At 39.0% G+C, this 72,089-nt stretch overlaps 4 protein-coding genes across 6 annotated transcripts in view; 3 read left to right on the forward strand and 1 right to left on the reverse strand.

Annotated features, from left to right (window-relative positions):
• The first annotated feature begins 4,547 nt into the window (after window positions 1-4,547).
• Window positions 4,548-6,996, forward strand: LOC122644624 (endochitinase-like). 2 transcript variants are annotated; one of them, XM_043838005.1, is made up of 4 exons: window positions 4,548-4,699; window positions 4,784-4,997; window positions 5,114-5,267; window positions 6,532-6,988. In XM_043838005.1, the coding sequence occupies exons 1-4, from the start codon at window positions 4,586-4,588 to the stop codon at window positions 6,917-6,919; spliced, it is 870 nt and encodes a 289-aa protein (XP_043693940.1). In that variant the 5' UTR covers window positions 4,548-4,585; the 3' UTR covers window positions 6,920-6,988. The 2 variants fall into 2 exon arrangements, with proteins under 2 accessions (XP_043693940.1, XP_043693939.1); XM_043838004.1 differs by having other exon boundaries at window positions 4,548-4,997; window positions 6,532-6,996.
• A 6,920-nt stretch (window positions 6,997-13,916) lies between these two features.
• LOC122645507 (endochitinase-like) lies at window positions 13,917-30,685 on the forward strand. The gene is made up of 4 exons (XM_043838817.1): window positions 13,917-13,920; window positions 28,169-28,580; window positions 28,697-28,850; window positions 30,144-30,685. Exons 2-4 carry the CDS (start codon window positions 28,169-28,171, stop codon window positions 30,529-30,531), a joined length of 954 nt encoding a protein of 317 aa, XP_043694752.1. The 5' UTR covers window positions 13,917-13,920; the 3' UTR covers window positions 30,532-30,685.
• A 16,569-nt stretch (window positions 30,686-47,254) lies between these two features.
• Window positions 47,255-50,224, reverse strand: LOC122646662 (exosome complex component RRP42). 2 transcript variants are annotated; one of them, XM_043840250.1, is made up of 7 exons: window positions 50,043-50,224; window positions 49,839-49,895; window positions 49,569-49,661; window positions 48,254-48,332; window positions 47,956-48,080; window positions 47,664-47,807; window positions 47,255-47,569 (listed from the first exon to the last, which is right to left on the reverse strand). In XM_043840250.1, the coding sequence occupies exons 1-7, from the start codon at window positions 50,166-50,168 to the stop codon at window positions 47,333-47,335; spliced, it is 861 nt and encodes a 286-aa protein (XP_043696185.1). In that variant the 5' UTR covers window positions 50,169-50,224; the 3' UTR covers window positions 47,255-47,332. The 2 variants fall into 2 exon arrangements, with proteins under 2 accessions (XP_043696185.1, XP_043696186.1); XM_043840251.1 differs by having other exon boundaries at window positions 50,089-50,206.
• Window positions 50,225-64,420: 14,196 nt separating this feature from the next.
• Window positions 64,421-72,089, forward strand: part of LOC122645223 — an 11,517-nt gene continuing 3,848 nt past the window's right edge. The window contains exons 1-3 of the mRNA XM_043838553.1: window positions 64,421-64,974; window positions 66,247-66,568; window positions 67,787-68,021. Coding sequence (XP_043694488.1) covers window positions 64,421-64,974; window positions 66,247-66,568; window positions 67,787-68,021 — 1,111 coding nt within the window. The remainder of the gene's footprint in view (window positions 64,975-66,246; window positions 66,569-67,786; window positions 68,022-72,089) is intronic.

Consider the following 72,089-nt stretch of genomic DNA (forward strand, 5'->3'; position numbering starts at 1 on the left):
CAAGGCATTATTAATCCTTCTGTAAGCTAGCTAGCTACTGTCCTTCCGTTAACAAGCTAGGGGATTAAAAAGAGAAATCTGCAGGTGATGTGTGTAATGGTATGTGATCATAAAAGAATAAGTTCATTTTAATTGTTGTTACCTATTATGCTTGAACAATGAAGAATTAATGGTATGCTAATCTCTTCAATTAGGATACAGTAGTACTTTTCTATACAAAAAGCCACTTACCCAGTGCATGAGGCTTCCGCCACTGTAGGGTCTGGGGAGGGTTATAATATAGGACTTGGGTTTCCTCCAGTCGTGGCAGAAGATGGAGGATCTAGCCCAACAAAAAACAAGGCCGGGGTTCTGGTCATTTCACGGGAGGGCCCATATGGGGCCCACCTATTAAATGACCCAAACACCCCTTGTTTTGCTGGGCTGGATCCTCCAGCTCCCGCCACAACTGAAAGAGAGTCAAATTCTATAATATACACAGCCATACCGACTCCCTGCTTCGTGGAGAAGTTGTTTTAAGATGAACCCACGACCATTGGGTCACAATGGAGCAACCTTACTTTGCACTTACACTAAACAAACCTTTTAGGCCCTACCAGTATGTATTGCACTTTTACTAGGCCATGTTTGGATTCACCCATCCAACGAGCTTAGATCACATTCTTTTACGAGAATGTGATCTCGTACGCCCCAAACCAGCTAAATGGAATCCACTTCTCCTTGGGGCGTATGAGATCCATTCTGTTATGTGCCTAAAAATTGGTGGTTGAGAGGTTTACATGCAAGAGGTTGCAGGTGAGAAGATCAGATCGAAGAAAGAGAAGTTACCGAATGCAATTGAATTGCTATCAATTGAAGCAGCAACAACTAGGGTTGCAACAGGGTCGGATTGGGCTGGAATTTTATTTTATCCCAACCCAAGCAGTCCTATTAGTTGGGCCCAGGCCCGGCCCAACCCAACTATTATATGAAATTTTAAAGGTTTGAAATTTAATCAATGTGGGATTATTCCTCTAACACATTCAACATAGTAGTTTCCATGACCAAGATTGTAAATTGTAGTAACAAATGACAATTTAGAATAAGGGAGGGGGATCGATGTAATTAAGTATTGTTGGTGTCTAGGTAAAAGAACTCTGTCCGAGTGTATGGGTGTACAAGTAGGTTGTAATCAAGTATTATTGGTAGTGCTTTAGGCCCCATTTCTTTAGCGGAATAGTTTGCAAGAGATGGGAAAGTTGTAGTAAAATGCTGATATAGCATTGCAACAAACCCACCCCAGACTATTTGTTGGCAAGGGGGTGGAAATGTTGAGATAATGGAGGGAACAGATCCGAATTAGCTACCCACATAGGGACAGGTGGGATAGATCTGCCCCCTCCATGGGATGTGGATCCCACACTCTAGAGGCGGGTCCCACACCCCCATGGAGGGTTTAGATCTGTCCCCACCCATCCCCATGTGGGTACCAGATCTGAACTCAACATAATCATTACCATTTTCTGCTAACATGGCATTTCAAATCCCATAATTTTTCCACCTCTTGGCTTTATAAAGTCCCACGAAATACATGGGATTTTACAACTTTCCCATTGAATGCTACAGTAACCCATCTACTCTTTATTTTTCCAAACATATGAGACCCACCCGTCAGTAATCCCACAACTCCCCCACCCCATAAACCCCTCTAAACAAACATGGCCTTAGTTATTTGTAGAAGAGGCCCAACTACTATATGAAGTTATCAAAAATCCGAAATTAAATCAAAGTAGTAGTTTCCTATGACTAAGGTTGTAAATCATAGTAACAAATGATAATTTTGAATAAGGAAGGGGGCTAGCTGTCAGGTTGTATGACTCTTGTATGCATCAGCACGAGGGCCAATGAGAGTGCATAAGAGCATTCATTAAGGGTATTATTTTTAATTTCACTTATTTTTTTTTATTTTTTTAAGAGAGAGAGGGGGGGCGGATTCTAAGAATCTTCGTTATTGAAGTTCACCACTACCTATTATGGAATACATTTATCAACTATGGTGTTTCATCTAATAGAAAATTCAAAATTAATCTTTCACAAGAGTTCAATTTCCAATGAAATCTATTGCGATTTTAGAAACCTTTTCACTTTGAAAATTTTTGTTTTTGTTTTTGGGTAAACCACTTTGAACTTACTTCTTAGACACTTCCATGATTTTCTAGGCCTTTTGGGTTAGAAACTTAACCAATAAGGTGGGTTTGTCATGGGGAGCAATTCTTCTATGTAGTCGTGGTGATAGTAATCTAAGAGAGGACTCATAGTCCTCCTAAAGGCTCAACCCCACAAACCCTACTTTCTTCTCTCACCTTTCCTCCGATGAACCACATGAGTGCACACTTGTCGAGTTGTAGTCAGACACATGTAGGGGTTGACTTAGGGGTGGGGTGAGGGGGCAGAAACCAAATATAAATTTAAAGGAATTTGATTAGCTGTCAGGCTGCATGCAAGGTTTACAGCATTGATATTGGTATCGTATTGAAAAGGTGATTGTAAGAGATACAATATCGTATAAAAAAGATACAAAATATGCTAAACACGTATGAAAATAGTCAAGAAACATATGAAAATACTTAATATATATATATAAAACACAGTTTTCAAGCATAAAACACTATAAATAAAGAGGGAAAAAAAATGCTATCTCGGCAAATGTGGTGCACTACCTTTACACTCAGACACAAGGTATGTGAAATGATCGTTGTGATCCTGGGAAATTCCGCCTTTATACGGAGTCATAGTCAATCCAAAAATTTTGTACACCCAACTCAATAACTCAAGAACCTTATCAGGACTGTCCAAGGTACCCAGATCGTGAGCATGTTGGCTTAATTTTCCAATAACAAATGCAATGTCAGATTATCAGGTCTAGTACAATTCATCAAGTAAAACACATAAGCTAATTAGTTGGGGATTTTCATTTTGAGAAATTGAATTGACCGTCACCCAAGGCAAATCAAAAGAAAAAAGGTAAAATTTTTCAAAATCTATTTTTTTATTCAATAAATTTGATATCTTATTATAAAAGATTAGTTTAATTACATTATTCTATTGAATAAAAAAGGAGGCAATAACCAAACAAGTTGAATTAAACTAATTCAATCATAGTTGGAAAATTAGGTTTTGATTGGATCGAGTCGTTGAAATCGAGTCAAAATTTTGGAAAACTTGGTTAAGAGTTTTGTGTAGAGTAGGTCAAGGTAAAAAATGATGAGACCGGATCCTAAATTGTCTGAGTCAAATAAGTTTTAGAATTTTTACCCAAGAGATGCCAGAATTGGTGAGTTTATTAATTTAAAAAAAAAAAAACCATAAAATTGATTCAGTTAAAAACTGAAGTTGAATAAAATAATAGTTCCGAATTCTAAAACAAGGGGAAAGTTTATATACACGGCTGTGTAAGCCGTATATGTGAGAGGGTGGGAGTTTCAAGGCATTTATTAATGGGTGGAGGTTTATGACTTTTCCAACTCTTTGTGAGAGGGGACACGACTATGTATGCTTACACGGTCGTGTATGAAAACTTCCCCCCTAAAACAATAAGAAACCCTTAACTCCTTGTCTCCCTTCTCTTATTCAATTGTACAAAGTCAAAATACATTAATATGTGATTCATGATTTTTTTATATATTTTTATTATATTAAAAAATAAGAAGAAAAAAAAACGTGACTCACATCAACCTGGTTTAATCAAACCAAATCATCAATTTTTTTGAAAGATATGTAAAGTCAGAAAACCTAATTTTTCAATTATATTTTAGGTGGAAGAGAGCACTATCTGGTCACATGCGGTGGGCTGAACAAAATGACTATTATATCCTTATAGATTTCCACCTTATCTGGGCCACACAAAATAACCACTATGCTCTCAAGGATTTCCACCTTTTCATAGAAATGCGACATGTGTCTGAACGCAAAAGCCGCACACCCTATTAGATTTCAATTCCTATAACCATGAGACGGGGCAAATAGAGAACCCCCAAGTTACATATTCAAATAAAATCTTACAAAAACCCGTATGGGGGCGGCTCGTAGTTTGAGGACATCTTAGTGATCATGGAGGAAAATGATTTTTAAATGAAAACTTTACACATGTTCTCATCTCCTTATCCTTCGTCTTCTTCTTCTTCTTCTTCTCATACATATCCGAATATTCCATGTGGCTACTCTCTACATGTCTTTCTTTGCCTAACCCAGTCAAGGTCAAGCTAGCCGCCTCAATCTTTTTTAATAAAATGCACAACCCTATAATCCTATTTGATGATCTCTCAATTCATTGTTGTTGACCAATGAAGCGGGGGTAAGGTGGTACCTTCTGCCGCACTTATGTGTAGGAACGCATGACAGATCAGGCAGGTGGAAGTAAAGGAATCGAATTCATGGATAAGCTACTAATAAAGTAACCCAAAAGAAGCATTCAAGTAGAAAATACAAACCTCATAAACATAAGTAAAGCTGCCTAATCATCTTGAAAATTTTGATTATTCAACTCTTTTACACTATATATACCCCCTTGGCCATTTCCATTGCCCCATCTCACCCATAGAAAAAGATGGGAAAAGCAGTTTATATCTTTCTTCTCTTCTCTTTCTCTTCCTTGTTAGTAGCTCTAGCAGCGCAATGTGGGAGTCAAGCCGGTGGTGCCCTATGTCCGGGTGGTCTTTGTTGTAGCCAGTATGGTTGGTGTGGTAGCACCATTGACTACTGTGGAGCTGATTGTCAAAGCCAATGTTCCGGTGGCGGCGGCGGCGGTGGTGATATTAGTTCTCTCATCAGTCAATCCCTTTTTGATCAAATGCTTCTACATCGAAATGATGCAGCTTGTCCTGGTAATGGGTTTTACACCTACAATGGTTTCATTGCCGCCGCAAACTCCTTTTCCGGCTTTGCAACCACCGGCGATGTTGATACCCGTAAGAGGGAGATTGCTGCTTTTTTGGGTCAAACTTCCCATGAAACTACAGGTTTGTTAATTGAAGTTAATAAATTTTCTCTTAATTAGGAGTAGAGAGTTTGCTCTCTCATTCTACTATATATACAAAGCATATCATTCTTAATTTGTTTTCCAATGTGCGTGTAGGGGGATGGGCAACTGCACCTGATGGCCCATATGCTTGGGGATATTGTTTTCTCAGGGAGCAAGGCAATCCACCATCCTATTGTGTAGCTAGTGGTCAATGGCCGTGTGCTGCCGGCCAAAGTTATTATGGGCGTGGACCCATCCAGATTTCTTAGTAAGTATTATATATATCATTTCATCCTTTTTCTTCTTTTTCGTGGATAAATAGTATTTCTATTTAGATAAAGGACATGAGTTTCTGAAGGTTTGGATACAAAATATCAAAAAGGCCCTAGCTCTCCTCCAGCCTTGGCGGGAGCTAGAGGGTTCAGTGCTTGAAAACCAGCCCCAAAACAAGGGGGTTGGTCATGGGCCCCACCTATAAAATGATTAGCCCACCCTTATTTGTTGTTGTCGTTTAGCGGGGTTGGACCCTCCAACTCCCGCCACGGCTTGAGAAAATCCTTTTCCGTATCATAGATCAGATAATGAAATATGATCAAAGTGTCTCATATGCGATGACATGACTTTCCACACTAGGGAATTGGTGATTCCAATAGATCCCTCGAAATAAAGCCAACAAGACCAATATATATATATACATATATATGACCAAATGTTTTCTGTGCCGAGGCGCAGGCTATGCCCAAATACATGGGGATGGGCAAAATGACCACCCTGTCCCCTGAATAACAGGCTCATGTGTCATTGAAAGATGAAATAACCACTAGTGAAGTAGTAATGGTAGAGAAAGCCATATGGGTGTCCGCTTCCATATTGGATCCAAATTCTAATTGACTTAGTATTCCTTTTTATGCATGATTATCATAATATTACCCTCTTTAATTTTTTATTTAGATATTTTTTAGTTCTCAGGATATCTTTAATATGTAATTTAGTCTTGAGTGTGTCTATTAATATTTAAAGCTAGCTCATCCTATAAGAGGATTTGGATCCTCTACCGCCTGGGGTTGAGTGGCCATTGTGCTACGCTCAACCCTCAGGCCATCACGTGATTTTTATATCAAATCAATGGTTGGTAGGCGAGCTCAATTCAAAATTCAAAATTCAAAAATGTCAGACAGCCATCTACCAACCATTGGATTGGTATATAATCCACGTGGCGGACTGTGAGTTGAGCGTAGCACGATGACCGCTCAACCTCAGGCCGCAAAGGATCCAAATCCTTATAAGATCTTTGGTTTATATATAGTTACCACTCACCAAGATGTGAGAAAAAATCCGGCCTTCACCCCCCCCCCCCAACAAAAAGAAGCAATTTTCCGGCCATGACAATATATATGACTTAATTAATTTAATAATCCTTATTAATTAATATTTTTTGTTTGATACATGTCTTAGTTTGCTAATTAATTACTTGCATAAGATTAGGCTAATTCAAGCAAATAGTATTAATGAGATGACTTTTGAATTTTCAGCAACTACAACTACGGCCAAGCAGGACAAGCCATAGGGGTGGACCTCATCAACAATCCAGACCTTGTTGCAACTGATCCAACCATTTCATTCAAGACAGCATTGTGGTTCTGGATGACACCCCAATCTCCAAAACCTTCATGCCATGATGTTATCACCGGCGTATGGACACCAAGCGCTGCCGACACGGCCGCAGGCCGTCTCAACGGCTATGGAACCGTTACCAATATCATCAATGGAGGACTTGAATGTGGAAGAGGTTATGATGCTAGGGTGGCTGATCGTATAGGATTTTATAAGAGGTACTGTGACATATTGGGAGTTAGCTATGGTAACAACCTTGACTGCTATAGCCAAGGGTCTTTTGCTGTTACTCATTCTGAATCTTAATCCTTCACCTAAGTATGATCAAGGCACTAATCCTTCTTTAAGCTATTGCCCTTTTGTTGGACAACAAAATAATATAATAAAATTTTATGGGTTTGAGTTTTTTCTTGCAAAGAAGCCAAGAGGTGTAATGGTTTATGATAATAATAAGTTGATTTTATTGTTAAAATGTCTATTTTGCTTGAAGAATGAAGAAGTAAGCTAATCTCTTTTATTAGGAAACGGTAGTACTTTTTCTATACAAAAAAAGCGGTGGAACCAGTACATGAGGCTTCTGCCACTGCGGGGTTTGGGAAGGGTTATAATATAAGCAGCCTTACCTCTGCTTCGTGGATAAATTATTTCCAAACGAACCCACGATCACTAGGTCACAATGAAGAAACTTTAATTGCACCAAGGCCCACCCTCTAGACTACTCTATATGCACTCTTTAATTATGATTTTTTGATGTTTGGATGGCATCAGCCCATGTGTGGGGTGCATACTCCAAAGTGGTAAGTTTTTGTAGCAAATATGCACCTAATAAATTTGAGAAATATCTTTATGACTCCAACGCTTGAACAACATGAGAAATGAATACATACACTTATCGCTGTGTTTGGTATGCATTCTGGGAATGTAGTATTCTAGGTCAATTTTACACTCTTAGATGATAAAAGTAGTTGTTTTTATCACTCAAGAATGTGAAATCAACCTAGAATGCATTTCAAGAATGTATATCAATTAAACACAGCTTTAATCAACTGTGATCACTGCAAATGGGTTTTTCCAAATTAATATCTACGATTAAACAATCCTTTTAGGCCCAACCAGTATGTATTGCACTTTTACTAGGCCTTGTCAGGACTCACCCAGCAAGCTCGGATCACATTCTCGTACACGCCCCAAACCAGCTAAATGAAATCACTTCTCCTTGGGCTGAGGAGTGGATTCCATTTGGTTGGCTTGGGACGATCTATTCTCGTATGAGAATGTGATCCGGCCTCCTGCTAGTCCCAAGCCTTATTAGAGACCAGGTGAGGCTCCTCCCAACGCTACTGGTGGAAGAACATCAGTTGACTTTGAAGCTTTGATCGTAGAATCGTTTTAACCATTTTATCTTATTTCTTGATCAAAAGTCAAATCCCCACCAATTGGTTCTCAATATAATTAAAACATTAACAAATGTGACAAGGTGTACTGAGCAAAACAAGGAAAAAAAATTCTTTGAAGAGCAAAGGAAAATTTGTGTATCATGAAGACTTAATGCAAAGGAAAAGCAATAAAATCACAATGTATAGTAGTTATGAATCGAATATAACACTATCTGTATCGACATTGATTAGCTTTCAGAAGAATTCGAATAGTTTCCCAGAACTAAATTTTTGAATATGGATTTCCCTAAATGAATATGAACACGAATCTAATATTCAAAATTTTGACTGTCTATTTATATCCTTATTGGAGATTGGAGAGTGGATGATGCAGGCCCGTTGAGAAAGGATTCCTTCCCCTCAAAGTATTGCTACAAAAATCACTTTTCCTATTTTTGAGGGATAGGTAGAGATTATTAAAGAGATATATTTTCCTACTTTAGAGGAGATTGATCGATTGCTAAAGGGATTATCGTTTCCTATTTTAGAGGAGAAGATTGGTTATTTTGAAAATCTAATTCTAGAAAGAGGATAACCGTGGAGCAAGAAGTTGGAACTCCTCCTATATTTTAGGAATAGAATTACACAAGGTCATGCTTGAACGAATTTCACAAGGAAACACAATTTAAACACAATTTAAATACTTAAATACTTATGCCACATGGACAGCCTTGGACGAATTTGAAAAAAGAAGAGAGAGAGAGGGTTTCTTAATATAGTTTTTTTAATTTTAGTATTTTAGATTTCTAGCTTTAATCAGGATTTACTTTTTACTTTTCTTTTTATTTTATGATGTAATCGTAGCCCTAGGATAGATTGCAATTAAGGCTAGAGAATTATAGTTTATTTTTCTCTTTAAATATGTAAGAGCTATGCTCATTCAATGGTGAAGAATTGATTAATAGAAATTTACTCGGTTGAGTATTTTGGAATCTTCTGTGTTCTACCCCATAACCTTGGAAAGTTACGTTGCATCCTTGAAGAGTTGCAAGTGTCCCGTTGTAGCGCCCCCAAATCCGGGTGAGATATGGCAGCGGGCCGCCGTGTGATAACGGCCAGTCTTCCATCTCACTTACATTTAATTCATTGGCAGCGGATAATCAATCACTCAAATATCATTGAATTGCAGTGGAAACTAAGTCTATATCACCTCAATGCACAGCGGAAGTTATTCATTCTAAGTAATTCTGTCAATGATCGAAATCTAAAAAGACCTTCATTCACATAACCATAGTCTAAAAACCTCTTACTTGAGTCATCACACAACTTGTATCATTATAAAGCATTACATCCCATTCTATTCTTCAAATTACATTAATGCTACTGACCACCTACTATCACACTGAAACCCACCAACTGTCTTGAATCATAAAAAGAAAAGAAATAACTCTAAGCGTTATTAAAGAAGGATCCACTACTCGGGAATTATCAAGTATTTTCCCCTAGCTTTCTTAACGCACTGCATGCAGTGACACTCCATGTGAGCCTGCCCTGCAACTGTAAAATATTGAGGGGTGAGCTCAACTAGCCCGTGAGAAGAATACAGTCATATTATGATGCAAGAAACATGGATGATAGAATCTGAACATATTATACATTTGATCATAGATATATAATCATGCATGGCATTTGAAAATAACACTAAAAACATGCTCAATGAAAACATAGTACATCTTTTAATTCTTAAGATAAATGATTTAATTAATTTGGTCTGGACATTGTGAACTACCTCTCATACGTAGAAAGTGAGGTCGTCATAACTGCCATAAACTTAAGGTCTACTCCTGATTCCAGGCATCGTAACCCTGGGGAGGACCGCCATATCACTGAACAATGGATAATCTACCCCTAGTTCTAGGCATCGTAACCCTGGGAGGGACTAATCTCATCGGTATATAAGGGATAGTCTACTTCTGATTCCGGGCATCGTAACCCCGGGAAGGGCTATCTCAGAATATACTATGTCTACTCCTGGTTCCGGGCATCGTAACCCCGGGGAGGACATCTGTCACACTAGGCATGATCTACTCCTGATTCCGGGCATCGTAACCCCGGGAAGGATCACACTCTAGCATCTGTACACCTCATCCAGTACCTAACCCCCTACTGGAAAGGGGTGGTAGTCACATGGGTTCTTTACCATTCCATTCCTTTCGTTTCATTTCCATGAGTCTAACATTTATTTCAATCTTTCTTTCATGAAATTCATATTAGCCTTAAAATCTCATCATAAATAAGATCGTCTATTTATATATCATTTAAAACATTCTAAGACATATAATATAATACATTTCACTTAAACATAAATCATGATGCAATGAAACATGCTTAATCATAAAGTGCAATAAAACTCAATAATATGATGATATTCCACTCACATTGCACTGTGTCCGTCGGTTCTATGAAAATCCTTTCTGTCTCGTTTCTTGTGAATTCGTCCACGTCACCTACATGGGTATCCTTCCTTAATTTAAAATCTAAACATTTTATTACTTCAATTTTAATGATTTAGGAACGTAGACAGTCCTAATTTTAGGTTCTACCAACTTCCCCGATTTTGACTCTGGCTCACCTAATCAAAGAACCATTATTTTGTTTGTTTACTTGTAGTGCAAGATCGATAGAGAAGAAGGTTGAAGGGGGTAGCAACTCTCCTAGGTCCCTAGTAAGCAGTAGAGAAGCCCTTCAAGGCTTGCCCAAGGACTCATTAAGGTTCATTAATGGAGTCTTCTCCAAAATAGAAATCAATATCATATTCTCTCTGTCTTCTCAATCCAATAGAATAGCCATTAACTAGCTATTGAGCTCACGAGATTACAAGAAGAATAGGAAAGATACATAAAATAATAACTAAATAAAGCAACTAACATAAAATAATTACTAGACATGCAATCAGCAATAACATAATAGGAAGCTTAGTGCTGAGGTAGATGGGACATAAGCTTCTCATGGACCCTTCTGGAATGCCAAAGCTATTTAGGATGATTATGCGACTCAAGTGTTCCTCTTATAACCATGGGGTACATGGAATAATCAGGGGTCTCTGGTTCAAACATGGATTCAAGTCGGAGATCGGTTTAGCCTGTGCTTAGCACGGAAGTTGGTCTGGATTATTGAGTATTATACATACTGGGTGCTGGGCTATATTCATTTAAAAATAGGGTATACTATTTAGGAATGGGGTCACCACCACCCATCAATGACACCAACATATTAAAAAATGGGGTGATGTAATCATCATCCAACAAACATTAAATGAAACCAATGTAAATATAACATAGTGAGGTCATGTAATACTATTCATCATAAATATATATATATATAAAGTAATAGATTTGAAAAGTATCCACTACTAGCCTTCTAATATATAAAATTAATAAATATGTTGAAACCAATACTATTCAAGAGGGAAAGCATTCGGTTGTCTAGGCTTGGTGACTTAGTCACCGCGGCTTGAGAAGATGACCGGAGTCATGACCAAGGTGAAAAGAATGGGAATAAAACTAGTGGGTTTATATATATTTAGTCCATTATGATCATATGGGCAGGGGTATTTCATGCTCAAGGTTGAGGACTACAGAGGCTAAGGATACCTGAAACGTTAACAGGTGATTTCGTCTTCCACGGCGAAGCTGGTTCTGGACGGTGGAGTCTTGCACCGCAGCTGCTACGTGGGCGACAGCACCTCCTCTTTTTATTCCAAAAGCAACTCAGCTCCCTCAAATTCATTTACACTTTGACCCTATTCCACCTCTCACCTTCGTCTCTCTATTTTGTCTCACTTTCTCACAAACTACCTCTTCTTATCATCTCATTCTCACAATCCACTCTCTCTGCTAATGGCATGAAGATCATTCCCTTCCCTGCCTTAGCTTTATAGACTCTCTCTTACTCCTGTACGTTGGAGGGGGATGATGGAATTCGAAATGGGAAGTCAAGAAAGGATGCTCCGGCCATGATTTAAACGGCTAAGGTATTAATGAGAGTGCCAGTTGATTGAAGAAAATCAAAATAGAGGGATCCTACCCGCTGCCTACCTCTCACATAATGCCAACGCAAACGGGAAAAAAATGATGTGTAGAACTCGCGTGAATCCCGGATGACTTTGGTTCTGCAGAGAATTGGTTCCAAAAATAGGGGTTTACTGTATAAAATGTATATTTACAACGAATAGACAAGCATGGCAGAGATAATCATGCGCAGTGGTTGGAGAAGTTCTCTCAACGGAGAGGATCGTGGTTGCGAGATTTTCTCGACAGAAATATTGTTGAAGTTTTAAAGAAGAAGAAAACAATGAAGGGACACACCCATGTGACAACCATAGTACTATATCTCGCGATATATCGGTATCTCGGGCCTACCGAGATATCCGAAATATCCGAGATATCGTAATATTCGAAATATTGCATTTTTACGCAATATTTGGGGTCCATCTCGGGGGTATTTGGCCATATTTAGGCACGAAACTTCATGGACAGCCTTATTTAAGCTTAATAAACACATTTAAACCATAAAATTGTAAAAATGTGAATTCAAATTGGTGTTTTGGGCTTGCACCCTTGATTGACATACGATTCGCCCGACCTTAATGTATAAATAGTTAAATACACATAGATTAATGAAATCACAACTTAAGTTACAAATTACAAGTGCTAAGCGCTAATAGTAGTTCTTTGTGCCTCCTGGATCAATCCCACTCATGCCTCGCTGGAGTCGGCGTCCATTGCTCTGTTTGAATGACATATGTGGACCACGGTATAGAATCGGGAGAAGAAAGCGAGTGTAGTCATCCACAAGTGTCACGTAAATGGAATCATCAACGATCTGTAGGTAACCTATCCTAGGATATAAACTAGGGTTACCAATCGATCCCGATCCGTGAAGAAGATGATCCTTTGTGATATGATGTTGGCGCCGGGGCAGAGGCGATGGCATTGGCTGCATGTATGGCTGGTGAGGTTGGTATCTAGGTCCGCTAGGGTATGCAAAGATGTTATCTACAAAAGATGATCCAGTATGTCCCTGGGAGTGGGTAGTAGTCATAGTCCCCTACCCCACTAAAGCTGCCCATATGATGATGATCCATATCCATATCCACCGTAAGGTTGTGATGCACCATAATCCGATGCCAATGGAGTGGCATGTGCGTCAAAAGATGGGGCACGCCAATGTCCGGTCGGTCCTCCCTCCCTATCACCCATACTCAAACCACCAACAGAGCTAGATAGGTTATCAATGTCCATTTGATCGGGTTGCAAGCTGTGTTTGTCGACCCCTACGCTTCTGTTGTATGTATGTAGGGGGCCTCTCGGGGGGGTGCGGGGCACGTGCTCCGTGGTCCGTATCTTGTGTGGCATGATCAAAGCTGTGTCTCTCCGGTGAATCGGAGTGGGTCTCACAGTGCCGAATCACAGGCCTCCTGGCCTACCACATAACGCTCTCGCATGCCGTCATATTCTTCACCGGCATCACCACCACCAACATCACCACCACCGCATCACCATCACCACCACCGACATCACCATCATCACCATCATCATCATTTGAGGACTTAGACCAGTCTTCATCATCAGCAACATTGCCACCGGTGGGCTGGAATGGTATAGGTGAGGCTTCCTTGCATGTATTTGACCCTCGTCGCCATATACTCGTCCACATCGGCACCAATCTCGGAAGCTATCATGGGGTCGGGCCTACCTCCCTCCTCATCCAACAACTTGGCTCACCTCTATCCCTCACCCAATCCACAATAGGGTCCTCATCGCGAGTCAACTTGAAAGATGTCGGCTAGATCAATGGTGCCTCTCTGTCCCTCATGTCCCATGCGTATGTGTTGCGTTTCGACCTCAAGTTGTAGTGCACATACACCATGTCGGATAAGCGTTGAGACCCCAATCTTGCGCCTCTTGGAGTGGATGAGTGCAAAGGTACTCCAATTCCTCTCACAACCGGATGCGAGAACATGTTTGGGCAAGGACTTTAATTGCTATTCTTCTTAAGTTTTTTACGATTCCCCATACAACACCCACCATTCATTTGCATTACAAGTTTACAACAAAAAGACATGTGTCAAATGTTGTTTCAACTTTCAACTTTCAAATTTCAATACATATGTAATTTAAAACTTAAAGAATTACAGCATCACCACGTGCTCTGCCTTATATCGCAGCCTCGGTTCCAAAACTTCCCAATGCATCCCTAAATACCTTGATCTATACCCATGTGGAAAATTAGTAAGTACTTCTTCACTACTTATTTGAAAGCATCAATAAGTTGAGTTTCCAAATGAACTCACTTCATTGTTGCAAATTGCTTGTAGTGCACCATCGGCTCCAACTTCTTCACTACTTGTTTCACGGCATCAATAAGTTGAGTTTCCAACCCAAGCCTATTGTTATATTGATACTTAGGGTTGAAGTAGTATGCTGAAATATGACATATAGAATAGAGGTATTGTCAAATGCATAGGTAATTAGTAAATAATAATACTATGAATTAGTAAACATAAAACAAATTTACTCACCGACCTTATACGGTGGATGCATAAGTTGATTCTCCAATGAGCATTTATGATATCTAAGAAGTGTTTGCTACTGCGAGGACCCACACTATAGACACTATCTTTCATCAAGTCTATTGCAGCATATAGGAGGCATGGTTGGGCCCTTGAGGAGTCGACAACATGTAGAACTTGAATTATGGCTCTAAAACTTTCACCACTTTGCTTAGTTTGGTCGAAGTCCTCGAGATGACATCGTTGTTTGTGCTTCCCTCCCATTTGCGTCTTGGAACCCTTCCATTGAAACCACTCCTCGAAGCAAACATGCTTCTCGCCCGGCCTTCTTTGTCTCAATGCTTTTGAGGGCAATGTAGTTGGTGGCAAATCTTGTGATGCCGAGGCCTAACCAAGTCACCCCACATTTTCCCTCAATAGATTGAGTGCATAGGAGTGGTTGTATACAAAGTTGGTGACTTGTCTTGCACTTTCAACCACGGTCTTCACCAACTTTAACTTTCCCATATCTTTTAGCATTAAGTCAATGCAATGGGCTGCACAAGGAGTCAGAAGAGCCGGTACTTATTATTGTTCATCATCTTCTCACGGCCGCTGAAGTTACTTCCATTTATGCATTACAATCGGACAACATTCTCAATACCCACATCTTTTTCCACTACTTCCTTTAACAATCTGTAAATATATTTTGCATCCTTTATCTCTTTGGATGCATCCACAGTTGAGGAACAACTGTCCTCCCATCACAATAAATCATGAAATTGATGATGGACTTTCTTGTAGGCCAGTCCATCCATCTGCCATTATAGTCACCCCATATGTCTCCCACATATTCTTCATCTCACTAATGTACTCATCAATCTCACTCTTTTGTTGAGGTAGATAAACATTCATTACCTCATATGGGGTGGGGCCCTTGAATCTGGGCGGCCTACGCAATGGTATCTATCATGGTATCATAATGGGGGCCTTGTGCGAGTGTTCTTTGGGATGGTATGGTATAGCATCCACTTAGCTATTGATTCTTTAACCAATCCCTTCATCCCCTTCCATGCTCCTTTGATTACGGGTTGTTGCTTCCTTTCTTCTTATGCAATTTAGGATCGGATGTTGATGGTGGTGCTTACTGGTAGAGGTGTTGGGGTTGCCCTCACACTTTGTGATCTTTTAAAAGGATTCAAAGTTTTAGGACCTCAGGCGCCGACTCCTCCACTACCCCCTACTCTTTGTCTCTGTGATCATCTTGAAAACTTCCTCTACTCCTTGAACTTGATCCGCCTAAAATCCCTAGCCTCCTCTGCTTGTTTGTATGTCATCGGTCGCAATGTCATCATCGAGAGGAGGAGGAGGAGTCATCATCTTCATTGTATCGTCTTCCTCCTCCCATCGAACTCCTCCTTTGTATCCTCAAGTTGTTCTCTTATCCTTTGCTTATCGGCCTTCCTCTTCTTTCTTCCCCTCAAACTATCACCAATCTCCCTGGCTACTTGGTAGGGACCATATGACAACCTACAACATCTTTAGATCCTTGATCGGATGTTGTTTAAGTCTTTGGACCCACCTCCCATAAATTGCATGTGACAATAATTACATATAGATTTTCTCTTATCCCCATCAATGGGAGTACCATGTAACCATGCAATGTCACCCCTATCTTTGGCTGGTTGGTCTCTCTTGTTCCCTCTGTTCTCTTTGTTCCGTCCGCCCCCTTTGTTGACTACTTTCCCCCACCTTTTGCTTGCCCCTCGCACGTTGTCTATCACGATCCTCCATAATGATACTTGTTTCTTTGCAATGTAAGTAACACAAATAATTAAAAAACTTAATGTAGATGCACTTCAATTGACACTTTTAGATTACTAATACACTTGTATAGTTATTTAATATTTTTCCCCTAACCCTTATATTTTCACAAAATTAAAACCAATTTTTATATATAATGTTAATATAAGTATTGACCTAACACAACAAAACTATGAATTAGTAAACATAATATACATGTAATGCATCTCAAAACATATAGAAATAACTTTCATATTTTTCATTATTTTTAAACTTAAAACTCATATTTTTCCTTATTTATTTACTGTTTTTTAATTTTTATATATTTTTCTTAATTTTCGAAAATTAAAAGAATTATTTAAGAGCAGAAAAATAAATCCGACACATGAAGCCGTAGATCGGCCATTGATGTCTAACATATATTTAATTCATTACCATCTAAGTCATATTACCCCTAATTATTTCCTATTTTAGTTGTAGGAAAATGAATTTTAAAACCAGAAAAAAATAAAAAAATACATATGGGAAAAAATTTCGACACCGTGAGGCTGTAGATCGGCCTCGGTGTCTAACATATATTAATATCATCAACATCCAACAACATTTGTACAAAGTTTTTAAAAAAATAGTTTTAGAGAAATATAATTTACCTTAAATAATGAAATTAGGCTTGGATGATGAGCTTAGATGACCCTCGAGCGTCTTCCGGCGACAAGGAGCTTCAATGAGGCTTGGAAGGGAGGGAAGAGAGAAAATTTCATTTTCATGACCTCGGTCGAAATATCGACCAAGAGCTGCGAAATATGAAATTTATAAGGATTTTGAATGTGACACTATTGTCACTTTACAATATCTCGCGATATATCGTGATATCTCGCGATATATCGTGAGTTCCACGATATATCGTGAAATATCTCGATATATCGGCGAGTTATTGTACTTTTTATTCGACCTTGTTTCGTATCTCGGTCATGTCGAGATTCACGAAATATCGCGATATATCGCCGATATTTCGCGAGATTTTATACCATGGTGACAACTACGGGTGTAGATAAAGAGAAGTGTATTTAGATTTGGATGTTGAAGTTGATAATCTTGACTTTTGAACCATATTCATTAATATATCTACCTATTCAACTATTCAGCTACATGATCCATTCAACCTTTTTTGGTTGAAAACCCTATTTCAATGTATTAAATATATATATCTATGAAAATTTAATATAATGCATTTATATATATAAGAATATCTCGAAAACTAAAATTCGGGGTATCACACCCGTGACCTCGAAGAGTCACGTTAAGCCCGTTGTGATCTCTTTCTCCTTGCGTTCGTGTGTTTGGCTCTCCCGATCCGTGTCTTCCAACCAGGCTGCATTAGTGGAGGCATAAGTCGGGAGAGACAATAGGTGGTTTGGATTGAGCGACAAAAAACTGGAGAAAACGTAAAGGCAAAGTGTTGAATCCACTACCCTATGGTTGTTCTCATTTAATTTCTTGTTTAATTACTTATAATATGCCATAAAATATAAGATATTTCGTATTATAAACTATTATTTATAAAAATATGAGAAAAGTTTTCATACTCACTGGCTGTGTAAGCCGTGTATGTGAGAGGGTCTCTCACAAAGAGTTGGAAAAGTCATAAATTCCCACCTATTAATTAATATCTTGAAACTCCCACCCTCTCACATACACGGTTTACACAATCGTGTATGAAAACTTTCCCCTAAAAATATTATTTAAATTGGCAAATCTTCCATCAAAATGGCCAAAACGTGGCGGGTATGATATAAGAAGTTTATCATTGTGGAACCTTATTTCATACAGACTATGCAATCCCAAGCCTATCCCTTTGAGCTCTGTTGTAATGCACATTAGGGTTTTAGATGGCTGTGAATTTTATGGAGATTTATGCTTTAGTTTATGCTAGCAAGGCCCAATAATCATAATACACCTATCACTTTAGTATAATTAATCTCTTATTAAGTCACCTTAGGTGCAATCGTAACAAAGATGGTAAAGATGATTGTGCTAGCACAATTTCTCCAAGAGTGTTGGGGGGGGGGGGGGGTGTCCAGCACAACTCATGCATCCATTAATATATAAAAGAAAAAGAAAATAAAAAACGGTCACAGAAAATAATAAATCAAAACAAATTCCTACTTAATTCAATTTGGTAATGGTGAATCCGAAACTAGGGGTGTCAATCTATGCTGAATCGGTTTTGGTGTGGTAATGGTGAATCCGAAACTAAACCAATAAAGGCAGCTTCAGTTTCGGTCGATTTTGGTTTTGGGTTCTTAGTGGGTTGGTTTTGTTTCAGCTTGGGTTCGATTTGACATATATTTAGCTGGTATCATGTTCTTATCAGGTTATATCATTTGGTTTAGGTTTCGGGTTTCAATTGACTTTGGTGTCACTTTCGATTTAAATGGGTTTCAGTTCGGTTAGATTTCAGGTGTGCAATACCCCAATCTGAATCAATTCCAATAAAAACCAATTTGGTTCAATTCGGTTCAGTTCGTGTTTGACACATACCCTACTTATTTAGATTCTTATACTCTCGTAGCATCAAAAAAAAAAAAAAAAGTGACTCACAGGCAATCAGGATTGAACATGTTATATCTTCAAAACATTCTGGGAGGAGCTTCAACCAGACGACGACTTGAATAAAATCGTACAGAATCATGGGTGGGCAAAATGACCTCCTGCTCACCCTGGAAAAATTTCGCTTTTCCATGGGGGTGTGGCAATCATTTTACCCACCCCTGTGTTTGGATGCAGAAGTTTTTTTTTTTTTTTTTTAATGAAAAAGAGAAAATATATAATTAAATATTAACAACGTCTTTATAACAAGCATTCCTAGCCATATTCTTAGCTAGATATATACAAAAGATGTTACTATTCCTAACAAAATTCACATCCTAAGTTTAAAAAGTCTTTAAATAAATTCCACGACTATAAGCATTTGGTTGGAGATGGAAGAGTGTCTGAAATGAGCTGGTTGTCAGTCCAAACTTCTTTAATCTGCAACCCAATACAGGCAGCGTGATCTATTCCTTTACGAATAGCCAACAAAATTGTTGTGAGGTCATCCCAAGGATCCATTACAGTTCCTGTATCAAAAAACATAATCTTGCCATCTATCAAAAAGAAATATGCCCATCCGGCGAGGGTGAGTCCTGTCATATAGTATCCTGCACATATCAAAATAGGAAATGTGAGTATAGGCAACTGAAAACAAAGATCGTTGACCGATATAGTGTAAGAGCCATCCATTACATCCAGGGACGAAAAAGAGGGGGGGACCAAGTTCTGATAAGAAATCCAATTTTCAGTGCATCGAATGACCCATAACGGATCAGCCGCTTGTGAAGCATGAATAACCCTGTTTCTAGCTGTCCAGACAAAATAACAAGTCATAACAAATACTTCAAAGAACCATGAGACCAAATGTTTGTCCGATCTAAGAATTGAATAAACGAACAGACATAAAACCTTAATACTATTAAGAGCCAAATGATTTGTTCTTAGCCCCAAAGGTCCTGCAGCCCAGATGTGTTTAACCCACTCACAAGATATGAAAAGGTGCCATGAGGATTCAACACCATTTTCACAAATAGCACATGAGGAGTCCATCTGGATCCATTTCGAAAGAGTGGCCTTTGTAGGAATTCCTGCATTTAGCAAACGCCAGAAGAAAATCTTAAACTTTGGATGAATTTGAATTTTCCAAAAGAATTTCCACCAGTGAATTTCACTAGAAGACATTTTGGTATAATGTGAGGTAAGGTAACGAGCAGCAAATTTAGTAGTAAGGATTCCTTGTTTGGCATCTAAGACACCACCATTTATCCTCAGAATCAGAAATTATCACAGATTGAATATGAGCAGAAATGAATCGAGGAACACAATCATTTAGCAGATTAGAATTCCATCAGTTTCCCTGTAAGAAAGAACTCACAAACTTTGATTTTTCTAAAGGCTTAATCATAGAAGTGTTCGAGGTCAAGAGATTACCTGGAAGGGTCGGAATCCATTTATCAAACCAAAAGAAAGTGGATTGTCCATTACCAATTTTTTTAATCACCATTGTTTCCAAGGTAGGGATCACTTGAGAAATGCTATTCCAAGTCCAAGAGCCTTTCTTCACTCTGGTAGAGGGATCAAAGAGAGAGTTTGGGAAAGTATTTGGCTTTGAGCACCCGAGCCCAAAGGGAATTGGGTTCAGTGATAAGTCTCCAACTGAGTTTGAGTAGTAATGCTGTATTATGGGTTTCAGCCTTAAAGAACCCCAATCCCCCTGCGGACTTAGGTAAGCACATTCTGTCCCAAGAAATCAAAGGAGTCTTCTTCTTGTCCCTACTGTAATTCCCCATCTTGAAGTTAAGGCAAATAGAATCAATTTTACTACAGGTTTTAAGGGGAAATTTAAAGCAATTCATGAGGTACGCTAGAGTAGAAGCCAGCACGGATTGAAGTAGAACACTACGACCAGCATACGACAAATTGTGGATTTTCCAAGAAGCCAACTTCTTTTGCACCCTTGAAACCACCCCTTCTAGTTCCTTAGCTTTGGACTTGCCATGAAATAAATTAGTTCCCAAATAAATAGCATCACGAGTCATTTCCTTAATACCAAGAAGGGAACAAAGGGACGCTCTAGTTTCACAGGGTACATTTTTACTAAAATGACAGCAAGTCTTTGAAAGATTAATTTGTTGACCAAAGAGGTCAGAAAAAAAGGTCAAGGACCGCCTTAATTGTGAGGAGATCATCCTGTGTAGCCCTACAGAAAATGAAAATATCATCAGCAAAAAAGAGATGCGTAATTTCAAGGGTAGATCTGGTTATTTTAATCCCATAGAACATATTCAGCTAACGATACGTAGTCAGAAGCCTAGAAAGGACCTCCATAGCCACAAGAAAGAGATATGGGCTGAGGGGGCACCCTTGTCGAATTCCTCTAGTGGCCATGAAGTAATCAAAGGGACTGCCATCCATTTTAATAGAGAAGGATGTCGAAGAGATAAGGGTATGAATAAGTTGGACCATTTCTCCCCAAAGCCTAAGATAGTGAAAATAGAGGTAATAAGATTCCATTCAATCCTATCATAGGCCTTAGACATGTTAATTTTTATAGGCACAAAGCCCTGTTTACCATGTGAATGATTAAGGTAATGGAAAATTTCCTAGGCAATAATGATATTATCATTAATTTGTCGGCCAGGGATAAAGGCAGCTTGAAAGGGAGAAATGAGCGAATTGAAGATACCCTTAAGTCTAGTGGCCAAAAGTTTTGCAATGATTTTGTAGGTGACGTTACAAAGGCTAATAGGTCTAAAATCACCCACAAACTCCGCATTATCAGATTTTGGGATTAAACAAACTAAAGTATGGTTAGTGCCCGGGGGGAGGAAACCAGTAAAGAAGAAATCCTTGGCCAAAAGTACTAAGTCCTGGCCAACAACATCCCAACATTGTTGAAAGAAGCCAGCATTGAACCCATCGAAACTGAGAGCTTTGAGAGCACCAAGAGAAAAAACAACCTTTTTAACCTCCTCCAAATTGGGTAACAAAACCGAAGAGTCTAACTAACCTGCAGAGAAAATAGAAGGAAAAAAGGCATTCAACAAAATTGGCATCTAATGGGTTAGTAGTCTGAAACATATCCTTTAGGAAATTAGCAAAAACATGAGCAATATCTTTAGGATTAGTGATTCTGCACCCCTGGCATCACAAATATACTCAATTCTTCTTTTCCTCAAATTAGTTTTGGTGATAGAATGATAATACTTGGTATTCCGGTCGCCATCCCTGATATGAAAATGCCTAGATTTTTGCAACCAGAAAATTTCCTCCGCATAAAAAATCCAACCAACCTTTCTGCTTAAAGTAGACAGAAAGTCAGAGTCCGGACAAGGAAAATTAGAAGTAGTCAATTAGGAAGAGAAAAGAAGATTTTTTAACTGAGACACATGGCCGAAAACCCCCTTGTTCCATTTCTTCAAGGAGAAAGAAAGTGAAGAGAGCTTGCAAGAAAGATTTCCATTGGGAAGGGAATTCCAAGTAGAAGAATAGAATTTGGAGAACACAGGATGCTGCATCCAGGCTTGGTGGAAGTGAAAAAGTTTTTTAAAAGATGGCTTGTGACCAGTAGTGGAAAGAAGGATTGGATTGTGATCGGATCCAAGAGGGGATAACTTAGAAAGAGAAGTAAAGGGGAAAAGGTCAATCCAAGAGTGACAAGCAAAAGCACGATCTAAACATTCTTTAACAAGCCGAGGAGGTTTCTGTTTATTAGACCAAGTAAACTCGGAACCTAGTAGGGTGACCTCGTCGAGTGAAAAATCAGAAATGATGTCTTGAAGAGCTGCACCAGAGGAAGACAGATGAAACTGGCTGCCTCCCAATTTGTCCGAAGAATTCAGTAATTCATTAAAATCGCCAATGACGCAAAAAGGATGCTCCAAAGTTCTGAGGAAATCTGACAGTCTCTCCCAAAAGGTAATACGGGCTAACGGTTGCAGAGGAGCATAAATACATATAAACCAGCAAACAGCCGAAGAACAATAAGAGAAAAGGACTGCAACCGCGTCTTCCAGAGCAATGCAAGAGAGTATTTTAACATGATGTTTAGCTAACACCCATAATCCCCCTTTTTTCCCATGGGTTCCCATGCTATTTTGAAATTTAACAGAGGTATAATGTGAAGAAGGCACACTATGCTACAACCTCTCGTGATCCAAGCATTTAGTTTCACACAGAAACACAATATCAGGGTGGGATTTGTTAAGATGGAAATCAAGACATTTAGTAGTAAATTTATTATTCAAACCACGAACATTCCAAGCAAACAAAAGCATGATTACACAAATAGGGGTAGAAAAGATGAACATACAAAAGTGAAAAATTCTAACCACGACCAACGGTCGGCAATGGGCACGGTGATTGGAGTCCCAAAGTCCAAAAGTAGAGGAAAGAAACACAACAAAGACACAACAGTATAAACGGAACAAATAATAGGTAACTGCAGGAAAACTGACCGGATTAAGCGGGATCGGAATCACCGTGGAATCGTGAACTGGCTAGAATGACCAGCAGGAAACGGAAGACCTTTACAGAAGACAGTTCGTCGCTCAAGAAGCCAATCAACCACTAAAGTAAAGAGCGCAGCAGGGTCACATGACCGAGATAATGCAGAGTCGAGTACCAAACGAAGGTCAGAGATCTCATGGGCCAAAGTTGGAGAGACAGGAGGGGGAGAGAACTTTCTGTATTAGGGAAGAGGCCCGTCCACAGGATTCCCTTCGAAGATACAATGCTGGCCGACGTCCTCAATCAAAGCAATGGGGTTGGACATAACACCAAAAGACGGGTCCACATCCAGAAGAGGAGGGATAGCTTGTAGAGAGTGAGATTCCGAACCCAAAGAACCCCCAGCAGTAACCACCATCTGAGAAAGGTCCATTGGTAGGTTGACAGGGTTGGGGTCCTCGAGCAAGGAGGAAATGAACTCATCAAAAGGGGAAATACTGTTACAAGCCACAAAATCATCAGGAGGCAGCACCACAACAGTAAAACCAAACCCAGTAGAACCAATCCCAGTAGAATCTGACTCGGTGACCTCCCATTCCATCTCAGCAATCACCAAACCCTGCTCAGCAACAACCGGGAGACCATCATCAACCACCTCCGTAATAATAGGTGTAGGAGGGCCAACGAACGAAGGTCCAGTAGTGATGCAAAAAGTACTAGTACCCATAGGTGGAGACAGATTCTCTAACCCAGTGAAGTTCATCATCAGTGGAGTTGTGCTAGCTTTATCAAAGAGACCCCTTGAGGGATCAGCAAAACCAACATTCATAATGCCAGAGTAAGGGCAAATAGCAGAAATGTGGGTGAATCTGCCACATCGTCCACAAATTAGAAAAGCCTTATAGTATAAGTCAACCGGCAAAAGATCACCCCTATTGTTCCGAATTAGGAATGAGAGCAAATCGGTCTCTTCCATATCAAACTGACCTTCACTCAAGCCACATTCCTTGGTAACCCGAGGTCAAACTTAAGGTACATGCTCATCACATTTCCAACACGAGAAACTGCTTGTTTAACAGTATGATACGAGAAAGCCTCCACTGGCACAGGACTCACTTGAATCCAAACTAAAAAATTCTCGCGTTCGCTGGCATAGAGCGCATTATCCAAAGCATGGGGTACCAAGAATACAAGATTGTGTTCACACCACCACAGACGCAAGGAGAGAAGCAAATCCCTAGCTGCCATACAAGAGACAAGCACCACAAACATACTCTCCACAATCCAGTTTATGTCAGGGACACCAAAGGGTGCCCACAAACGAGAAAAGTGACTGCACACCAAATCAGGTGTAGGCTTTGGTAACCCGATCGTGAAGCCAAACAATATTGGGTGGTCTAAAGTGTAAAAACTGGATAATCTCTTCCAAACACCTGCAGCCAGCACCTCCAGATTTAGAACCCACTGAGAGTCCAACGAGACGTCCTTATTGAGTTGAGAGCGATCAGGGTTAGCACGCCAGATGTACTCAAAGTCCAACCTGCGACGGCTTCGGTATGGGCGTTGGGATGATGAACCAGCCGATTCTCGAGGAGATCTGTGAGGCAACATAGAGAAAAACCACAAACAAAGAAACAAATATAGAAGGGAGATACGTTAGTGATGGCAAGACCCCATCAAACCCAGTGGATACGAGAATAAAAAACCAGAGAAAAGAAAGAAAGATAGAGCAAGACCCCAAAAGGGGATCAAACCGTCAACCAAGGAACTGAGAAGGGAGATTGTGCCCAGGTAACGTTCTTTCTCCCTTAATATTGAAATGACTTAAAACCCCCTTTTCACCCCTCTTCCTTCAAGGGATAATAATGCGAAACTAAAAGAAATCCCTACCGACATATTTGTGCTGATGCATTAATAATATGTATCATTGATTGCTTCACTAACACACTTACCATTCCTTCTAAAGTAAAGAGCTCATGAAGAATAAAGTTCTTTTATGTGAAGCAATTGGGACTATTATTTAGATTCCTATATTCTCATGTGCCATTAAAGTAGTTAAAACTAATAATGATTAAGCATTAATGTTCTAGCAAATCCACTTCACAGCCATTCAAGATCGAACATCTCATCTTTCATTGACTTATCTAGAGAAGCTTCAGCCTAACTACCTAGTTAGTTATTGAGAATCTTTGAAGGAATAGCTCTAGCTAGAAGTTCTTTAATGAGATTACTTACTGCTTAAGGAAGAATGGAAGTCCTAAGCTATAAAAGGCCTTGAATTGAACCAGAACCAGAACCAGGCCTTGGTGTAAGCTCAAGACTTAGATTGAAAGTTCTTAAGTGGTGTTAAATATCTTTGGGAATAGATATGGCATATCAGAGAAGTGATCTCTTGAAAGTGGGGCAAGAAGGGTTTGCCCTGATTGATGAATATTATGGCACCAAGAAAAGATCTTCCCAATCCATTAATCAAGGTGTCAAGATTCTCCAAACTTCATCATCAAGGATGGAGGAGGCAATGGATTCCATTATGGCTGCAAAGATGTATGGAGGGATGATATTTGTAACTCGTCCAAGGGCTCCACCTTCAAGTTCTGTTAGAGGTTCTTCGTATTGGAATTCAAGGTGTCAAGATTCTCCAAACTTCATCATCAAGAGTTCAATTTCCAATGAAATCCATTGCGATTTTAGTAACCTATTCACTTTGAAATTTTCTTGTTTTTTTTGGGTAAACCACTTTGAACTTACTTCTTAGACACTTCCATGATTTTCTAGGCCTTTTGGGTTAGAAACTTAACCAATAAGGTGGGTTTGTCATGGGGAGCAATTCTTCTATGTAGTCGTGGTGACAGTAAACTAAGAGAGGACCCAGGGTCCTCCTAAAGGCTAGCTCAACCCCACAAACCCTACTTTCCTCTCTTACCTTTCCTCAGATGAACCACATGAGTGCACACTTGTCGAGTTGCAGTCATACACATGTAGGGGTTGACTTAGGGGGTGGGGTGAGGGGGCAGAAACCAAATATAAATTTAAAGGAATTTGATTACCTGTCCGGCTGCATGCAAAGTTCAAAAAATTGGTATTAGGTATCGTATTAAAAAGGTGATTGTAAGAGATATATCGTATTAAAAAGATACAAAATATGCTAAACACGTATGAAAATAGTCAAGAAACATATGAAAATGCTTAGAATATATACAAAACACAATTTTCAAGCATAAAACACTATAAATAAAGAGGGAGAAAAAATGCTACCTAGACGAATGTGGTGCACTACCCTTACACCCAAACACAAGGTGTGTGAAATGACTATTGTGATCCTGGGAAATTCATCCTTTATATGGAGTCGCAGTCAATCCAAAAATTTTGTACACCCTATTCAATACCTCAAGAACCTTATCAAGACTGTCCAATATTGTGTACCCAGATCGTGAGCGCGCGTGTTGGTTTAATTTTACAATAACAAGTGCCATGTCTGATTATCAGGTCTAGTACAATTCATCAAGTAAAACACATAAATTGATTAGTTGGGAATTTTCATTTTGAGAAATTGAAATGACCGTCACCCGAGTCAAATCAAAAGAAAAAAGGTAAGATTTTTCAAAATCTGTTTTTTATTCAATAAATTTGATATCATAAAAGATTAGTTTAATTACATTATTCTATTGAATAAAAAAAGGAGGCAATAACTAAACAAATTGAATTAAACTAATTCAATCATAGTTGGAAAATTGAGTTTTGATTGGATCGAATCGATGAAGTCAAGTCAAAATTTTGGAAAACTTGGTCAAGAGTTGTATAGAGTAGGTCAAGATAAAAAATGATGAGACCTAATCATAAATTGTCTGAGTCAAATAAGTTTTAGAATTTTTACCCAAGTGATGCCAGAATTGGTGAGTTTATTAATTTTTTTAAAAAAAAATCCCATAAAATTGATTCACTTAAAAACTGAAGTTGAATAAAATAATAGATTCATATTCTAAAACAAGGGAAAACTTCACATACACGGCTTATAGAGGGTGAGAATTTCAAGACATTTATTAATGGGTGGAGATTTATGACAAATTTGCATCTTATCTGGACCGTACAAAATAACCACTATGCTCTTAGAGATTTCCATCTTTCCATAAGAGTGCAGCCTGTGTCTGGACGCAAGGACTGTACATTGCACGCCGGATTAAATTTCAAATCCTATAACAATGAGACGGGGCAAATAGAGAACCCCCAAGGTACATATTCAAATAAAATCTTACAAAAACCCGTATGGGCCGGCTCGTAGTTTGAGGAGAGATCTTAGTGATCATGGAGGAAAATGATTTTTAAATGAACACTTTACACATGTTCTCATATCCTCTTCTTCTTCTTCTTCTTCTTCTTATACATATCCGAATATTCCTTGTGGCTGCTCTTTACATGTCTTTCTTTGCCTAACCCAGTCAAGGTCAAGCTAGCCGCCTCAGTTTTTCTTAATAAAATGTCGAACCCTAGTTGATGATCTCTCAATTTTTTTTTCTTGTGCAATGGAGGGGGGTAAAGCAGTATTTTTCACTGCGCTTGCGTGTGGAGGCGCAAGGTAATACTAGACCGGTGGAAAAGAGGAGTTGAATTCATGAATAAGCTACTAATAAAGTAACCCAAAAGAAGCATTCAAGTAGAAAATACAAACCTCATAAACGTAAGTAAAGCTGCCTAATCATCTTGAAAATTTTGATTATTCAACTCTTTTACACTATATATACCCCCTTGCCCCTTTCCATTGCCTCATCTCTGTCATAGAAAAAGATGGGGAAAGCAGCTTGTATCTTTCTTCTCTTCCCTTTCTCTTCCTTGGTAGTAGCCCTAGCAGCGCAATGTGGGAGTCAAGCCGGTGGTGCCCTATGTCCGGGTGGTCTTTGTTGTAGCCAGTATGGTTGGTGTGGTAGCACCATTGACTACTGTGGAGCTGATTGTCAAAGCCAATGTTCCGGTGGCGGCGGCGGCGGTGGTGATATTAGTTCTCTCATCAGTCAATCCCTTTTTGATCAAATGCTTCTACATCGAAATGATGCAGCTTGTCCTGGTAATGGGTTTTACACCTACAATGGTTTCATTGCCGCCGCAAACTCCTTTTCCGGCTTTGCAACCACCGGCGATGTTGATACCCGTAAGAGGGAGATTGCTGCTTTTTTGGGTCAAACTTCCCATGAAACTACAGGTTTGTTAATTGAAGTTAATAAATTTTCTCTTAATTAGGAGTAGAGAGTTTGCTCTCTCATTCTACTATATATACAAAGCATATCATTCTTAATTTGTTTTCCAATGTACGTGTAGGGGGATGGGCAACTGCACCTGATGGCCCATATGCTTGGGGATATTGTTTTCTCAGGGAGCAAGGCAATCCACCATCCTATTGTGTAGCTAGTGGTCAATGGCCGTGTGCTGCCGGCCAAAGTTATTATGGGCGTGGACCCATCCAGATTTCTTAGTAAGTATTATATATATCATTTCATCCTTTTTCTTCTTTTTCGTGGATAAATAGTATTTCTATTTAGATAAAGGACATAGAGTTACTGAAGGTTTGGATACAAAGTATCAAAGAGGACCTAGCTCTCCTCCAGCCGTGGCGGGAGCTAGAGGGTTCAGCGCTTAAAAACTAGTCCCAAAACAAGGGGGTTGGTCATTTCACAGGTGGGTCCTGGGCCCCACCTGTGAAATGATCAGCCCACCCCTATTTGTTGTTGTCGTTTAGCGGGGCTGGACCCTCCAGCTCCCACCACTGCTTGAGAAAATCCTTTTCCGTATCAAAGATCAGATAATGAAATATGATCAAAGTGTCTCATATGCGATGACATGACTTTCCAAACCAGGGAATTGGTGATTCCAATAGAACCCTCGAAATAAAGCCAACGAGATCAATATATATATATATGGCCAAATGTTTTCTGTGCCCAGGCACAAGCTACGCCCAGATACATGGGGATGGACGAAATGACCACCCTTTCCCCTGAATGGCAGGCCCATGTGTCATTGAATGATGAAATAACCACTAGTGAAGTAGTAATGGTAGAGAAAGCCATATGGGTGTCCACTTCCATATAGGATCCAAATTCTAATTGACTTAGTGTACCTTTTTATGCATGATTATCATAATATTGACCCTCTTTAATTTGTTATTTAGATATTTTTTAGTTCTCAGGATATCTTTAATATGTAGTTTAGTCTTGAGTGTGTCTATTAATATTTAAAGCTAGCTCATGATCTCATAAGAGGATTTGGATCCTCTACCACCTGGGTTGAGTGGCCATTGTGTTGCGCTCAACCCACAGGCCATCACGTGATTTTTATATCAAATCAATGGTTGGTAGACGAGATCAATTCAAAATTCAAAATTACCATTCAAAATTCAAAAATGTTAGACAGCCATCTACCAACCATTGGATTGGTATAAAATCCAAGTGGCGGCCTGTGGGTTGAGCGCAACACGATGGCCGCTCAACCCCAGGCCGTAGAGGATCCAAGTCCTCTTATAAGATCTTTGGTTTATATATAGTTACCACTCACCAAGATGTAAGAAAAAATCCGGCCTTCACCACCACCCCCTTAAAAAAAAAAAAGCAATTTTCCGGCCATGACAATATATATGATCTAATTAATTTTCTAATCCCTATTAGTTAATATTTTTTGTTAAATACATGTCTTAGTTTGCTAATTAATTACTTGCATAAGAATAGGCTAATTCAAGCAAATAGTATTAATGAGATGACTTTTGAATTTTCAGCAACTACAACTACGGCCAAGCAGGACAAGCCATAGGGGTGGACCTCATCAACAATCCAGACCTTGTTGCAACTGATCCAACCATTTCATTCAAGACAGCATTGTGGTTCTGGATGACACCCCAATCTCCAAAACCTTCATGCCATGATGTTATCACCGGCGTGTGGACGCCAAGCGGTGCCGACACGGCCGCGGGCCGTCTCAACGGCTATGGAACCGTTACCAATATCATCAATGGAGGACTTGAATGTGGAAGAGGTTATGATGCTAGGGTGGCTGATCGTATAGGATTTTATAAGAGGTACTGTGACATATTGGGAGTTAGCTATGGTAACAACCTTGACTGCTATAGCCAAGGGTCTTTTGCTGTTACTCATTCTGCATCTTAATCCTTCACCTAAGTATGATCAAGGCACTAATCCTTCTTTTAAGCTAGCCATTGTCTTTTTGTTGGACAACAAGATAATATAATAAAATTTCTATGGGTTTGAGTTTTTTTCTTACAAAGAAGTCAAGGGGTCCTGTTTCAGTGAACTGAGGGGTGTAATGGTTTATGATAAGAATAAGTTGATTTTATTGTTAAAAAGTCTATTTTGCTTGAAGAATGAAGAAGTCAGCTAATCTCTTTAATTTGGATACGGTAGTACATTTTTTATACAAAAAAAGTGGCATAATTAGTGCATGAGGCTTCTGCCACTGCAGGGTCTGGGGAGGGTTATAATATAAGCAGCTTTACCCTTGTTTTGTGGATAAATTGTTTCCAGACGAACCCACGATCACTAGGTCACAATGGAGCAACTTTACCATTGCACCAAGGCTCACCCTCTAGTTTCTCTATACACTCTTTAATTATGATCTTTTAATTTGACGTTTGGATGGCATCAGCCCACATGTGTGGTGCATACTCTAAAGTGGGAAGTTTTTGTAGCAAATATGCACCCAATAAATTTGAGAAATATCTTTATGACTCCAACCCTTGAACAACAGGAGAAATGAATACATACACTTAGCGCTGTGTTTGGTATGCATTTTGGGAATGTAGCATTTCTAGGTCAATTTTGCATTCTTAGATGATAAAAATGGTTGTTTTTATCATCCAAGAATGCGATAATTTGAGAAATATCTTTATGACTCCAACCCTTGAACAACAAGAGAAATGAATACATACACTTATCGCTGTGTTTGGTATGCATTCTGGGAATGTAGCATTCTAGGTCAATTTTGCATTCTTAGATGATAAAAATGGTTGTTTTTATCATCCAAGAATGCGAAATTGACCTAGAATGCATTCCAAAAATGTATATCAATTAAACACAACTTTAAGATATGTCAGTATTATAAAATATTGTTTATAAAAGTATTATTTAAATTGGTAAATCTTCCATCAACATGGCCGAACCGTCGCTGGCATTATCAACATGGCATCATTGTGGAACCTTATTTCATAATAAAGACTATGCAATCCCTAGCCTATGCCTTTGAGCTCTATTGTAATGCACATTAGGATTTTAGATGGCTATGGATTTTATGGAGATTTATGCTTTAGTTTATGCTGGCAAGGCCCAATAATCATAATACACCTGTCACTTTAGTATAATTAATCTCTTATTAAGTCACCTTAGGTGCAATCGTAACAAAGATGGTAAAGATGGTAGTGCTACCACAAATTCCTACTTAAATCACTTTGGTGATCGATTAGAGTGCACCATAGGTTACTTGAAGGAATTGGATGGTTATTTATAGTACTAGGGGTGTCAATCTATGCTGAATTGGTTTTGGTGTGGTAATGGTGAATCTGAAACTAAACTAATAAGGGCAGCTACAGTTTGGGTCGATTTTGGTTTTGGGTTCTTAGTGGGTTGGTTTTGTTTCAGCTTGGGTTCGATTTGACATATATTTAGCTGGTATTCTTATCAGATTATATCATTTGGTTTCGGTTTCGGGTTTCAGTTCAGTTAGATTTCAGGTGTGCAATACCCCAATCTGAATCAATTCTAATAAAAGTCGGTTTGGTTCGATTCAGTTCAGTTTGTGTTTGACACATACCCTACTTATTTAGATTCTTATATTCTCTCATAGCATCAAAAAAAATTAAAATTGACTCACAGCCAATTAGGATTGAACATGTTATATCTTCAAAACATTCTGGGAGGAGCTTCACCCAGACGGCGACTTGAATAAAATCGTACAGAATCATGGGTGGGCGAAATGACCTCCTGCCCACCCCCGAGAAATTTCGCTTTTCCATGGGGGAGTGGCAGTCATTTTGCCCGCCCTGTGTTTAGACACAGAAGTTATGTCCAAGTAACGTTCTTTCTCCCTTAATATGGAAATGACTTAAAAGCCCCTTTTCACTCCTCTTCCTTCAAGGGATAATAATGCAAAACCAAAAGAAATCCATACCGAGATCATTGTGCTGATGCATTAATAATATGTATCATTGATTGCTTCACTAGGACACTTACCATTCCTTCTAAAGTAAAGAGCTCATGAAGAATAAAGTTCTTTTATGTGAAGCAATTGGGACTATTATTTAGATTCTTATATTCTCATGTGCCATTTAAGTAGTTAAAACTAATAATGATTAAGCATTAATGTTCTAGCAAATCCACTTCACAGCCATTCAAGATCGAACATCTCATCTTTTATTGGCTTTTCCGGAGAAGCTTCAACCTAACTACCTAGTTAAGTAGTTAGTTATTGAGAATCTTTGAAGGAATATCTCTAGCTAGAAGTTCTTTAATGAGATTACTTATTGCTTAAGGAAGAATGGAAGTCCTAAGCTATAAAAGGCCTTGAACCAGAACCAGGCCTTGGTGTAATTAAGCTCAAGATCGACTTAGATTGAAAGTTCTTAAGTGGTTTTAAATTTCTTTGGGAATAGAAATGGCAAATCAGAGAACTGATCTCTTGAAAGTGGGGCGAGAAGGGTTTGCCATGATTGATGAATATTATGGCACCAAGAAAAGATCTTCTCAATCCATTAATCAAGGTTTCAAGATTCCCCAACCTTCATCAAGGATGGAGGAGGCAATGGATTCCATTATGGCTGCAAAGATGTTTGGACGGGTGATATTTGTAAACCCTCCTCGTCCAAGGGCTCCTCCATCTTCAAGTTCTGTTGGAGCTTTCTCATATTGGAATTGAGCTTCTATTTAATCAACCATGAATGAAGATAGCTAGCTACCTATCTGTGAGGATAAGAGTAGACTACTTTGTACTATTAATATCTAAGTTTGTGTAACCTTTTCTTTTCTGTCTTCTAAGCTTGTATAAGCTATGTTAAGCTTTTGTCTTTGCTAAGTTAATGATAATAATATAGTGCTGTGGGTTTTATATGTTTTTTTATTCTCTTTGTTAGCTGTAATTTGCAGATGAGGAATGTAGATCGTTTACGGTGCAGCTGCCCGTCCTGCCTGTGCTGCGCAGATATAGGGCCACGCGTAAAGATCACCTTACCTCCACTCGGGCAAGGCGCTCAGGTAGGAGGAGTAAGGCGGTCTTTGCACGCGACGCTGTGTCTGCACAGCACAGGCAGGACGGGCAGCTGCGCCGTAGACAATTCAAATCCAAGGTTTTCTAGGTGGTGGATCAGTTGGGTTTCTGTTCTAGGTGACCACTTGTTATGTGCCATACGTGAGTATTTTAATTTGAATTATGTAAGCAGTTGTAAGTAGTTAGTAGTCTATGTAACTATGTAAGTGGATAAGTAGATGAGGCGTAGTGGTAGGAGTTAATAGAAGTTAAATAGAGTAAGGGAAGTGGGATATGATAGAGTCGTGGAGGAGAGGGTAAAACTATTGTGTAACTAATTGTTATCCTAATTAATAGGAATAAAGTCCAACCTCTCTCTCTTATTTTCTCTTTAGGTTATCCTTGCACGTATCACCACTCCTATTATAATGATACGAATGAGAAAACACATGGTTCTATTGTAATAATGTATATGTGATAAACATTATCGGTGGATCCCATCACAATCTTTCAATAGAACCAGTTGAATTTAAATCTACCAATCCATAATACACAGAAAGATTAACGGAGTTCATTTTACACGTTCTAATGGGAAAGACTATGTTGTCCATCTTTTCCCCTCGTGATAAATCAGACATTCTATATTATTGGTCACTTCAGTGTCGTGTCCATTACTGTTGACTAACACACACTTAAGCTATGTATACCTATCATCTTAGTGTGAATCACAGACCATGAGATGATGCCCTAATTGTTTCCACCTTTTATGACATTGGAGATGAATGTTGGCCACCTTGATGATGAACTCAAATATTAGCCTATCAAAGTTCTATAAGAGCCAATTAACAAGATTTTCTCATTCACCTATAATAAGAGGTCAGAGGATCTATACCCGCTTAAAAAACTTGGAGTCTGGATCCTCTCCAATAACCTTCTCCTAATGCCACGTTTGATGGCAATTAACGAAGAGTTAACTTCCATTCTCCTTTTTTTTTTTTTTTTCTTTCTTTTTGCTCTCTCCCTTTTTTTTAAGGAATTCATAAATCGTGATTGAGTTGAAAATTGAAATAGGTAATTAAGATATGTCCTAGTCATGTTAAAACTTTAACTACAAAAATCTTTAAAGTTTTTTTTTTTTTTTTTGGGGGGGGGGGGGGTAGTAGTTAAAGTTAAATTTAAAAGCTTTGACTAAAGTGTTTAACATGGTATTAGGTATTATCGCATAATCCACAATACGAATCGGTATCATATCGCTCGTATCGGAGTGATATGTAACAGTTTCGATTGTGGTCGATCCAGATATTGTGTCCATATCGTATTAGTGACACGGTACGAACAAGGGTTAAAACAGTCAAATATCTTCTTTTAAAGGGAAATCAGGGGCAATTTTGTTAGATATGGTCAATCCTTGTCGATACCGTAGCGGTATCATATTGGTTTTGCAAGTGACCAATACCATGCACTAAAACCATGGGTTTAGTAATCGACATCGGTCTCTACCGATCCAGATCGGTTAGGTTTACCCCTGCTTCCTTTAAAAAAAATTAGATTTTTTAATTTAAAATTTTACCCTTGTCTGTACTGATCCATCGAGATGGGATCGGCCAGGAATCAGTATTGGTCTCAACCGATACTGATACGAATTAGACGACACCGATACTAATACGAATTGGCCGATCTGATTCCTACTTTGGCCTCAATTCATTCAGCAGTTGATGCAGGATCCAGATCCTCTATGGCACGCTGCCCGTCCTGCGCAGACACGGGGCCATGGGCAAGGGTAAGGCGGTCATTGCGTCTGACCTGTGTCTGCGCAACATGACGTAGGATGGGCCACGCACCATAGGAGATCCAAGCGCGAGGGATGTAAAGAGAAGATCATGGAAGAGGAACATGAGATATAAAGAGATAAAGAAGAGAAACCAATGTGAGTTGCAGGATTCTTTTGCACAAGTTATGTGTGGGAGAGAAGGATTTGAGATTAGAAATCTCTGCTGACATCATTGGGCTGATGCATTAATAATATGCATCATTGATTGCTTCACTAAGACACTTACCATTCCCTTAAAGTAAAGAGCTCATGAAGAATAAAGTTCTTTTTATTTGAAGCAATTGGGACTATTATTTAGATTCTTATATTCTCATGTGCCATTAAAATAGTTAAAACTAATAATGATTAAAAATTAATGTTCTAGCAAATCCACTTCACAGCCATTCAAGATCGAACATCTCATCTTTTATTGGCTTATCTAGAGAAGCTTCAACCTAACTACCTAGTTAGTAGTTGAGAATCTTTGAAGGAATAGCTCTAGCTAGAAGTTCTTAAATGAGATTACTTACTGCTTAAGGAAGAATGGGTCCTAAGCTATAAAAGGCCTTGAATTGAACCAGAACCAGAACCAGAAGCAGGCCTTGGTGTAAGCTCAAGACTTAGATTGAAAGTTCTCAACTGGTTTTAAATATCTTTGGGAATAGATATGGCATATCAGAGAAGTGATCTCTTGAAAGTGGGGCAAGAAGGGTTTGCCCTGATTGATGAATATTATGGCACCAAGAAAAGATCTTCCCAATCCATTAATCAAGGTGTCAAGATTCTCCAAACTTCATCATCAAGGATGGAGGAGGCAATGGATTCCATTATGGCTGCAAAGATGTATGGAGGGATGATATTTGTAACTCGTCCAAGGGCTCCACCTTCAACTTCTGTTAGAGCTTCTTCATATTGGAATTGAGCTTCTATTTAATCAACCATGAAGATATATAACTAGCTACCTATCTGTGAGGATAAGAGTAGACTACTTTGTACTATTAATATCTAAGTTTGTGCAACCCTTTCTTTTCTGTTCTCTAAGCTTGTATAAGTCATGTTAAGCTTTTGTCTTTGCTAAGTTAATGATAATAATATAGTACTGTGGGTTTTATATGTTTTTTATTCTCTTTGTTAGCTCTACTTTGCAGATGAGGAAAAGGTTTTCTAGGTGGTGGATCAGTTGGGTTTCTGTTCTAGGCGACCACTTGTTATGTGCCGTACATGAGTATTTTAATTTGAATTATGTAAGCAGTTGTAAGCAATTAGCAGCATATGTACCTATGTAAGTGGTAAGTAGAGTAGATGTGGCGTAGTGGAAGGCGTTAATAGAACTTAAATAGAGTAAGGGAAGTGGGATAGAGTCGTTGAGAAGAGGGTGAAACTATTGTGTAACTAATTGTTATCCTACTTAATAGGAATCAGAATGAAGGAAGGGGAGACTTTTGAATCCTAAAATATCTCTTAACAGATGAGGTAGGTTTCTTCACCCAAGTCAAGATGTCCGACTTCGTCTATAAAGCCAAACCCCTGTTCTATTCTCTCACACCCGACTTCATCCATAAAACCACCTATTCTACTCTCTCTCTCTCTCTTTCTCTATAGGTTATCCTTGCACGTATCACCACTCCTATTGTAATGATATGAATAAGAAAACACTTGGTTCTATTGTAATAATGTATATGTGATAAATTTTATGGGTGGATCCCATCACGATCTTACAATAGAACCAGTTGAATCTGAATCTCGATTTCAATCCATAAGACAGAGAAAAATTAACGGAGTTCATTTTGCGCATGCTGATTCGAAAGACTATGTTGTCCATCCTTTCCCTTCGTGATAGATCAGATTTCTTATTTTATTGGTCACTTCAATGTCGTGTCCATTACTTTTGACTGATACACACTTAAGCCAAAGTGTATACCTATCATCTTAATGTGAATCACATACCGTAAGATGATGCCCTAATTGTGTCCACCTCTTATGATTGGAGATGAATGTTGGTCACCTTGATGATGAACTCAATTATTAGCCTGTAAGAGTTCTATAAGAGCCAATTAGCAAGATTTTCTTATTCACCTATAATAAGAGGTCAGAGGATCTATACCCGCTTAAAAAACTTGTATCAATTAATTACCTTGTTTAAAATTTGAGGGATTGTTAAATATATTAATGGACAACAACATAATTCTATAACTCATCACTTGAAAGTATCATTTCATGATAATCACATCTCATGACAAAAATAAAGCAACATGGCTTGTACACGAATATCTTGCAAAGAAAATAGGGGTAGAGAAAGAGGAAATAAATCCTCTCCAGTGCCCTCATCTACCAGTGTGGTACAGTGAGGGCCTGCTGGGAGCTCGATACATGGAAGGCACAACATCCAACGATGCCAAGCTTGAAAAAAAAACCTGGGTCAATTGAGCTGGGCACCGTTGGATGTCACACCTTCCACATTTCAAGCTCTTAGGCCCTCACTGCACCTCACCGACAGATTGGCTTTGCAGGCAAAGCCTGGTGGTGGGACCTAATTTGGAGGTTGCCAATCATCTTCTCAAGATAATCTCAAGAGATAATTTTAGATTGAGTATTACAGTTAGATAACTACACAACAACCACCATTCCCACGTACATGCAACTACTTAATTTACTACTACAGACACATAGACTCCTAACTTCACATAACTACTTAGACCCATAATTTCACATAACTACCTCACACTTAATGACTTGCACTACAAATAAGGCACTCCGTGGATTGGTCACCTGGAGCAGAAACCTTGGTGATCCACCTAGAAAACTTTTTCCTCATCTTCAAAGAAACCTAACAAAGAGAATAAAAAGTCATATAAAACCCACAGCACTATATTATTATCATTAACTTAAAAAAGGCAAAAGCCTAACATGGCTTGTACAAGCTTAGAAGACAGAAAAGAAAAGGTTACACAAACTTAGATATTAATAGTACAAAGTAGTCTACTCTTATCCTCACAGATAGGTAGCTAGCTAGCTATATATCTTCATTCATGGTTGATTAAATAGAAGCTCAATTCCAATATGAAGAAACTCTAACAGAAGTTGAAGGTGGAGGAGCCCTTGGACGAGGAGGGTTTACAAAAATCATCCCTCCAAACATCTTTGCAGCCATAATGGAATCCATTGCCTCCTCCACCCTTGATGATGAAGTTTGGAGAATCTTGAAACCTTGATTAATGGATTGAGAAGATCTGTTCTTGGTGCCATAATATTCATCAATCAGGGCAAACCCTTCTTGCCCCACTTTCAAGAGATCACTTCTCCGATATGCCATCTATTCCCAAAGATATTTAAAACCAGTTAAGAACTTTCAATCTAAGTCAATCTTGAGCTTAATTACATCAAGTCCTGGTTCTGGTTCAAAGCCTTTTATAGCTTAGGACTTCCATTCTTCCTTAAGCAATAAGTAATCTCATTAAAGAACTCCTAGCTAGAGCTATTCCTTCAAAGATTCTCAATAACTAACTAGGTAGTTAGGTTGAAGCTTCTCTAGATAAGCTAATGAAAGATAAGATGTTCGATCTTGAATGGCTATGAAGTGGATTTGCTAGAACATTACTGCTTAATCATTATTAGTTTTAACTACTTTAATGGCACATGAGAATATAAGAATCTAAATAATAGTCCCAATTGCTTCAAATAAAAGAACTTTATTCTTCATGAGCTCTTTACTTTAGAAGGAATGGCAAGTGTCTTAGTGAAGCAATCAATGATGCATATTATTAATGCATCAGCACAATGATGTCAGTACTCATTAGGGATTTCTTTTGGTTCCACTATTGGGCTTATCCCTTGAAAGGAAGAGGGGTGGAAAGGGGTTTCTTCAGGTCATATCAACATTAAAAAGTGTAAAATTTCTAGGTACCGTATCTGGGCGTGTACCTGCACTCAGACATAGTCCAGCGCAAAAAAATCGACTCACCCCCTTGAAAAAGGGAAAAGACTAGAGGTGCCCCTGTAAAGCAGGTATTTTGATGAAATGTTGGCCAAACAATATATACTTTGCCAAAAAAAAAAACAAGTTTAGATTTTACCCTGAAATGATAAAACATAGCTTAACTAAAAGTTTCAGCCCATTCTGATGAGGTTTGGGTACCCTATGTGGGAAATGATTATTTTATGTCGGGAGACTACTCAAAAAAAAAGTTGGGCTGAATTATCACTTATCAGTGTCAGGGGGGGTGGGGGTGACAAATTCACTGCCTACACAGACGCATTCAAATCCCTAAACTACGCTTCTAATCCCAGCATTGTAATAATGCGAAAAAGAATCAAGAGAAATAAGAGAAATAAGAGAAGCAAGAGAAGGAGGTCGTCGAGTTCTTCCGATGTTGGATGGCTCGAATTTTATGAGCTTCTGATATGAGTTAATCATCAAACAACAAGAGCTTGAAGAGCATGAGAGAATCAGATAAACATAGATACCATGAATTATCGATTCCAAGGCCGATCCATGCCAAACCATGATTCTTGATGCATCTTTGGGTGGAGTTAGATCTATTCCAGCCGGATTCCAACTCTGAAGAATTCTGGCAGAATCTGAGGTGATTCAAACCAGAATCGATGAAGAGATACGTTTGGAGGAGGACAACCCCACATGATTGTAACGTTCGAAAGGAAATTTGAAATACTTTCAAACCCTAGCCGAATTGCCGAATTGTACTTTCCGAATTTTTCATCCCCGTTTTATAACGCATTTCCATGCTTTTATCCGAATTCTATAAACGTCTGTACTTTTCAACTACATTTATGCGCTTAGCCGTATTTTTCAAACGAACTTTTACCAGAATTTATAAACAGGACTGTGTTTTGCCCGAACTTTATGACCACCTTAGCCGGACTTATTTCTTCCTGGCTCGCTACTCCGACGGTTGACTACCTCATATGCCATTCGAGCGAGTAAATGATAGTTCCTTCCTTCATCTCTGCAAATAGATGGTGATTTTGTCCAAGGAGCCTCACCCAAAGTGGAAGTTTGAACACATCGCTTGTATTTAATAGCTGTTCTCTTGATTCAATTTTTCAACATTCTTCCGATATGGGACATCTTGTAAACCAAATCCTAAACCCCACAAAACCCTTCTGCCCTTCTTTAAAACAAAAAACCCAAAAAAAAAAACATATCAACAAGATTGCTATATGTAATAGTTGGGGGTGTCAATAAAGCCCGGCTGGCCCAAACCTGCCCAAATCCGCCTTGAGCCCGGCCCGGGTTTGACCTTGATTTTTCAACCCTGAGGGCGGGCTTGGGTTTAGTTATAGTCAGACCCTGGCAGGGTCGGGTCGAGTCGGATCAAGGTTTAGATCCTGGGCCTAGCCCGGCCCAGCCCTACCCGACCCTGTATTAATTATAAGTATATAATATTATATATATATATTATATACTTAATATAAGTATTTTCTTAACAAAAAAAAAAACAGAAGAGAATTGTAGAGAAATAACTACTAACTTTGTCATCATCATGAAGTGGGAACCCATAAAAAGACTAGATCATCTATTATTTTGATCAGGGCCATAAAAAGAGTCACTGACATGATTGTTATTTAGTTGTAGCCCCTATAAGCTTCCAGGCCTATTGAGGGGACACCGTTACAATTGTAGAGAGAGAGTCTATACACACGCCGTTTTTGTCAACATATTTATTAGCTGTCCCACAGGTTGAGATTCTATGTTACAAAAACATGGTCTAATGAGACACGTGGATGGTGCCATAAATCAGGATCAACCCGACTCGGCCCGACCCTGGCAAGGTAGGGTCAGGGTTGAGAGTTTCTTGACCCGGGCAGGGTTGGGTCAAGGTCAGGGTCAGGGTTAAGGCCTCTAGGATCGGGTCAGGGTTTAGGGCAGGCCCGGCCCAACCCGACCCATTGACACCCCTAGTAATAGTGTCTAATCCAAATTTGCCAAATAGCAAAACAATATAAAGAAAATATATTTCAACGGTCATGCTTGTGGGGTTCTTCCTTTCAAGGGTGACCCCTTGTGGTGCTTGTGGGCGTGGAGATGTATTTGGGTCTTTGCTCGTGCTGCAAGCCCCCCCTTTTTGGCTTGTGCCACAAGCGGTGTCTCGTTGGATTGACTTTCAAGCTATTTGGCTCTGGGGGGTTGTAGCAAGGTCATATAGTAGCCCCTCTAGCTCCACTCTCGCTTATGTTTTTGAAAATATTACGATGTGTATACTGACTGAATCTTGGCCTAAGTTTTGACATGTTTACGGCAAATACATATCATTTCCTTAACATCCAATGGTCAGAATTTTCAGATCATCCTTTCACATGGCCAAAAACATAGGGTCATGATAAAAGAACAGATCAAAAATGAACTGATGTTATTAAACATATTTGTGTTAATAAAAGCTTCATGCATTCAAGATGATTATCGAAATCGGAATTGACCATGATTCTTGATGCATCGATCGAGTCCATCGATTCCAGTCGGAGTCCAATTCTGAAGAATTCTAACAGAATTCTGAGGTGTTCCAAATCGAAATCAATGAAGACCGATCAATCTATCCAAAACTCGTTACGCATTCCAATGTTATTACCGTGCAACTTCTTGAGAGCTTTGGGCCTGAAATGTTGTTTCACTTTCGTCGAATCTGAGAGGAGAATGATCCTGAAGTGTTTCAAAGAAATTTTGTAGAAGAATTGCTTAAGATTGATAGGATACAGTTTCCAGCCGAACTGTATTGTCCGAACTTTTTTTAAACCATATACAGTGCAACCGAATTTTTCATCTGAACTGTAGGAAGCAACTTTCAAAACATAGCCGAACTTTTCACCCAGCTTTTATGTGTATATCCGTCCTTTTGATTTATGCTTTACAGTTTATCCGAACTTCTAGTCGTATTTTTATGCCATTTTTTACAACCTTATTTGTTTTTTGCCAAACATTTCACCCGAATCTTATGACCTTATCCGTCTATTTGCCTTGTGCTTTAAAACTTATCCGTATTTTTATACGAACTTTTCAAACCCCTAGTGTTTTTTAAACCAACCCACTGACGAATGCAATTGGAACACTGGAAGTGGAGAAAAAGGTGTTTGAGAAGGTGAGATTGGAGACTGGAGAGAAGAAGCACGATTGAGGTTGTTGTGTGGACCGATGATGATTGTTTGGAAGAGAATTTGTGAGGGAGGTTTAGAAGGTTGGGGACAGTGGAGGGGCCTGGGAGGAGGAGGAAGAGGAGGGGTTGTTAAGAGTGATTGTTCTTACCTCTGGCTCTACTGCGATGGTTGACCACTCCAAGCCATTTTTGTTCCTTCAGTCCTTCTCTAGAAGTAGCCATTTCATCTCTGCAAAATAGATGGAGATTTCGTCCGAAGAGCCTCACCCAAAGTGGAAGCTTGCACACATTGCGTTTGAGGAGAAACGTTTCAAGGGGCACCCAAAACTTTCCTACGCTTTGTATTTAGCTGTTCTCTTGATTCAATTTTCAACATTCTCCTCAGACCCAAAAAAAAAAAAAAAAATTTCAACATTCTCGGATGTGGGATATCATGTAAATCAAACCCTAAACCCTACAAAATCCTTGAGTCTTTTTCTTTATCCTTTGTACTTTGCCTTTTAAGTATAGAGGTGTAAATTTGGTCCTATCGGCCCGAGCCCGCTCCGAGCCGATCAAGGCTTGGGCTGGAATTTTCAACCCTGAGGGTGGATTAGGGTTGAAATTTTCAGGCCCCGGGTCAAGGTCAAGTTGGGCCAGGGTTGAGGCTCGGGCTACGCCCAACCCGGCCCGATCCTATGTCAAGTTATATTTTACAATTTATTGTTTACATTTTACAATTTTTTAGTATCTAATTTATCTATTGATTTACCAAAAATAAAGGGTAATTTATATATTGAAAGAAAATATTTATAATTTTAAGATTGGACTAGGTTAAAACTAATTTATCGCAATGAAAGTATTTATAATTTTGAGATTGGGTTAAATTTTTAACCTAAAGAAAAGTCTAATAGTCAATTGAGTATGAAACAAACCAATTTTCAATCACATGTGTTTCATTTCTTGAATGCATAGGATGACGCAAATGACAAAACGCAGGGCAAGTCAGGGCCAACCAAGCCCTATTAAATTTTAGGGTCAAACTGGCCCAACCCGGCCCAATCAGGGTCAATCAAGGTTGGGCTAGACTAGGTTGAGCCCGGCAGGGTTGGGCTTGGGCTGAGATATCTCAGCCCGACCTAGGGCTGGGTTGTGCTTGGGATGAGATAAGAAGACTCAGGGTTAGGCTAGGGTTTTAAAAAACCTGACCCAACCTGACCTGTTTCACCCCTACTTAAATGCAAATCAACTCAAGGCTTCAAAAAATGAACAGGTACACCCCTATACTTTTAAAACCATGCTAAACTAACTGTCTATTAGGCATCCCGCGTTAAATGATGACGTGGTGTTTAGAGTGGACATGAAAGTACACTTTTACTCTTTCAAAATAAGACCTTTTACCAAACCAGACAGGTGGATTGGGGACGTGAATCAACTATGTGACCTTTCCCTGGACTTAGGCCAACGCTCTATTGCACTGACAATCACCACCAAGCCAAGAGGTGCTTCCTCCACAAGATTTTTTTTTGGCTAAAACTTCCTCTACAGGATACTAACAAACCAACCGGTCCTATTGTAAAATTTTGATGAGATACACATTTTATCCCATAAGCATTAATTACTAAAGTATAACCCTTCATATAATCATTCATTACAATAGGAGTACTATATTATTGGCATGCATTCTTGGAATGCATTTTAAGTCGATTTTTCATTCTTGAATGATAAAAATAGTTATTTTTCATCGTCCGAAAATGCAAAATCAACCTAGAATACATTCCAAGAATGCATACCAAACACAGCCTAAGTTAGCAAAGACAAAAGCCTAACATGGTATAAAGTCTCTATATAAAAAGCACAAACTTGGATATTACCAACATTGTGAATGATGGTGGTGTGGCTCCTTACCATGTTAAGACTCTAGTGGACGATATCATTCACCTTTCCTTATCTTTTGTATCTTGTAGTTTTGTTTGTATTTCACGGGAGATTAACAGCGTTGTTGACTCCTTGGCTAGGAGGGCTTTGTCGTTGACATGCACAACTGAATGGCCCCTATCCTCTCCATGGTTGTGTGAGTTGTGTTCCTCACTGCCTCCATGAGTTTATGCATGACTATCATTAATAAAGTCTTGTTTACCAAAAAAAATTTGGATATTACTAATACAAAGTCCACTCTTATCATCACAGAGATCATCTATATTTTCCAAGCTAGAAGGAAGCCCTAATAGAACTTTGAGGTGGAGCACTTGCATGAGCGTTTGCAGACATCACCATTGCCTCCTTTGGTGAAGGTTGGAACTTCATAGGGCGCCTTTGATTGCGGTCATAGTATTCACCAAGCTGATCAAACCCTTCTCGCCCCACTTTTGTGAGATCAGCGTGAGCGTTTGCAGACATCACCATAGTGCAATCCGTTGCCTCCTCCTTTGGTGAAGGTTGGAACTTCATAGGGCGCCTTTGCTTGCGGTCATAGATTTCATCAATCTTAGCAAACCCTTCTCGCCCCACTTTCGAGAGATCAGCCTTTCTTTGATATGCCATCTATTCTAAAAGAAAACCAGTTAAGAACTTTCAAACTAATTAGTCTTGAACATACACCACAAAGGCCTGGTTCAGGTTCAAGGCCTTTTAATTATAACCAAGGACTTCCATTATTCCTTGGGCAATAATCCCATTTAACAACTATTCTAGAGTTATTCCTTCAAAGATCCTCAACAATTAACTGAGTTCGATGGCTAGTATTTTTTTCAACTTTATTCTGGTATTCAGGTTGAAGCTTCTCCAGATAAGCCAATGAAAGATGATTTTATTTTTTTTTTAACTAATTTAATTTCATAAGAGAATATATAGCATCTAAATAATTGTCCAAATGATTCCAATTAAAAGAAAAACTTTATTCTTCATAACCTCTTTACTTTAAAAGGAATAGTAGGTAGTGAAGCAATCAATAATTGATATAGTTTTGGTTTCATTCCTTATCTAATAATTAATTGGGCAAGAGATCTCTACTTGGTCGCAGGGTCTCTAGACAAGCGTCTAGGCCAATGAGAAAGGACGTCTGGGTATCTACCTAGGGGGCAAAGACATCAATTCATGGTGCCCTGTGTGAGGGCGTAGGGTGAAATTTCCATTTTTTTTCATCCCCTCCCATACCCTGCAATAGCACTGGGGCACTGAAACGCTCTTTTTATTAATTTTTAATTATAGTTAGTCTAAATTCTAGCATTTTTAAGTTATTTTAGTTTTTATTTTAAGCGATGGATCGGCACAAACCCATAAGTTTTTTATTAGATCCATCGCAAAGTAGGTTTAAGATTTATTATTAATTGCTCTTAATCTCAATCGTACGAGCTTAATTTGATGGGTGATTGAGATGATTAGAGTTTTGTTTCGGTTTTATTTTCATATAAATATGTAATGCGACAAGAATGCATAAGGTGTTTACTAATGAATTAAATTTGGGGTTTCTCCTTTCAAAATAACCATGCAATTGCTTTAAATACATGAAGAAAATCATGCTTCACCAACTCCGATAGGATTAATATGTTTTAATGAATCAATCAAAGTGAAGTAATCATTTATGCACACTAATGCTGACACAACTTCTACCCAAAAACAAAAAAGGCAGACACAACAAGGCGCCAAATGACCACCTTACCCTCAGTCGGGTAAGGCAGTCATTTCACGCCTCGCTGTGTCTGCACGACATGGCAGTTGGGGGCCTGGGGCAGCCGGACAGTAGCCCGCCCCGGACAGTAGCCGATCAGGATGCTGACCAATACACCTCTTCTTCATTCCACATTATTTATGATGGTCATTCACAGAGTAGATGGTTTTTTGTGGTGACCATGACATGGCCATCAGTTGTGACATACTCGAAAGGAACCATTCCATCAGCAGCAACAATCTTTAGCCTCCACAAAACTCTGGATAAGATTGTCAACAGTTGTCCCTATTGTCCATTAAGGCATTCTTTAAGATTTTTGTCTGTAATTTTCAGGACAAAATTAAACTCTGACCACCAAATTAGGCCTTTCGATTTTTGGCCAAAATGAGATAAATTTTGATCATATTACAATATTTTAAAAAATATTTTGGCTCCAACAATGATCGAAACTGTGTTGGAAATCAAAATTTCAAACCTTAATTCAAAATATTACTTAACTCCTTAACCGGAACCCTTACCTGCTAGATAAGGAGGTATGGGCAAAGGCCCTGAGTTTGGCAAAGCACCAGTGTATAACACACCCCATTTACTCTATATATTTCTCTTCTGAAATGGGATTAAACTATTTAACCAGTACATCAAACTATGAAAGGACTCCAGGAGAAACAAAGTTGCAAAGGAACCAACAGCCAAACTTACAGAATTTGACAATCTATGATATCGTCATACCTGACCAACAGGGATACCACCTTAGTATCATTTAAGAGTCAATAATGACCTCGCAAACAGTATCTAGTTTACAACCCGACCAGCAGTTACATCTCAACCCTGCAAATGACTATACTGTATAATCCATGTTGGGAGTAAAGCCATGGATTCCAAATGCAGGGCCATGACTAGGCCCTACAACTTTTGGTGCTGCTCACAAAACTCTTGAAGTAGACTTGCAAGTCCCAAGTCTCGATGCCATACCCATGCCTATAGTCATTCAAGATAGGGGTAGCAGGATCCCTGGGGCTTACGAACTGAGAATTTCAGCCAACTCCTAACCAGATTAATTCTGTTTCAAATTAAGCAATGGTTAGTACCAAATATTAAATGCTTCAATTGACCATCTAGTCGCAATGATATCAAAGATTCTAACCATACCATCATTCAGCTTCATCAGCTTCTGCAGCTGAAATCTCAGAATCCAACTTGTTCATTAGCTGCTCACTCACATGTTTGGACACCGATATCATGTCAAGAATTACACTAGGGTCTAAGCCTGCACCCCCTCGTTTGGTCAGCCCGCATATATGCCCATTCCTATTAACAGAAACAGAGACAGCTGAGCTCATCTGGGATTCCTCTTCCGAGGTTGCATCTACAATGTAGTGTCTACCAACCTAGAAGAACAAGCAAATTTTATTGATTAGAAACTGACGAGTGTGTTAATATTAGTGACCAACAGAAATAAAGTTTTGAGTTTTTAAGTTTCACCTTGGTTAAAGTTACAATTACTGGGATGCCAGAGGTGTCGAACTGTAAAAACTCTTCATCACTTATGTCAACTTCTGGCTGCTCATCGGCAGAGGCAGCTGTTGCAACATTTACTTTTGGGATGCCTGTATTGCTCAAGGCAGCCTCAACAAAAACAATAGAAACATTTGTAAAAATTAGGGGAGAAATTTTTTTGTATACATATATACTCTAAACATCTTTGTATGGTGCTGGGAAAGACATGAAACCAACAACCATGTGTTTTACCTGAATTCAAAAATTAATGGCTTACCTTGATTGCAGCACCTAAGGCATCCAGTAAATTCCCATCAGAACTGACAACAAGGCCATCAATGTAAAGGTCCCAACATAGTTTCCCTTCCACAACCAATAGAGATGAACGGTCGATGCCAGCCCCTATGAAACATTTATTGTGACCTCTATAGAATCAATCAAGAAAAGCAAGAACACATTTATATCAAGGAAAAGAAAGGAGACTTAAGTAGGGTTGCCATTTCCAGAAAGACAAGCATATCCAGGGCAAGCAAGCCTTTTGTTACTTGTCTCACTTTTACTGATAGTTGTACTACCTGTTCCACTTTTACTACCCAATAAGCATCTCTGCAGTGCAACTGAGAGTTCCGTAGACAACTCTTCACCTCCTCTGCCCTGTGTTCAATATGACCAAATGATTAACCAAATAACTAAAAGGACAGGTTTAATTTACAGAAGAAACATAACCACATTTTTATCTACAAGGAGGTATAAAACATTCACTTCTGGAACAAATTATATGCCAAACTAAATTTTTGTTCCCATTTTTCTGCAACAAAACTAAAGGAATTTTCCGTCTGGAATACTACCTCGACAAACAAAGCTTAGGGATTTTCCAGTATAAGTAGGTCTTTGGTGCAAATGTCAGCAATTGGCTTTAATAATGGTTCAATTTCTTCTCTGCACATCATGGTCTTCTACTTAGACAACGCATGAAAGGAAGAAAACCATGGGTGCGGAGCTGGAAAACTCAATACTTACCTACCATCTAGTCGCAAGTCCATGCAATTCATGTGTTTGCTCCCTTCAGAGAGAGAGAGAGAGTTCATTTCATAGAACCTACCATCTAGTTGCAAGTCCATGCACTTCGTGCGTTTGCTGCTTTGCTGTTTGTACAGCAGTTGATTCCAATTCCGTATTTTGGTCCGAGTCTTTGATGCTAAGCATCATTTGATCTCTTACTAGCTTCTCAATCTAGGAAAGGCTGGTGTGAAGACTTGCCTCTGAAGAGGCTACATTAAAAAGGCAGGAAGACAACCCTTTCTCAGTTCTCCATCTCCAACACCGTCACTTACTATCCATGCTCTTGATACTATCCTTAATAGCACAATCTCCAGAAAAAAGATGTAACAGGATTTCCTTTAGCTAGGCATAAATGAGGCTTACATATATAATCTTCTTCCCCGTTTGGAATAGGTATCCAAGCCAAAATGTGGGAGTCTTCTATCGAACTAGATAAAGTGAGGTTCACTTTAAGAAAATAGCTTTATAATAAGCCCCTTTTGGAGATACAATGATGAGAATTTCAGTGAGTTTGCTTTCTAGACTTATTTTATTTCGTCTTTCTTGTTTTCAATACATTTGATCTTTCATTAGTGGTCTGGTCTGGGCCCACCAAGAAAAAAGTCTTTGCTCACCGCTTCAAGCTTTTCACTCCCACACGAATACATATTACATTTAAAAAAAGTAGGAATAACTTTAATAGAAAACATAATTGACACAAAGATTTGACTGTTCCTAAATCAAAGTTGTGCTACTGTTTAGAGTCTGCATTTCTGAGGATAGTAAACCACTGAATCCTACTGCAAATGGAAACAAAGAATCTTAGTACAAAGACATACATCCACCAACCTCAAATACAGGGGCTGCCGTGGGACTACAATCAACATTTATGATGACCCTGCCTTTGTCAGGTTGAAACAGATCTGGTTTTCCAAGTTCAGCCTGCCAATATAGATTGTTACGAAATATTAGCAGGAATTCCCCAAGTAGATTTCATTTTAGGAGCTAAGCAAGACCCTTATCCAAGTAAATATATTATGAGGATCAGTAGAACATATAATCATTTTACAGACTTATCAAGAAAGCATAGAAAAGAAGGCAGTCTCGATTAGGAAATACCTTCACACTGGCAATGACATCAGTGGTACCCATTCTAATTCTTGCAGAACCATTAGCCTGTAAGTAGTAAACAAAGAATTTGTAGAGGGAATTCAATGAAAACAAATCATAATTTGGTCACTCAAATAATGAAAGCCAAACCTAATGTAAGAAATAGTAAAATGTGAATATCATTTGCAACAACCATGGACATGAAGACTACACCTGAGGAATGACTCCAGTTTCAACAGATATAGGTCGGTAAGTTAATCTTTTTCGACCATCAGTGCGAAGGTCTTGAGCAATACCACCCTGTATAAAATGTTTCTCTCCAACAGATAGTCCCACCATTTCTACAAAAAAGAAACTGTCAAATCACAATTATAAAACCACAAATTAGAAGTAAGGAATACCCATAAACAAAAAGAAATAAATAAATAAAGAAGAAAAGGGAAATAGCTAGGATAACAGCTGTCCTACTACTAAATTCAATGCAAAAGATCAAATAAAGTAAGCACAAGCAACATAGATATAGAAAGAAGAGACCAGAAGCAGTGACATATTGCTTCCCGTAGCACTTTCAGACACCAGAGAAGGTGGAATTGAAATGATTGGACATGCAAAACCAAATTAAAAAATCAGAAATCAAAAACCAATTCAATTAAGTATTAGGATCCCACAGTATCTGTTATACATATACACAACATCTCTAGCAATACTCCAAACATTAGAGCATCCCAGTCCACGAGGCTCCCACTATTGCAGGGTGTGGGAGGGGCAAACGTACGCAGCCTTACCCCAGCTTTGCGGAGAGGCTGTTTCCATATTTTGAACCAGCAGCCTGATGGTTGCAATAGCGCAACTTCACTGTTGCACCAAGGCTCACCCACTAGTGATATTCCAAACATTAAAAAGAAAAAATCAGGAGGTATTGAGCTACTTCTATTAAATGGTCTAGTATGTTCTAATAACAAACTCAACTCCAAACAAGTACCTATTCATATACTGATAGAAATATTAAACAATAGCTGTTGATTGTAACTTGACCAAGTGGGGAGAAGAATAAGGAGAATGAGATTTTTTTATTTTATTTTTTTTTTTTTTAAAAACGAAGAAGAAGATCATGCCTCTCATATATAAGTACTTATTCATAGAAAAATATAGAGCTTACAGATATGCATTTACTTACGCTCTGTTGGTTATAGTTTCCATTTCTCTATTTGTACTATTTTTGAGAAATCACTATCAGAAACAATTTCTGGGCCAGAAATAGAAATCCCTTGGTTACAACCGTATAACGTATATTACAGAATGAGGAATTGGTTTAATGGATTCTGCTATGATGCTATTATTCGTTACAATTAAGGTCGGTATTTATCTTGAACTAATAAGTTCAACCAACAGAAAATTATGAAGCAAAGGAACCCAAGCAAACCCATAACCTAAAATGTACTCCAAATCCATAAAGGCTGGAAAACTAGTTTCTAATTTCAAAAAAAATAAAAAATAAAAAAAGGCAAAAGCAAACAAGCCAAGCTATTCCCAACTCCATGAGCTACAACTCTACTAGACAGCAGCTTCAGTACATTACGGAACAAATAGATAAAAAATAAAAAATAAATAAAAAACCTGGGCAAATGGGGCCGAAAGGTCGGACAATAAATTAATTGGGGATTACAGGGATATCTGCTGGGAAGAAATGAAGAAGGAGAGAGAGAGAGAGAGAATCATAACAGAATATCAAAAACTAGCTATGAAGAATTTCAAATTGTAGCTGGTGTCTCTAGAATTAGGCATAAAGTTCTGCCATAGTTCTAGAATTAGCCAATTGAAATTCAACAACCAGGCCGCATGATGAAGAATCCAACCTCTGTCAAGAGGTCCAATCTGAAAAATTGCAGATTATATACTTTCAGCAAAGCTCACTCACACTGAGGAATAACTTTAAAGGAAAACTCTTATTTCAATTCACTTATGTCTAGGATTGAATAGCCAAGCACAGAAAATCCTTCGTGGCCAGTTCAGCAACACTTATTTGATCCCATAGAACTAAATAGCAATCCAATCAATATGAAAATCTAAGTAGCCCCGAAAACAATAAAACTAAATCCAATCACTATGAAACTCTAAAGCTGCATTTGGTAACTATTCTGCTCTCAGAAAGCACTTTTGACATTTGGGAATTTCCGACCTAACAACCTTTCATTTCGCCCACCTAGAGCTCTGCTTTACTATTAATTCCAAAAAAAAAATGGAAGATGGTGGGAATATCCGAGCTAATTCAAAAACTCTCTCTCTCTCATTGTAGTTTCTTCTAAAGGGAATTCTTTCATGCTTTTTTTACATTTGGATACTTCCTTTTAAGGGAAATTAATTACATAAATCTTGCATCTGTTCCAAACATGACATTAAATCACTTGAATCAGTAACTCCACATAAGCCTATCAGCTTGAGCAATTAACATACAAATTGATTTTCCAATTCAACCTTAATTATGGGCAAACAAATGCCTCATAACATCATAGATGCCAATCAACTGATACATACAACAAAAACTCTTTCTCAAACAGGTCTCTTGGTTTTGAAACTCAACACAACCAAGGCGTTAAGCAAAATGAGGAGACCTGATCCATGTCCTAGGTGCCTAGATTTGTCCTCAAGAAAGGTGTCATGGCAGGTATTTCAACATATCTCCATACCAAATATTTCAATTCCTTGAAATAGCACTCATTGAAATTTCAACCTATCCCTTCCCCCCTCCCCCTTCCCCCTTCCCCCCTCCCCCTTAAGCTACTGCAACAAGAAGAGAATCCCGAGACTACCCAACAGCATAGTTGTCAAAGCGCAACGCAACCCAACGCGTTGGAGGGCCTTCTTAAGCAATTAGGCGATAAGGTGGCCGCCCAGGTGTTCTATATTTATCCAAAAACTCATTTGCTAAAATTCCTATATATTATGAACCAAATAGGTTAAAATTTAAGATACACAGATGCAACCACTCTTCTTGCAATATTTGCGATTTCTAAAAACATCAAATATGCACAACAAATTACTATACTAATCATAGTTATCAAGGCGGCAAGGCGACCATGGTGTTTGAGGGCCTTCCTAAGCGCCTTGGCAATATGGCGTCGCATTGGCGAACAAGGCCTTCTAGTGTTTTTTTTTTTTTATATAACCATTTTATTAGGCATAAATAGCATATTAATTTTTATATAATTCTACTTGTATCCTAAATAAATATGAAAGAATTGAAGTACATAATCAAGGAATTGCAAAATAGCATAATCATGACATGTCGGCTAAGGGTAGGGCATATCTACAAACACCTTAAAGACCTTCGTGGAAAAGAGGGAAAGATAAAACGAAACGAAAAGACCTCTCTCCTAAGTCCATCGAAATGCAGCCAAGAGAAAAGCCCAATCAAAAGTTCAAAACCATTCATAAATATGAAATATTTACAAGTTCTGGTCTTGTGATCACTTCATTTTAGTCCAATAAAGAAATCATTCAATTCTGTGAAAAAAAAGGAGGAAAAGAAAGAAAGACAAGATTGAATGAAGTTGAAGGAACTGTTTGTTACTCCAAAAGAACATACAAGGCTGGAGATGTCGATGGAGAGTGGAGAGGTTAGAAGGGGTTTAGGTTTAGAAGGAAAAAAGAAGAAAAAAAAAAGCACAATACTTACAAGGCTGGAGATGTCGCCGGACGCCGGTGGAGGTTAAGGCTGGACCGCTGGAGATGGAGACGTCGATGGAGAGTGGAGAGGTTAGAAGGGGTTTAGGTTTAGAAGGAAAAAAGGAAAAAAAGAAAAAAAAAAAAAAAAAAAGCACAATACTTAAAGGCTGAAGATGTTGCTGCCTCGCCGGACGACGGTGGAACCTTCTGGGACTGAGAGGGACCGTGGAAGCTGGACTGCTGGAGATGTCGCCGGTGGGGGTGGGGGTGGAGGTTGCTTCTCTCGCCGGTGGGGGTGGATGCTGGAGATGGGGGTGTCGGTGGAGAGAAGAGGTTAGAAGTTGGATTTTAAAAAAGGGAAAGGGGTTTAGATTTTAGAAGGAAAAAGGAAAAAAAACACGAAACTTACAATTAGCCTCGCCGGACGCCGGTGGAGGATGGAGACTGAGAGGGAGGACTGAGAACTTGAGGAGTCGTAGGACTGACGTCTGAACTCTGACAGAGTAGCTGCAAGTCGCCGCCTCGCCCGACGCCGGTGGAGGATGGGGACTGAGAAGGAAGACTGAGAAGGAGTCGAAGCCTTGAAGGACTGAGGTCTGAGCTGAGCTCTGTCGGAGTCGCTGCAAGTCGCCGCTGCGCTGCTTCTTTTCTCTTCCGTTTTTTTATTTTTGATTTTGGTATGTCCAGAGAAGGTGATTAGGTGAATCGGTATTTAGGTTTTGGTGTTTTTTTGGGAACTTTATGAGTACTCCCTAAGGTATGGATTTATTAAAAAAACGTTAGAATTTTTACAATATTGACAATATTGCCCTTACTGCTATGATTAGGTATTTTTACATGTCCTTGATAAGGTAGAATGACATTCTTGCCCTCATCTTCTTCTTCTTCTTCTTCCTGGTTCTCACCCTCCTTTTCTTCACCCTTCTTTTCTAAATCCTAACCCAGAACCAACCAGGAAATATTTTCGTTTATGATTTTCTTTCGCTACCGATTTCCGTAGCCCTTCCTGGTTCTCACCCTCCTCTTGTTCACCCTTCTTTTCTAAATCCTAACCCAGAGCCAACCAGGAAATATTTTCGGTTATGATTTTCTTTGGCTACCGATTTCCGTAGCCGAACAAAAGGCAAACATTAAAACTGCTTTCGGAATCTCACTCTGATTTTTTTTTCTTTCTTTCTTCTTTGATTCTGATAACGTGGGTTTTTTTTTTTTTTTAAATTTTGGTTGTGGCCAGGATTAGGTAGTGCGAGGCAATCAATAAAAAAGTCATGGTAAATTAAAGAAGAAGTCCCAATCATTCGGTCTTACTTTTTTTTTCCCCTCTCCATTGTTCTGTTTTCATCGATTGTATATCGATTTTGTGTTTGTGTTCAGGTCAACCCAATAGTTGGAATGGGAAGCAATGATTTAAGTCCCCACTGTGGTTGAAGGCAATGTTGAATGCAAATTGTTAGAATCGTGAATGCGTATTGCTTGGATTGTATGGGAAATGCCCTTTGTTCTTACTGTTTGATCAATCATAAAGACCATCGTGTTGTTGAGGTTTGTTTTTCCTTTGATCTTAAAGATGATCGATTGGTGGTGCTTAGATCCAGAAATTCATAGACATATTAGCCATTCAGACCTACATTATCAACAGTCCCAAAACCATCTTCCTCAACAAGCGGCCACAGCCAAGGCCCGGAAAGGTCGTTACCAATACCTGTGAGATTTGTGGCCGAAGCTTTCTGGACTCCTTCAAGTTTTGCTCACTGGGTTGAAAAGTCATCTTCTAATCCTCTGTTGTAACCACTTCACCCCCTTCTCATCTTCTTGATTCTCTAACCTACTTCTTGTTCATCTTTTTTACGAAACTCCATTACTTTTTAGCTGAGCGTGGGCATTAGAGCTTTCTCGTCTCAGCCAAAATTCCTATTTTTTTCCAGCTTTTTACGGGTTCCAGTATTTCCTGGTTGAATGTGGGCATTGGAGCTTCTCTGTCTCACGCCAAATCTTCAATTAATTTCACTTCAATTAAAATCCCATTCCAATTAGATGGCAGCACTGGATGAGAAGAGGAGGGTGAGAACCAGGAAGAAGAAGAAGAAGAAGAAGATGAGGTGAATACGAAATTTGATTTTGGTGTTACTTCTCGAGGAATTTTCGTCGATGCACCGCCTCCTCCCGCTGATCCCCTGCCGTTAGGGAAGAAGAAGAAAGGAGGACATTATTGTCATTTACACATCTATCGTTTGTGACTAACAGTAATAATTAACGGTTTGGATTAATTTATCAATTAATATGAAAAGTAGGGGAGGTACGTGTAAATACTACGTACAGATGGATGCATCGATAATAAATTCATATTTCAAGGGGGTATTCATAAATTTTCCTTTTTTTTTAACAACCAATGACATATTTTCAATTAGAATAACTTAAAGTACATTAAAAAAAATTAAAAAACAAAAATATAAAAAATAAACACGCCTAGGAGACGCCTTGGTGACCTTGGCAGAATTGGCGGTCGCCTTGACGAAGCCATGGTATCCAGGCGGAAATTTGGGGGTATGGCGATGGGACGCCTTATGGTATGTATTCACACGATTTTTATTTTTTCATATTTTAGTTCAGTTTCTTTTCAATGAATCATGATTCTATTAAGTTTCTCAGTTATTGGACAGTAGGGTGGAAGTTCCTGTTCTTATCAGAAATATGGCATACTATTGCAACACTAAAATCATTTACTTAATATGTCTGGCAAGCCGTCGGCCCTTTAAAAGGCTCCAAGTCAATGACTATGTCAAACACCAAAACAACATACAGAGTTCACCATTATACGGTACAGAAAAAAGACTCTGCTGCTAGGGCATACAAAGAAATCAGAAAAAACTGAAAATCTGAAATACAAGGCTACTATTTTATCAGAACTAGCCTAATCTGCAAGTTTAAATTTCCTAACGACGAGAGAATTCTCAGTTATTATAGATAACAAATTCAAACTCCATAGCTCAAACCAGAGGGTTTAATGAGAAGAGATAGAGATGACGGTCACAGGGGAAGGAAAGGGTTTCAGGCAAATACCACAGTCGCCACTGCAATCGGCTGCTACAATCTGCTGCCTGAAGAACGAAAGAACTACAGTCGCTACAATCTCCGGCCTGAAGAACAGAAGAACCACAGTCGCCGCCGGCAGAAGAAGAAGAGGAAGAAGAGATGGAGAAGAATGGAGAAGAAGTGGAGAACAACTTGCCGCCGGCAGAATAACAAAAGGAAGAAGAGATGGAAAAGAAGGCAGAACCAGGGTTTTTACTTCTCGAAGAGAGGGACTCGGGCTTGGTTACTTTGGTTTTATATTTTAGTTTTTTTTTTTTTTAACAAAAAATATTATACGTGTATAATCTGCGTTTTATACATGATTATACGTGTTTTTAATCGACTTTGACGTTTTATATGCAATACAGTGGTTTTTTAATTAAATGTTCGGATCCATGTATTATACACGTATAATATGTGGATATTTTTTTAATAAACTACCCAGATTTAATAACTATGCTAATAATGAATAAATTAAGAGTGTCAATTTAAAACCAAAAACAAAACCGGCCTTTAAAATCGAACCGAAATAAATCGGTTGGGATTTGGCTTCCAAAACTGGAATCTTTTAACACGAGTTTGGTTTGCTAAATCATCTACAGGTACATGAATCAAATGACCTATTTTCAAACCGAATAAAGAGTTGTATGAAATTATATATTTTTTTATTTTTTAATCAAATGTAGATGATTAATTTTTTTCCCATTTTAGTGTTTGGGAAAAGTTTGGTGGACTATGATCCTAAAATATTAGAGTTTTTTATTGGTGAAGATGTAAAAAATTGACCCAAACTTCTAAAATAGCACCTAAACCCAATATAAAACCAAATTAAAACCTACTAAGAAGCTAAATACAAAATCGAATAAAAAATGAAATTGAATTGAACCGAGTCAATTCGATTTCAGTTTTGAAAATATATTTCTATTCTCGGTTTGGTTTGGTTTTGGTTTCTACATTTTGTTTCTTAAATCGAACCGATTAACACCCTTAGAGTAAACCCTTTCCACCTTTCGAGTTTCAATTGCAAGGTTTCGATGTTAGAGACTGAGAGTTGAGAAGTGAGACATGATTGTGATACCGTGTATTGTTAGTGAAGTAAATCATGTACAACAGCAAATTAAACCATTAAAAATGGAATCCTAATAACAAAATACATTTAAGTAGATATATATGGGAAAAAGAACGTTGCCAAGTCACATGCAACCTGCGCCAGACACCCCCACTGAACCGCCTCGCCTGCTATAAAATGAAAAATATCCCCTTGGTTGATGCCCCTATGTGAGGGTGTCAATTGATCTGATTCCTTAACGATTCCGGCTCTAAAGAGTCAAGAGTCAGGACTAGAACAGACCAATTGGCTAATCAGTTACAAACTTGGGATCTAAGACCATAAACTAATGGGTGAGCCGATTCCTAATTAGTTCCAAGTAGTAAAAGTTTTTTTTTTTTTTAAAAATCTCTAACACATGCTATATATATTCAATAATATTATAACAAGACATTAATTTTATTTTATTTTTGGTGCAAAGATCAAATCATTTCCTTGAATAAAAAAAGGGGATACAATGTCCAAGATCTCCCCTAGAAAGGGGGGGGATCAAGAAACAGCTCTCCGGGCAAGAAAGAGCCCATTTTGAAACCTTGTGGGCTAACACATTCTCATCACGACTAACATGGGCAAAACTACAAAATGAGAAAGCATATTTTAGGATGCAAATATCCTACACAACACTAGAGATAGAAGAAGGAGGAGGAGTTGTAGAAGGGGGCAAACACTCAATGAGGGAGAGACAATCCGATGCTAACCAAATCGAAGAAACTCCAAGCCTGCGAGCAGACACAAGAGCCAAACGGATTGTCAATGCCTCACCAACCAATGCCGGTGCCAACACAAAATGATCTGTTGCAATCAAACACAACCTTCCTCCTGGGTCAAAAACAATGCAGGCAACACCGAGAGCCTTGGGTCTGTTGCATGTAGCTGCATCCACAAAAAGGGAGAAAACTCCTGCCGGCCAAGTGGGGGGAGCCAACCGCCCGGGCCCAGAAGCATAATACTGGGGGGAATCTGAGGGAAGAGATAAGGCCTCCTCGATACCCCTATCAACCGATGTAATCCAAGACCTGAAAGGAGGAACCGATGACTTGAAACATTGGACATTCCTCACTTTCCAAATCTCTCAAGCAACAATAGCATGCGAAGTAAAGCAGATTCTTCTTTCCTTCTTGGAGGCACTAGGGGGGCCACACCACATAGGGATCCAGTCCGAGAGAGAGAGGTTCAAGAAGGCGTCCACTCTCAAAGCCACAGACGATGCAAACCAGGCCTGCTCAGCCAGCGGACAATAGAGGAGGGCATGCTCGACTGACTCAACTTCAGCTCTGCAACCACCACAAACATCCGAGTCAACGATCTGGCGCTACTTCAGATTCTTTAAAACTTTAATAGCATCCAGGCAGGCGTTCCACAAGAATGATTTTACTTTTGGGGGAGCTAGGGAATTCCAACTACACCTCCAGGCCTCCTTTGAAGTAAAAACAACCCTCTTTGCATGGACAGAGGAGTAGGTCATCTGCTGAGCCCCCAGCCTATATGCGAACTTGACTGAGAAGATGCCATTTGGGGAGGGTCCCCAGCACAACCTGTCACCACAGCCTTCAGAACTAATGGGGATCTGCAAAATGCTGTCAATCTCGTAGGACAGGGAAAAAGCCCTCAACTTCCCCACATCCCAGCTACAGTGGGAATCAATGAGATCAGAAACACTCTCAAAGGGGCATTCAGGGGGGCGAGGAAGATGAAGCCGAAAGCCCTCCAAGGATGGGATCCACGGGTCATTCCAAATGGAGATAAAGAGACCATTCCCCACCACCCAAACAAGGCCTTTAACCAACAATTGCTTACCATAAAGATTGCTCCTCCAAGCCCAAGATGGTCTACTCCCTGAGAGAGCTGACAAGAAAGAGGAAGATGTGAAGTATATACTCTTCAAAAGTCTCGCCCACAGAGAATCTTTATTACACATCAGCTGCCACCCAAGCTTAGCCAAGAGAGCTTGATTCTGGATATTTAGATCTTTAATACCAAGGCCCCCCTCCAGCTTAGGAAGCTGTAGGCAATCCTTCGCAACCCAGTGAGTCTTCCTCTCCTCCTTTTTTTGGCCCCAAAAGAACCAACAGCTAACTCTACTGATGTCATCCAGAAGACCATGGGGAAGCTTAAAATGGGACATGTGGTATGATGGAGAAGCAGTCACAACCACCTTGATAAGCACTTCTCTAATTTCAATCACATGAGATATGCAACCTACCATCATTTGTTTTTCTCACATCAAGAAACTAGTCTGTAGTACCTCTTGGCTTATTAGGAGTTTTTTTTTTTTTTTTTTGGTAGGAGGCTTATTAGGAGTTAGCCAACCTCTTTTCTCCGTAGAGAAATTGTAGAATATTATTTCCTACTAACTGCTAATATATAACTGATGAAGACTCCTAACCGTGAAATGTCATCTATTTAACCATGATGTAACGGCGTAACATAGCCATCCATGAGAACCCTCATCTATCCATGGGGCATATGATTAGTTGCGAATGCATGTGTAGGCAAAATGGCAAATAGTCTAAGAATGTTTTAGAGTCCAAACTGTTAGTAACTATCGATAAAAGGTTTTCTAGTTAAAAAAAAAAGGGCAAGAGGTCCCTACTCGATTGCATAGTCTCTACACAAGCGTCTGGGCCAATGGGAAAGCACGCCTAAGTATCTACCCAGGAGATAGAGGCATCCTTTCATGGTGTCCTGTGAGAGGGTGTAGGAAACACCACCAAGTAGAGATCTTTTTTTCCTAAAAAATTGCCAAGAATGCAAGATCATGAGTGAAACAAGTTCTTTGAACAACTAGAATATAATGGCTCGTAAACCGCGTATGGATTTGGACTAGGGTTGCAATAGGGTTGGGTTCGGCTGAGCCTTTTAAAACCCCAGCCCAACCCTGAGTCCCCTTAGGTGGGCCCAAGCCCGACTTAGCCCTGACTCAGGGCCAAAAAAATCCAACCCTGACCCGCCCTCAGGGTCGGGCCAGGCTGACCCTGATTGGCCCTAGCCATGGGGGGAATGGAGATGCATGGGCTGGCCAAGCTGGGAAAGGGAGATGTATGGGCTGGCCAAGCTGGGAAAGGGAGATGAATGGGCTGGTTAGGCTGGGAAAGAAAGATGCATGGTCTTGCCAGGCTGGGAAGAAGAAGAAAAGAAAGAATAAGAACAAAAACAAAAGATAGAAGACAGAGTCGGGTTGGGCCGGGCTGGGCTCAGCCCAAGGCCTGAACCCTAACCCGGCCCGACCCTGACTCAGGGCCAGAAATTCCTGATCATGACCCGCCCTCAGGATCAAGGTATCTCAACCCAGGCCCTATTCAGGCTCAGGGCTAGCTAGGGCGGTTTTGGGCCGTCAGGGCCAAACTTGCACCCCTAATTTGGACCTTCTAAAGAGGGATAAAGATCCTCTACGGTACACCATCAGGCGGTGCAGTGGCAGTGCGACCTCCACTGCACGCCATGTGGTGCACTAAAATCCAACGCTCAATAATTAATACCCACTTCCCCTTACAAAAATACCCATTTGCTGGTGTACCCGATCTAAAACCCATTTTGCAATTTCTCCCGTGAATACCCAAATCCCATTACGAAGCACAAAAAATCATTCAACCGAACCATCCCTAGCTCTTATTCTTTGTTGGGGTTTCTGAAGCAAATATTCAGAATGGTTGGGAGGGGGAGGGGATTTCTGCTATCAGTTCTCTTAGCATTGTTTGTTTTAAAAATATGGCTGTGACCCTATAACAACTCATGTTCAAAGCACAAGTTGTCTCCAAATAAGCACCATTTGCAAGCTCTACGGATCATTTCAAAATACTATACCTAATGCACTTCTGCTCTTGACTTGAGATATCAAATTCTTGCAACAGGAACATTAATGGATGGGATTTTATGATTGCATTTGGATTCAATGTTGCAATAAGTTTAAACACTCTATTTTCTTTCTTTTATTAGTGTTCTTTTAAGTAAGGGACATTGGACTGATCTAGTAGGTTATGGTTAAAATTTTTTCTTGATCTTTACATAGTTTCATGTAACCTACGATTGAAGGCATTGACCAGCTAAAAAATGGGTTTTTTTTTTTTTATTGTTACCGTCGTGTGACTGCTTGTTGCCCTAGTGGCCTTCTTCCCCCTTCTCCATCGATCCAGTCCTATCTTCTCAGATGAGTTCCTCTTAGTTCTTCTTCTTTCTTTTGTTCTTATTCTCTAGTTTATTTCCTTCAATTCTACTTTGCTCTTGCTTCTTCTCCCTTCCTTCTTGGCAGTTTGATATCCTGTTCTGGACAGTACTAGTAGCCCCGAAGTCTCTAATATAAAATAAAAAACACAACTATAAACATATCCCCAAATGTCTGTTTCCACTTTCCAATCCACAAATTCTACAAAAAATGAGTTTGCTGAAGCTTATGATTTTGAATTCTTAGACTACCTTGTCTTAGATGAATGGGAGAAAACATACCTTGAAGTAAAAAATGCTTCCTCCCTGCCCTCTCCACAAATTGTCTGAAGCAAGAAGATCGCCGCCGCTGGAGGAGTTGGGGAGTTCAAAAGTTTTATCAGTTGGGTAAAAACCCTTGGGCAGGGGAAGAGGAGGACATTGAAGAATTTTGATTTCGCTCGTGCATTGGGAAATTTTTTTAACCCGTTTTTTAATTAGAAACGGGTCATTTCAAGGAGTCGGGTTTGTGTCAAATAGGCATTTCCATTTGAAAATTGGTGAAGCATTTTAGAGCGTTGGATTTAGTACACCAAGTGGCATGTAGTGGAGGTTGCACCTCCCAATGGTGTACCTCAAAGGATCTTTATCCATAAACTAATGGGTGAGCCGATTCCTAATCTCTAACACATGTTACATATCCAATAATATTATAATAAGACATTAATTTCAATCACATGAGATATGCAACCTACCATCTTTTGTTTTTCTCATATCAAGAAACTAGTCCATAGTACCTCTTGGCTTATTAGGAGTTTTTTTTTTGGTAAGAGGCTTATTAGGAGTTAGCCAACCTCTTTTCTCCGTGGAGAAATTGTAGAATATTATTTATAAAATAGGTACATCCTCTTACTCCACGCATTCCCCTTTCCTACTAACTGGTAATATATAACTGATGAAGACTTTTAACGGTGAAATGTCATCTATTTAACCATGATGTAACGGCGTAACATAGCCATCCATGAGAACCCTCATCTATCCATGGGGCATATGATTAGTTGCGAATGCATGTGTAGGCAAAATGGCAAATAGTCTAAGAATGTTCCAGAGTCCAAACTGTTAGTAACTATCGATAAAAGGTTTTCTAGTTTAAAAAAAAGGGCAAGAGATCTCTACTCGATCGCATAGTCTCTACACAAGTGTCTGGGCCAATGGGAAAGCACGTCTGGGTATCTACCCAGGAGATAGAGGCCTCCTTTCATGGTGTCCTGTGAGAGGGTGTAGGAAACACCACCAAGTATAGATCTTTTTTCCTAAAAAATTGCCAAGAATGCGAGATCATGAGTGAAAGAAGCCCTGCCATTCTTTGAACAACTGGAATATAGTGGCTTGTAAACTGCATATGGATTTGGACCTTCTAAAGAGGCAAAAAGCCCTGCCATTTTTGTTCCAAATAAATTTTTAACATTTATAAGTTCCTAACTCCCCTCATGTTAAACCATCTAAAGAAATTATGAAGAAATATAAATTTCCACATTTGTTGTAGTAGGTGTACAAAAAAAAATTGCCAAGAATACGAGATCATGAGTGAAACAAGTGCTTTGAACAACTGGAATATAGTGGCTCGTAAACCGCATATGGATTTGAACCTTCTAAAGAGGCAAAAAGCCCTACCATTTTTGTTCCAAATAAATATTTAACATTTATAAGTTCCTAACTCCCCTCATGTTAAACCATCTAAAGAAATTATGAAGAAATATAAGTTTCCACATTTGTGGTAGTAGCTGTACAAATATTAATTCTCTTTCCTTGAAGGTTATGGTCAATTAAGAAGATTATGTGATTACATTCTGAATCCAGCTTGTACCAGTTAACTTTTCCAAAACTAGCACAATTAACATGAATTTTTTCTTTCCCTTAGCCATGGTTAATGTTTTCTAATTATAAAGTTTTAATTGATTACTTTGTTTTTTTATGGAAAAAGTTTTCCTTCACCACGTGGTGAAGGTTCATCACATCATCCTAAAATTTTAGTATGTTCTCAAAAATGCCCTCCCACATCCATCTGAAGCCTTGCATGGTGATCTATTTCACTGTGGCTTAAGGAAACTGTATTTATTTTAAATTTATTTAGAATATACCACTAATATTTTTTTTTCCAAAACTAGCACCATTAATGAGATACTAATTAAGGGGAAAAGTATTGCACAACGCCAGCTTAAATTCAAAATTGCATGCTGACACGGCCCCTCATAAGACAAAGATAACTGTAGCACTACCCCTTGTAAAATGTCTTATATATCCCCCTAGTTTTACTATTTCTCATAATACCTCTCCTCCAAGCCATGAAACTGCACACTGTCCGTATAGGAAATCCTTTCCCATTAATTAATTTACAATTTTGCTATGCCATATATATGGGAATCATATCCTTTCCAGCGCGCCAACCCCTACAAGTCGCATCCAACGGCTGACAGTACACTGGGATGCGACCTAGCCGTCGGATGCACACTGGAGGGGCTGGCGCGCCAGAGATGATCTGGCTCTATATATATGTAATGTGGAACATGTAAAATTCACAGAACAAAATTGAAAGTTAAGAATTATGGTTGATTCCATTGCCGAAGTTCCGATGGTCAAAAGTTCTTTGGCACCGGTGGTGCTGCCGCCGGCGGAAGAATCTATAGTCTTTGATGCTTCCATGGTTCATCAGTACCAGTCCAACAACATACCAGTGCAATTCGTATGGCCTGATGAAGAAAAACCCTCAGCAGAGGCACAAGAACTTCCTGTTCCGATCATCAACTTGGGTGATTTCCTCTTTGGAGACCCAGTTGCAGTCATGGAAGCAACCAAGAAGGTCAATGAGGCTTGCGAGAAACATGGGTTCTTCATGATCGTTAATCACAACGTTATTGATGATCAATCTATAGCCGAAGTTTATGAAAAATTGGAGTTGTTCTTCAAGATGCCACTCCATGAAAAACAAGTGGCTCAAAGAAAGACTGGTGAGGGCGTTGGTTTTACAAGTAGCTATACTGGAAGATTCTCCACAAAACTCCCATGGAAGGAGACACTCTCTCTTCGCTATTTGAATGACAGTAACAGCATTGAGGAATATTTCTTGGATGTCTTAGGTGAAAGCTTCGATGATTTTGGGTGAGAATTTTTTCCAATAATTTTTATTAGGGCTAAATTTGAGTGTTTGATTGCTACCATGGTCATAGGTATCAGAAATCGAATTGATCGGTATCGGGTTTTGATTGATATCAATATAGATATTGATATGGATTGATCGAATCGGGCTGATTCGATCTGTTGGATTGATCCATTTTTAGGATCGCCCAACATAACGGTAAAAGAACGTTGTCCAACTGTATAGCGTACGCTTGCCATATGTAATTTCATATATGCCATATGTTTGATTCGATCTGTTGGATTGATCCATTTTTAGGATCGCCCAACATAATGGTAAAAGAACGTTATCCAACTGTATAGCGTACGCTTGCCATATGTAATTTCATATATGCCATCTGTTTATATTTATGGGTGGTGTGCATGCTATGCCTGACATAACTAACGTTCCTCTACCACCTACATCTTTTATTTTTTATTTATTTTTTATCATTTGATAACCAACTTAACTCAAGGGCCTTTTTTTTGGGCCATATAGTAGTAGTTCAACTAGCAATTGGATTTTGTGAATTTATAGATTAATGAATAAAGTTTTCCTCCACTCATAGAGGATGGTTCACCCACTATCTTAGGGTTTACAAATCCTTTCTAGGGTTTTAGTATATTCAAAAATATCCTCCCGGTATCCATTTCCATCCCTCGGTGAATTAGATCGTGGGTGTAGGGAAACTCGATCCTAGATTCATTATACACATTGAAAGAAAATTAAGTAACTTTTTGAAAATTTTCATCCAAAAAAAAAAAATTTTGAAAATAGAACCAAGATTCTCTTCACCCATTGTGTAAGAAAAATCTCATCATGATAGACATTTAAACTCTCTGGCTGAACCCAAAAAAGGGTATTCGTAACTCTGAAAATACCATTCTTTGAAAGAAACTAGAAACTAGAAAGGAAATGTGTAGCTGGTTTTTTTTTTTGGCGAGGTGCTTTTTCGGATTTTAATCCTCTTCAATTCTCTAAAGTGTGCAGTACGGCAGTTTGGGGGTGGAGATGTCGACACCTGGCAGCTCGGACATCCAACAATCCGAGCTCATTGACTTCCGTATTTTTTCTTTTTGAGCTCGGCATCGTTGAATGTCCGAACTACCAAGTGTCGACATCTCCACCCCGAACTGCCGCCGCACTGTACACTTTTACGGAATTGGAGAGAATTATTTTCCGGCTTTCTTCTACCCTTTTGTCCTTTTGCCCTCTTCAATCTTTGCTCATATATGTTTTGTGTTCTTCCTTTTTAGGAAGGTATACCAGGAATATGGCAAGAAAATGAATATTCTTGCACTTTGGATCATGGAGTTGTTGGGAATGAGTCTTGGTGTTGGCCGGAGCCATTTCCGGGAGTTCTTCGAAAACAATGATTCGATATTGAGGCTCAACTACTATCCGCAATGCCAAACACCTCATCTTACACTTGGAACCGGTCCTCATTCCGATCCAAATCCTTTAACAATCCTTCATCAAGATGAGGTTGGTGGTCTGCAAGTACTTGTTGATGGAGAATGGCGTTCCATAAGCCCCCATTCTGATGCATTTGTTGTTAACATTGGAGACGCCTTCATGGTAAGACTTTTAACATATATTTACAGTTTTGAAGCATTCCTACTCATAAATAACATTAAGAGGGTTAAATGAGAAATAACATTTGAGGGTAGGGGTGTCAATAGGTCAATTCGGGTCGGTTTCTTTGTGGTAAGGCAGAATCTGAAACCAAACCAATTAGGAAAGCTTCAGTTTGGTTTCGGGTTCTTATTGATTTGCTATTATGTTGGTTTTGGTTTTAATCTGGTGTGGGTTCGGTTTGACATATAAATGTATGTTTAATCATAAGAAAAATATGTTTTTAATGAGTTTTAGGCTGGTATCGGGTTAAGTTGGTATCGGTTTGGTTTCAGGTGTGCATTACTCCAATCCAAAGCTGATCCAATAAAGATCGGTTTCACCGGCTCGGACTAGGTTTTAACACCCCTAGCTATTTTATGGTAAATGCACGGTCTGAAGACTCAGACTAGATTGTGGCCAATTTAAAGGTCGATATAGTTCCTTTTCTTTCTTTGGTTGAACTGGTAACTTCTCGAAGCAGTAAGCTTGGTTACAACAAGGTTGTAACTAGGGGTGAAACAGGTCGGGGTTGAGATATCTCAGCCCGGGCCCAACCCTGTCGGGCTTAGCCCAGTCCAGCCCGGCCTAGTTGATCCTAATTGGGCTGGGTTGGGCCGGATTAGACCTGATTGACCCTGATTTTTGCTAGGGCTTCCTGATTGACTAGTCTCATGTAATTGGGTATTGGTTTGTTTCATACTCAATTGACTATTAACTTTTCTATGGGTAAAAAACTTATCCCAATCTTAAAATTTTAAATACTTTTGTTCAATAGATAATTAGTATTTTTTTTTTTTTTGGTAAACCTATAGACAATTAGTCAATTAGATACTATAAAAAATGTGAAATGTAATTAATAAATTGTAAAGCATAACATAACACAGGGCTGGGCCGGGTTGGGCTTAGCCCGAGGCTTCAACCCTAGCCCAACTCAACCTTGACCCTGGACCTGAAAATTTCAACCCTAACCCGCCTTCAGGGTTGAAAAATCAAGCTCAGGCCTTGTTCGGGCTCAAAGCGGGCTCAGACCGACAGGGTCAAACTTACACCCCTAATTGTAACCTTACTTTTTTGCCCTTTTAATATAACATGCTTCTTTTTTCAAATATGATATTAATCAATTAGGGTTGCATCCCAAACTGATCCTTAAAAACACTGTTTTGTTCTACATCTTATTAGGCTCTATCAAATGGGAAATACAAGAGTTGCTTGCACAGAGCTGTGGTCAACAGTGAAAAACCAAGGAAATCTGTTGTCTTCTTTCTGCATCCGAAGCCGGAGAAGGTGGTGAAGCCACCAAGTGAGCTGGTTGATGAGGAACATCCAAGGTTGTATCCAGACTTCAAATGGCAGCAACTTCTTGATTTCACTCTGAAGCACTATAGGGCTGACATGAATACTCTGGCTTCCTTCTCCAAAAGCCTTCAAGAGGGAAACAAATGAGAAAATATCAAGAATATGATTATTCCAGTTAGTAGAGCAATGGGAAAAGTCAAGTTTGTTTGAAATAAAACCCTAAGAATAAATGAAAGTTTGGATAGAAAGTGAGTAGAAACTTGTAGATGCATATAATATATAGGAAAAGGTTCTCTGAATTGCTGGGTAGGGTATGCTAGCACCTCTGTGTCTAGCTTTCTCTCCTCACATGAAATGACATATGCTCTTGGTCAGAGAACCCTCTCCCAATTTATATCTATATTTTTCTGAGACATTTTTTATCCTTATTTCTCATAAATATAAATAAAAATAAATTGATATTGATAAAACTGAGGATCTATTATGATTTGTGACCGTAAATCATTTATTTCTATTTATGTATCAAATTTTTTTTTTTGGATAAAGAGAGATTATAATTATAAAAAAAGGAAAAAACGGATTTACATCCTAACGAATTTCTTCCCATTAGCATCAGCCCGAACAAAAGCGGACAATGCCTATGGAAGACTATTTATACATAGATGGATTTCTTGACACGTATATAGAAATCCTGCCAGGACATCCACACAAGAATTGACTTCCCTCACATGATGTGGAAAGATACAAGTTTGAAACTGGTCACGTAACTCATATATATCCCCAATTAGACCAATAGCAAACCACGGAACTTGAAATTTGCCCAAAATTACTCACACCTCTCTCAAATCGCCACTACAAATAGACCTCTATACGGACAATAGATCCTTTTTGAGAAATCCACCTGGTCCTTTCCTGCGTGTAGAGATGAGGAGTACTACTGGGTCTATTGATGAATTGTTTATTTGGTTTTTGGTGATAACTAAACCATGAGAATGTGTTTGATATTAATGAATTATTTATCCAATGTTATGGATTGTGTAAGTATACATGATGACAATGACTTCTTGGTTGGTCAAGATTCATGACCTTCCATCTTTAGTAGTAAGTGACAATTCAACAAGGATCATGTGCCTTGTGTAAGACCAAGTTATGCAGGAGATGTTACATTCTATAAAGTGGTTCGAAAGATTCATAGGATACATTTATCAAGGACCATATTTGAAGACATCTCTGGATTTAAGATTTTTATATATATTATTTTTTATTTATATTTCATGTAAAATTCTATATAAAGTGATTTTTGCACCATCGACACGTAGTACATAACCAAAATATCTAAATTAATCTACAATGGTATACCTTTATTAGAATCTTTTGGTAGACCAACCTCGAGATCTAATATAGCTATAATTGAGTGGGTTTGATTTAAGAACATCTTGGAATTATGTTGGAATTTAAGTTAGTCAAAACCGATTCAGATTTTGACTAGTACTTTGTTTGAGCATTTAATTGATACTTGTTAAAATACCCAGTGAAAAGCAAGAAGTGTGAGTATTTCCATGGAATGGAGGTTGGGAAAGCTTCCTAAACCACTATAAACTGATGAGTCCCTTTCTCTCTTTAGTTGTTCTTTGGTTTTTCTTTACAAATTTCGCTCAAACCCTTATTTACTTCCACACTCAGAATCTATTCTTTGTTTGAGCATTAAACCGATAAAATTTTAAAAAGACCAATTCACCCCTCATGGGGGTTGCTACATGATCCCACACCATCCACAAGGGTGACTTAGGACATGCATGGGTTGATCACCCTTGGCAAGGAACACGTACCAGATATACCGATCACCTGCCAATGCGCTTTGAATAGTTAGAATGATGATGTATCCTATTGTAATACCGCCATCATGTACATGATCAAGGGGTTTGGTTTCACTGTGATTTGCCCTAACCTACATAAGGGGGGCACACCAACTATGTCATGTCATGTGTCTTGGGAAATCTGTGAAGTACATGCATGCGTGCCATGCATGTAAATGTGTATGCATGTGTATGCAATGTAATTAATGGAGGGTTAGCGTAAAAAGTGTCCAGAAATGATCGCCTTACCCTTACCCCCATGTAAAGATGGATTTTCAGGCGTCCCAAGGCAGTTATGTCTCTTGTCGCACCTAGTGTACGATTGGGTAATGTTCTATTCCGCTTTCTTTTTTTTAATATGACTTTTCAATTCCAAACCAAAAAAAAAAAAAAAAAGAACCTAAGCATTAAAGGGGTCAATTGTCCTTATACAAATACGGTCCAACGCCCTTTGGGGTCACTCACATAAAATTTACTGTGGAACCCACATGAGGAATGGATTCCATGTGATTAGCCTTGGACGGTAGTTGTACACTTGTACATGGACACGATCCGGTCTCAATTAATGGAAAAAATGGCAATACATGGGGAAGAGTAAGAGTAAACGGTTGAGTGAATGGTACTAATAATGCGTGGGGAAGAGCAAACGATTTGACTTTGGCTATGAAATAGATGCGAAACGTTATTAACACTGTTGGAGGACTTAAGAATAGTTTATTTGGTGAAACAGTTCGTTCTTAAGCCTTTTCTACTTCTCTCTTTCATTGAAGGTGATACTGAGAAAGTATCTGTTCTCAGCTTTAGGTGAGGTGTGAGAAGATGGAGAAGGCATCTTCATCTAAGAAGAAAGGAAAGCAAACAGATGCAGACTTGATCGATTTACTGTTTTCTTGGAGACTTGAAGATGTCTTCAATGATCAAGTTTGCCATTTTCACCTCTTCCTTCTCTTTATAGTCTAATAATAAAATAATTTGGTCTCTTTGGTTTTTTTTTTTTTTTTAAATAGCTTTGGCTAGTTTTGAATAATATTGTTTTTACCCATTTTTCTTTCTCTTGAACGAGCTTGCTTATGATGTCTGATCTGCTAAACAAGTTCATATTTCAGTTTGTATATTTTGAAAGATCAAACCTTGCCCTTGAAGTTAAGAAGAAGAAGATGAACATCTAGGATCAAAATTGTAAGGGTGCTAATCGGTTCGGTTAAATGTAGAGAATGCCCATGAACCTATTTTCAATACTAAAACCGTACTGATTCGATTTGGTCGAGTTTCGATTTTTATTCGGTTTTGACATGTTTCTGTTGCTGCATATTAATCAACACTAGTTTAAGAACACAAAAAAATCAACTGGAAGAAAAAGGAAAGAATAAATTGAGGGATGAAGTGATGGAAGAGATTAAAAGGGCTCATGTTCTCTGTGCTGCAGCGCAGGCTGCGCCCAGGCACATGGCCCTATCACTCAGGGGGGTAGGGTGGTCATTGCGCCCACCCATGTGTCTAGGCGCATGGGGTTTCCCGGCGGGTCATAGGGGGGCGGGCCGATCATTTTGCCCACCGCGCATGTATGCCTGTTCTCACAGTGCAGAGAACTTTATCCCTAAATATTTATGGGTATTCCTTTACCAAAAAAAAAAATATTTATGGGTATTCTCAGTTCGGTTTAGAAATAGACAATTTGGTATAGGTCAGTATGTGTATCGTCTAGTTATACCTTAGAAACCAAAATACGGTACGGGGAGGATTCCTTTTCTAGATGCCCAAATCATACCAATTTTTCTTTGGTTCATTTTTGAATGGTTTTAAACCGTCTGTTCCAATTTTGATTCCAAATCCCAATTGACACCCTAACCAATGGGGTTTCAAGTATCAACAAGTAAAGATGAACAATCTTCCATTCTAAAACAAATGGTAAAAGCTGTTCCCTTAATCTTTACAGACAGCAGCAGGAATAAAATGGCCTTATACCAGTGTTGTGAACCCATCTAAGAAGAGAAGGATGGGCTATAATCATAGCCCATCAAACTGTAACCAATGGGGTTTCAAGTATCAACAAGTAAATTAAGATGAACAATCTTCCATTCTAAAACAAATGGTAAAAGCTGTTCCCTTAATCTTTACAGACAGCAGCAGGGAATAAAATGGCCTTATACCAGTGTTGTGGATCCATCTAAGAAGAGAAGGATGGGCTATAATCAGCCCATCAAACTATACTTTTTCATGGGCTTTTAAAATAAGCCCACATTGCATAAACACGTTATAGAAAAAACAAAAAAAAACCCGCTTTACCAGCTTGAAACGTGAGGGTTGTAACGTCATTAAACCTCTTTTCG

Source organism: Telopea speciosissima, chromosome 11, assembly GCF_018873765.1.
Source record: "Telopea speciosissima isolate NSW1024214 ecotype Mountain lineage chromosome 11, Tspe_v1, whole genome shotgun sequence".
NCBI classification, from domain to species: Eukaryota; Viridiplantae; Streptophyta; class Magnoliopsida; order Proteales; family Proteaceae; genus Telopea; species Telopea speciosissima.

Bases quoted from the DNA above. Each gene is read 5' to 3' on its own strand.
- LOC122644624 (XM_043838004.1), top strand. From the start codon at position 4,586: ATGGGAAAAGCAGTTTATATCTTTCTTCTCTTCTCTTTCTCTTCCTTG. The intron at 4,998-5,113 runs GTTTGTTAATTG...ATGTGCGTGTAG, and splicing joins AACTTCCCATGAAACTACAG to GGGGATGGGCAACTGCACCT. The intron at 5,268-6,531 runs GTAAGTATTATA...TTGAATTTTCAG, and splicing joins GGACCCATCCAGATTTCTTA to CAACTACAACTACGGCCAAG.
- LOC122646662 (XM_043840250.1), bottom strand. From the start codon at position 50,168: ATGGTGGGACTATCTGTTGGAGAGAAACATTTTATACAGGGTGGTATT. The intron at 48,081-48,253 runs GTAGTACAACTA...AATGTTTCATAG, and splicing joins GGGTAGTAAAAGTGGAACAG to GGGCTGGCATCGACCGTTCA. The intron at 47,570-47,663 runs GTGAAACTTAAA...TTGTTCTTCTAG, and splicing joins TAATTGTAACTTTAACCAAG to GTTGGTAGACACTACATTGT.
- LOC122645507 (XM_043838817.1), top strand. From the start codon at position 28,169: ATGGGGAAAGCAGCTTGTATCTTTCTTCTCTTCCCTTTCTCTTCCTTG. The intron at 28,581-28,696 runs GTTTGTTAATTG...ATGTACGTGTAG, and splicing joins AACTTCCCATGAAACTACAG to GGGGATGGGCAACTGCACCT. The intron at 28,851-30,143 runs GTAAGTATTATA...TTGAATTTTCAG, and splicing joins GGACCCATCCAGATTTCTTA to CAACTACAACTACGGCCAAG.